Source organism: Arachis stenosperma, chromosome 1 (genome assembly GCF_014773155.1).
Source record: "Arachis stenosperma cultivar V10309 chromosome 1, arast.V10309.gnm1.PFL2, whole genome shotgun sequence".
Lineage (NCBI taxonomy): Eukaryota > Viridiplantae > Streptophyta > Magnoliopsida > Fabales > Fabaceae > Arachis > Arachis stenosperma.
This window is the reverse complement of record NC_080377.1, coordinates 95212905-95284993: the sequence shown is the minus strand read 5'-3', so window position 1 is coordinate 95284993 and position 72089 is coordinate 95212905. Positions and strand designations below refer to the sequence as shown.

Here is a 72089-nt window from a genome sequence, read left to right as displayed (position 1 = left end):
GTGCTTTAGCTTCTCTTAGCTTTCGCTTCAAGGTCCTTTCAGGTTCAGGATCAGCCTCAATAAGAATGCTTTTGTCTTTGCTTCTGCTCATATGAAAGAGAAGAGAACAAGAAAGTATGGAATCCTCTATGTCATAGTATAGAGATTCCTTGAGGTGTCAGAGGAAAAGAAGAATAGAAGGAGGAGGTAGAAGAAGTCAAACTTATCCAGAGGGATAGAGTTCGAATTGTGCAATGAGGAGGAGTGTTAGTCCATAAATAGAAGGATGTGAGAAGAGGGGAAGAATTTTTGAAATTAAAGTAAAAGATTTTGAAGAAATTTTGAAAAACAGAAGAATGATTTTCGAAAATTAAAGTTGGAAAAGAAATAAAGTGATTTTTGAAAAAGATTTTGAAATTAGAAATCAAAAAGATCTGATTGAAAATTATTTTGAAAAAGATGTGATTAAGAAGATATGATTGAAAAGATATGATTGAAAAACAGTTTAAAAAAAATTTGATTTTTAAAATTAATGACTTGGCTAACAAGAAATTTAAAAGATATGATTCAGACATTAAACCTTTCTCAATAGAAAAGGCAACATACTTGAAATGTTTGAATCAAATCATTAAGTGTTAGCAAGTATTTTTGAAAATGGAAAGAAATTGATTTTGAAAATATATGATTGAAAAGATATGATTTGAAAAAGATTTGATTTTGAAAAATTATGAAAACTTGAAAAAAAATTTGAATTAAAAACAAAATCTTCCCTCTTGTGCAATCCTGGCGTTAAACGCCCAAAATGGTATCCATTCTGGCGTTTAACGCCCAAAATGCTACCCCTTTGGGCATTAAACGCCCAGCCAGGTACCCTGGCTGGCGTTTAAACGCCAGTTTTCCTTCCTCACTGGGCGTTTTGAACGCCCAGCTTTTTCTGTGTAATTCCTCTGCTGTATGTTCTGAATCTTCAATTCTCTGTATTATTGACTTGAAAAGACACAAATAATTTTTTTTTGAATTTTTAATGATGAGAAATAATCAAAATGCAACTAAAATCAAATAAACAATGCATGCAAGACACCAAACTTAGAAGTTTGTATACTATTGACACTAACAAATTGAGAATGCATATGAGAAACAACAAAACACTCAAGACAAGAGAATTTAAAGATCAGAGTAAGGAAATCATCAAGAACAACTTGAAGATCAATGAAGACACATCATTGAATTCGAAAAAATGCAAGAAGAATAGAAACATGCAATTGATACCAAACTTAAAATGAGACACTAGACTCAACAAGAAACATAAAATATTTTTGGCTTTTATGATTTTGTAATTTTTTTTTGGTTTTTTCGAAAATTATGTGGAAAAAGAAAATGAAGAGGATCAAAACTTTTAATAAGAATTCCAGGAATCATGCAATGTTAGTCTAAAGCTGTAGTCTAAAAAGATTAGACATGGCTAGCCAAGCTACAGCAGGACATTGCATTCAAGAGCTAAATTGATGAGAATCAATCAGCTTTGGTGATGATAAGAACATCACCTTGAAACTCTAGAATTCATTCTTAAAAATTCTGAAGAAAAATACCTAATCTAAGCAACAAGATGAACCATCAGTTCTCCAAACTCGAACAATCCCCGGCAACGGCGCCAAAAACTTGGTGCGCGAAATTGTGATCATCAATGGCGCCATCAACATGGTACGCTCAATTGCAATCTCAACTCTTTATCACAACTTCGCACAACTAACCAGCAAGTGCACTGGGTCGTCCAAGTAATAAACCTTACGCGAGTAAGGGTCGATCCCACGGAGATTGTTGGTATGAAGCAAGCTATGGTCATCTTGTAAATCTCAGTCAGGCAGATTCAAATGGTTATAGAGGATTAATGATTAAAAGATAAATAAAACATGATATAAAGATAGAGATACTTATGTAATTCATTGGTGAGGATTTCAGATAAGCGTATGGAGATGCTTTGTCCCTTCCGTCTCTCTGCTTTCCTACTGTCTTCATCCAATCCTTCTTACTCTTTTCCATGGCAAGTTGTATGTTGGGCATCACCATTGTCAATGGCTACAGTCCCGTCCTCTCAGTGAAAATGTTCAACGTGCTCTATCACAGCACGACTAATCAGCTGTCGGTTCTCGATCATGTCGGAATAGAATCCAGTGATTCTTTTGCGTCTGTCACTAACTCCCCACAATCGCGAGTTTGAAGTTCGTCACAGTCATTCAATCCCTGAATCCTACTCAGAATACCACAGACAAGGTTTAGACTTTCCGGATTCTCAAGAATGCCGCCATCAATTCTAGCTTATACCACGAAGATTCTGATTAAGGAATTCAAGAGATAAACATTCAAGCCTTGTTTGCATGTAGAATGGAGGTGGTTGTTAGGCACGCGTTCATAAGTGAGAATGATGATGAGCGTCACATAATCATCACATTCATCATGTTCTTGGGTGCGAATGAATATCTTAGAATAAGAACAAGCTGAATTGAATAGAAGAACAATAGTAATTGCACTAATACTCAAGGTACAGCAGAGCTCCACACCTTAATCTATAGTGTGTAGAAACTCCACCGTTGAAAATACATAAGTGATAATGGTGATCATTGGCTTCGACCCCAGAGAGGGAACCAGAAGAACCAAGATGAAAATACAATAGCAAAAGGTCTTATTTATAGAGAACTAGTAGCTTAAGGTTTACAAAAATGAGTAAATGACATAAAAATCCACTTCCGGGCTCACTTGGTGTGTGCTTGGGCTGAGCATTGAAGCTTTCATGTGTAGAGACTTTTCTTGGAGTTAAATGCCAGCTTTTGTGCCAGTTTGGGCGTTTAACTCCCACTTCTGTGCTAGTTCCGGCGTTTAACGCTGGGCAGTCTTGAGCTGATTTGGAACGCCGGTTTGGGCCATTAAATCTCAGGCAAAGTGTAGACTATTATATATTTCTGGAAAGCCCAGGATGTCAACTTTCCAACGCAATTAAGATCGCACCAATTGGACTTCTGTAGCTCCAGAAAATCCACTTTGAGTGCAGGAAGGTCAGAATCTAATAGCATCTGCAGTCCTTTTCAGCCTCTGAATCAGATTTTTGCTCAGGTCCCTCAATTTCAGCCAGAAAATACCCGAAATCACAAAAAATACACAAACTCATAGTAAAGTCCAGAAAAGTGAATTTTAAATAAAAACTAATATAAATATAATAAAAACTAACTAAAACATACTAAAAGCATACTAAAAAAATGCCAAAAAGCGTATAAATTATCCGCTCATCAACGCGTCGCCCACGTGTGTGCGTGGTCTTTTAGATATAGCACTTTCACGCGTGTGCGTCATCCATGCGTATGCGTCACCAGCCAAACTTTCCGTCTTCGTATCGCAGACGCTCTTGGTTAAAACGTAGCACCAAAGTCGCTTTTTCTGGAGGTTGTGCACGCTTTTGAAGAAAACGTACCACCAAAGGCGCTATCCTGGGGAGTGGAGAATTCTTGTGTACAGCGGAGTGCCAAAGGCGTTCCCCTGTTTCATCCTTGTTGTGCTCCCCTGTTTCATTACTTTCTTCATCCTTTGTTGTTCTTTTCTCCTGGAATTCAAGCAAAACTCATCTCAAAGCAATATCCCATAAATTTATCATATAGTTCATATAATTGCATCACTTGAATGAGATTTTACCAATTTTATGGTCCTTTTAATTAAGAGAAAGAGGTAGATGATGTAAGTCATCTGGAGCCTTGATAGGAGTTTAAGAAGTTGGTCACCTCATTAGAAGCTTGAGATCAACAAGGAAGGGTGTCAACAAACAAAGTGTGGGACCCTAGAGGACAAATAAAGACCAAGCATGGGTGGATAGTCAAGGAGGAATGGAAGCACAAGCCTCCTTGATGTGAGCTCCTCAAAATGTCCAACTTAAGGACAATAAACCAAAGTTCTAGGTGGGAGACACCCCACCATGGTAACATTTTTCTAACCCTTTTCTCTTCGTTTATAATTTTGACTTAATTGCATTTTTGTTATGTTGGTCACTTAGGATTAGTTTAATTTTGAGCATAAATAGGTTAATTTCCATATAGATCATGAGTTTGTGAATTTCTGGATGTTTGGGGTTGAAATTTTGTTGAGCTAATGCTTAAATACCTTAGATTTTAAAAGAAAATTTTTTGAAAAAGCAGGGCATTGTACGCATGCACACCCTTGTACGTATGCACAAAATCACCAAATTTTGTGTCCTGTGCATACGCACACTAGCCTCATAGCCTGCACAGCCCCTATTGGGAGTGCTCGCATGCTCCTGTGCATGTGCATCCCTACCATTTTTTCTCTTCGTGCGTACGCACACATCTTAATCCCCTTTATGCTGAAAGCGCTCACAAACCTTTGTGCATCTGCTCACCTTCCATTTTCCACCTTGTGTGTGTACACACATGCGCTGTTTTGGGCATACTTTTCATTGCTTTTTGAATTAAGCCCTAACACACTTTCACCCCCCTCCATCCTTCTCTTATCTTGCTTTTGCCTTGTTTTTCTACTTGTTTTAGTTAGTTTTTATTGCACCTCATTTTGATTTTAGTAATTATATTAGTTTTGGTTTAGTTGTTTGTTAATTGAATAAGTTGCAAGTGTTTCTTTGATGATTAATTGGGCTAAATTTTGATTGAAATTGTCTTGGAATTTGATGAATATGTGCACTAAGCATCAAGTCTTTGTTTAATTGCCTAAATGAAGTTTGAGTTTCATTCATATGTTGTAGCTACCATATGCATTAGACTATATCCTTGTTTGGCAACTTAATCATGAATTGTGGACCTTGGATGATCACTGACATTATTTAAGATTGAATTTCATCAATGCACTTATATTGTGCTATAAATTACTAGTACCTAGTGGGTTTGATAATTCATGTTTTGATTGCATCCTAGGACAAATTATTTATCAGTGCATATTAAGTTAATTGAGTTGAAATTACTTGTTCATCATGACTTTCATATCAAATTAATCACATAACTGGTACTTGTTTCTTGTTAATGCCTTGCATTTGTTTGAATGACTTGACTCGATTCTTATCAAGATTATCACTTTTTACAACAAGTACCTTTATTATGGACTATTGCATTATGTTTAAGGATGAATAAGTAGTTTTTCTTTTCATTATTGGATTGGTTATTGTTTATTGTGCTTCTATATCAATTTTGCGCTTTCACTTGCACAATTTCAATATCCAATATCTCAAATATTCAATTCACTTTAGTTGTGGTTACCTAGGTTTGTTTTTTCCTTATCTCTTGCTTATTCTTTACTTGCAACCTAGACTACTGATGAGCGGATAATTTGTATACTTTTTGGCATTGTTTTTAGTATGTTTTTAGTAGTTTGAGTTGAGTTTTTAGTATATTTTTATTAGTTTTTAGTTAAAATTCACTTTTCTGGACTTTACTATGAGTTTGTGTGTTTTTCTGTGATTTCAGGTATTTTCTGGCTGAAATTGAGGGACCTGAGCAAAAATCTGATTCAGAGACTGAAAAGGACTGCAGATGCTGTTGGATTCTGACCTCCCTGCACTCGAAGTGGATTTTCTGGAGCTACAGAAGCCCAATTGGCGCGCTCTCAACGGCGTTGGAAAGTAGACATCCTGGGCTTTCCAGCAATATATGATAGTCCATACTTTGCCCAAACCGGCGTTCAAAGTCACCCTCAGAATTCCCAGCGTTAAACGCCCAAACTGGCACAAGAATGGGAGTTAAACGCCCAAACTGGCACCAAAATGGGAGTTAAACGCCAAGAAGAGTCTCTACACGAAAATTACTTCATTGCTCAGCCCAAGCACACACCAAGTGGGCCCGGAAGTGGATTTTTATGTCATTTACTCACCTTTGTACACCTTAGGCTACTAGTTTTCTATATATAGAACCTTTTACTATTGTATTTTCATCTTTGGACATCTAGTTCTTAGATCAGATCTTGGTTCTTCTGGTTCCCTCTCTGGGGCCGAAACCAATGATCACTCTTGTTCTTATGTATTTTCAACGGTGGAGTTTCTACACACCATAGATTAAGGTGTGGAGCTCTGCTGTACCTCGAGTATTAATGCAATTACTATTGTTCTTCTATTCAATTCCGCTTGTTCTTTGTCCAAGATATCACTTGTTCTTCAACTTGATGAAGGTGATGATTGACGCCCATCACCATTCTCACCCATGAACAAAGTGACTGACAACCACTCTTGTTCTACAAGCATCTGAGGCTTAGTGAATATCTCTTGGATTCCTTAATCGGAATCTTCGTGGTATAGGCAGGACCTGATGGCGGCATTCAAGAGAATCCGGAAGGTCTAAACCTTGTCTGTGGTATTCTGAGTAGGATTCAATGATTGAATGACTGTGACGTGCTTCAAACTCCTAGCAGGCTAGGGCGTTAGTGACAGACGCAAAAGTATCGATGGATATTATTCCGGCCTGACCGAGAACCGACAACTGAATTCCGCTATGCTGTGACAAGAGCATATGCAATCGCTTTCACTGAGAGGATGGGAGGTAGCCACTGACAATGGTGAAACCCTACACGAGCTTGCCATGGAAAGGAGTAAGAAGGATTGGATGAAGGCAGTAGGAAAGCAGAGAGACGGAAGGGAAGGCATCTTCATACGCTTGTCTGAAGCTCTTACACCAATGATATACATAAGTATCACTATCCTTATCTTTTATGTTATTTTCGTTCATCACCATATCCATTTGAGTCTGCCTGACTGAGATTTACAAGATGACCATAGCTTGCTTCATACCAACAATCTCCGTGGGATCGACCCTTACTCACGTAAGGTATTACTTGGACGACCCAGTGCACTTGCTGGTTAGTTGTGCGAAGTTGTAGTGATCACAATTTCGCGCACCAACTACTTAATTGAGGAACACATGCTATTTCTTTTAATTGTATGGTTACCATTTTACTCGGCCAATGTATGTGTTCTAAATCGTATGCACATTTGGAATACACACATTGTCTGTTATCATACCACACTCATATGAACTCTTCCTCAATTCTTGTTTATTTGTTTTATACAGCAATTCGAGCCCCAGGCCCACCAGCTGAAGGTGGACCTTCATAGTTCTTCACCTCCGGATTATGTGTATGCACGAAGGACCGTGAAATGATTAAGTGTGGGGGAGGATCCGCAATTTTGGGGGTGTAAATCTCTCTTTCTGAACACTTTGCACTATTTTCTAGTTTTGATAGTTATGTTTTTGTGAATATTTGTTTAGTATTCCATTGCATTGCACTTTACTTAGTTTGCTTATATATACATATCTTAGCTTGCTTATAGTTTTATTGTAGTAAATATTTGCATGTTACCTAGTATAGAAAATAAGTTTGGTAAAAATAACAAGAATTTTCAAGAGATCTCTTTTAGGGCGTTCCATTGATTAGGCTTGAAAACTTATTTTTCAACTTGCTTGAAGTATTTTTCTTATGGAACATAGAAAAGAGCTAGAACAAAACACCTAGTGAGATTTGAGCTTTAATGGACGGTTGCACATTTTCAACCATAAATTTTGTTCTTGTGTGTTACACTCCTTTTATTATTGTGATCTTATATTTGCTTGAGTCTTTATGTCCTATATTTGATGTTTTAAATGCATTTAGTATGATTAAGGCTATTTTTGAAATTGAACTCACTTTAACCCATATAGCCAACTCTTACATTTACCTTTGTAACCCATTTTTGAGCCTTTTAATCCCCCTTATATTTTAATTTTAAGCACATCATTCTTCCTAAGTGAAAAACCATTAATGTCCATGAATTGTATCTTTGATTAGCTTGGATTGAGTAGTGTGTGCTACTCAAGTGTGGGGAAAATTTGTGGAAAAACATTGGTAGAAAGTTTACTTTGGGTATTCATTGAGAAAATTTAGAAAAATGGGTAAACACTCATGCATTCATCACTTAAAACATATGTATTTCTTTTTGGTGATAAAAGTAAAGAGGAATTTTGGTATATATACTTTTGAAAAAAAAAAAGAGAAATAGAGAAAAGAAAAGAAAAGAAAAGAAATGATAATAAGAATGTAAATAGAGAATAAATATGAGAATTAGAAAGAAGATGCATGAGTGAATGTGAAAAAAGGAGAAGAATAGAAAGTTAGGTTGTTTTCTTTTGTGTACATAGGTTGATATAGGATTAGGTGGGACACTTGAGCTAATCAAAGATCCAATCTACTAGCCCACTTAACCATATTAATCATACCCTTACCGTAACCCCATTACAACCCTCCAAAAACCTCATGATATTTGTATTCATGCATAAAGTATTTGTTGATTGTTAGATGACTAGCAAATCCTATATGATTGGAGAAAAATTGAGTGATTAAGTTCTAAACACTGAGAAATTAAAGCGTAAACACATTCGGTGAGGAGTTCAATTGCTCAATTCTAAGATTCCATCTCTTACCTTGTATTTTCTTGCAAGTTGTGGAATTAATTTTGAAAACTTCAAATCAAATATTTGGACATTGGTCATATTGCTATATTTTCTTGCCTTAGCCCTAATGATCTATTTTGGATTGATTGAAATTCTATTGTTTGTGATGGTAATCAGTGGCTAAGAGAAAGGGGGGATGAATCTTAGCCCCTTTTCGCTGAGTGTTACTTTCTGCCCTTGAAATAGCTTCAGGAGATTTTTCTTATTTTTGTCTCGTAACTAGTCAAGAGACATTTTCTTTTTGTCTCGTAACCAGTCAAGAGATATTTTTCAATTTGTTCCCATACGCAACAGAAATATAAATGGAGTAGAAGAGAGAGAGAGAAACACACCAAGAGGTATCCTGGTTCAGCTGCTAAGTGCAATGCATCCTACATCCAGTCTCCATTACAACAATGATGGAATTTCACTATAATAATCTTTGATTACAAACACCAATTCTCCCTAGGAACTACCCTTCCTATCTGGGACAAGTCTAGAATCTATACCCAATCTTGAACTTGACTTGGTAATCTACCAAGCTTTCAACTGCTAAGTGCTAACCCAACTTGCAAGGGGATTCCCACAGAATCATGATACACAACACAGATGTACAAAGGACCTCTAAGACATCTATGGCTTTTTCTTTAATTTTGTACCCTCTGTCTTTTTCCACTCACTGGATTTTTCTTACAAACCTCACTCTGTTTGCCTTTTTCATCATGAGACTCTGACAGACAAAACTAAAGAAAATACAAAATGAAACACATTGAAGGAGAATAACTTCTGTTAGCTTTGGGTAGCTATGAGAACTCTGTACTTTCTCTCCTTGTCTCAAGCCTTGGCCGTTCACCCTTATTATAGAAGGAAAAGCTTCCAAGGTTGAAACCGGTCCAACCGAGCCAACTTCTTCTTCTTCAACATAAGAACCGGTTCAGACAGAGAGAAGAGAGAAGGAAAACCGAAGTCATAACAACATGCATGTACCTCTTTCTCATCCCTTCTCATCAAGCTTCATCAATCTGAGCCTTCTATCTTAACTTTGTCCCCAAGAAAGATTTCTGACCCTTGATAAACTCTTGATCCTTGACAGCTCCATTTGTTCTATTTTAACTTCTTCCTCCACGTAGCTACAGTAGCTACCTTCTATGATGGATGAACAAAAAGTAGAAATGAGCTTCACCTCAGAGATCTTCTTCTCTGACCGAAACGTATTGCTACCACTTTAGGCATGGAGATCTTGAATCTTCTTCTCCAATTCTTACCTTTAGTGGCAAAAATCCTAGCCACGTCATACTGTAGATCTTCTTTTTGCAAGGGCCATCATCACCTTGGCCGTTTGCTTCTTCATAGCTTCTGTTCTTCTTCCTCTGATAGCTTGCTTCTACAAGCTTCTTCCCTATCAGTGAAGTGACCAAAAACTGTAGAGAGAAGAGAGAGAAGAGTGAAAAGCTTTCAATGAAAGTAAAGAAAGAAATTAAAATGAGTTAATTATCCACTTTCCTTTCCCATGCCTTGTAATGTGTGAGAAGTAAATGCCATCAAATCAATTGCATTTTTCTCTTTCCTGTTACCAATGCAATTAAACCAAGTTAAATGAATTTTGAATTCCATCCAAAGAGAGGAGTGGATAACCGAACCAAGCATGCACTACTCCTTCCTTCTTTCTTTTCAATTTGGACCAAGCCTTGTTGGTCTTGTAACAAAGATTTAATTGGGCTTGTTTCAATAGTTTCCTGGCCCAACTAACATTTATTCAGCCATTCATCAAATAGAATTTTGTACAAGGCTAAATATTACATTGGGCTTTGATGATTTTTCGGCCCAACAAAAACCTGCAAATTAACAAAATTATTAATCAACTAATTTTGAATTAAAATTCAATTTAGTAATTTTGTAATTAATTATTTTTAACAATGTTTGATCATCATCATATTTCAAGTTTTCCAAACTCAACAGTTTGTTTTTGCCAAACTCAATAGGAAACCATAGTATAGATTTAAGTAAGTAATATTTAGCATAGTTGCATGCATGTAGGTAGTTGCATTGAATAAGTTGCTTTTCTTTTTACCCTTCTCCTTTGATTGTGATTAGCATGAGGACATGCTAGTGTTTAAGTGTGGGAGAATTGATGAATCCATATTTGATGATAAATGATGGATTGATTTGAGTGGATTCCATCATATAAACCCGTATTTATTCACTTAAATAGCATACTTTTGTGTTTTCTCTCTAAATTATGTCCAATTGTCAAAACATGTTATTTTGTGCTTATTTTAATCAACTTAATCAGCAGTCCCTTTTTCTACTTTTCCTCCCCCTTTTGTCATCAAGAGGGGAACCTGCATAAAAACCAGCATGATAAAAACACAGAACATTTGATTAACAAAATAAAAGAGTTCAAAGTAGCCAAGTACAGTCATCCATAAACAAACAGTTCAAAAAAATACTAAAGCCAAAGGAGTAGTAAAATAGAGTTTGTTCAAAAAAAGGTGGGAAGCAGAGAGCTTAATAGTCAGGCATCAGAGAGATTCACATCAGAGTCAGAGAGATCATTGTCGGAGTGAGCCATATCCTTTTCAAAGCTCTTGAGTAGTAGATTGATCCTGTCATTACATTCAGTCAGTGCCTTCTCATTTTCGTAGGCCTGCTTGCGAGCTTCTTTGCACGAACGCACCATCAAATTGGACATGTTTGAAAGCTCATTTAAAACTTCCTTCATGGATTCAGTAAGCTTGGATGGCTTAGAAGGATGGCTTTCAAGATCACTATCTGAATACATGGAGGGTATTGAGCTTTTTCCTTTATTTCCTTTTACGGGTCCAGAAACACCTCCTCCTTTGATGGTAGACACCTTGTTTTCTACAGGCTCATTGATTATATTAACATGAAAATGTTCAAAGATACATGTGAGCAAAATATCATAAGGCAGATTCGCCTTCTTATCACTGCGTACACAGTCCCACATGTGACGCACCAATAAATAAGCAAATGAAACAGAAGAAGAAGTGAGAATAGCAAAGAGAACTAGGGTATCACAAACTGTTACTCTTTGATAGGAGCCGCTTTGGGGAATCAGGATGTGGTTGATAATGCGGTGAAGCAGCACTCTCACTGGACCAAGAGCCTTATGAGTCAGAATGGTTCCATCAAGTGCAGAGAAATTTTCACAAACTTAAGTTAGGGCAATCTGATAAGAAATCCCAACTTGAGAGTCTCACTTCCCTGACATATATGCTGTGGCTCCTTCATCTATATACCCTAAGGCAGCACCAATAGTCTCTCTGTTCAAAGTCAGATACACCTTCTTGACATAAGAATGAATTGCTCCATCATGGTACATCATGTTCGCGTAAAACTCACGAACGAGATTTGGATAAACAGGCTTTTGAATCTTGAACAGTGGAGTCCACTTGAGATTGTCAAACAGAGTAGAGAAATTAATTCCTTTTGTACTCAAAGTCCCCAGGTTCACTATGTGAAATGCACACAAATGACGGTTGACTAGAACTTGATTATGGAACTCGTAGGCAGCGCAAGAGTTGAACTGAGCCAGATCGAAGTGAGAATAATTCTTGTTTAACTTATTTTTGAAGTCTAGAGAATCCAAGTTTGTAGGTTTTCTAGTGTTGTGAAGCATATATCCCTTTGATCTCAATGAGCTTCGGCCAGAGGGATGAAGCGTTGATTACCTTGGAGGTGAAGGTAGTGGAGATGATTGAGAGATTTCTTCTTCTTCGGCCATAGGCCCTTTCTCCTTTCCAATCTTCTTTCGTGATGAAGTTCTTTGATGAATGACTTTCTTCCTCATGGCTTCGGTTGAATGTGAAGAGGGGGATGGTGAAGAGGATCAGGCAGAGTGTATGTGAATATGGGTGTGATTATGGGGAGCAAAGGAGGATGGAGGATTTTTGGAAGAGGGAGTTCGGGCGCTTCTTCTTGTAGCCAACTTCTTTCTCATGATGAAGATGGAAGAAGTATAGAATGAGAAGGTGAAGGGATGACCGAAGAGGTTGGAGTGGAGAGAGGGAGTAACCGCTTTAAATGCTAAGTGGAGAGAGGTAGTAACCGCTTTAAATGCTGAGTGGAGAGAGGTTTATTATAATAATGGGCATTTAATGGAGCGGTTATCATCAAGGAAGTTTTTAAAATTAAAAAGTAACTGAAAGATCTTTTCCTTGAATCAATGGGGGGAATAAGAGAAAAGATTATGATTTGACATGAACTCCCCTTATCAAGATATGATGTGATAACCTCCCAAAAAAATTATTTTAAAATGATGAAGAACTCAAACGGGCCAGAGTCATGGAGTGGGTTAAAAGAGATTGGTTGGGCCCAAGTTTACTTACACCAGGTTCAGTCTCCCTCTGTTTCATGGCTTGTTCATCGCATAGCCAGATTTGTCTCCTCGCTTCCTACGAGACAAAAACAAATAGATTTATCAAAATCATAATTTTTCAACAAAACTTAAATCCAACATACCCAAACTATTCCTTAATGAACAGAACCTATCTTCACACAATGGTTTAGTGAATATATCAGCAAGTCGTTCTTCAGATTTCATAAATTGGATATCAATAGTACCTTTTGCACATGTTCTCTAATAAAATGATATCTAACTTCAGCGTGCTTAGTTCTAGAGTGCAGAACAGGATTTTTAGAAATGTTTATTGCACTCATATTATCACAAAATAAAGGTATGCTATTGATTTTCAATTTATAATCCCCTAACTGAGTTTTTAACCAAATTAATTGAGAACAACAAGCAGAGGCAGATATGTATTCAGCTTCAGCCATAGATAGAGCAACAGTGGCTTGTTTCTTGCTTGACCACATGTTTAGTGAGCTTCCAAGGAAGCAACACATTTCGGATGTGCTTCGTCTATCCACCCGATCTCCCGCATAATCTGCATCACAAAACCCTACTGCACAAAAATCATTAGATCTAGGATACCATAAGCCAAAGTCATATGTTCCCTTAATGTATCTAATGATTCTTTTGACGGCCAAAAGATGGGATTCTTTTGGATGAGATTGAAACCTTGAACATACACCCACACTTTGAACAATATCCGGCCTAGAAGATGTAAGATACATGAGTGAGCCTATCATTCCTCTATACCGTGTTTCATCCACATCTTTGCCATTTTCATCTTTTTCAAGTTTAGTATTTGGATGCATAGGTATTCCCATTAGTTTGGAATTTTCAAGGCCAAATTTCTTGATTAATTCTTTTGCATATTTACCTTGGTGAATAAAAATGGCACTAGTAGTTTGTTTAATTTGGATCAAACTCACTAGTCATAAGTTTTCCAAACTCACTAGTCATAAGTTTTCCAAACTCTTCACACAAGGTTTCTGTTCATACCTAGACCGAGCTCCTCCAACTCCGCAAAATCCATGAAAGGTCCGACCTCGTCCCAAGGCCCACGCCTGAGGTCGGACCTCGGACAATAAAGCTAAGAAGGCCCATCAAAAGGAACGCAGCCCAAAACCTAAAGGCCGAAAAGGCCTAGGAAAGGCGGTTCCACAAAGATAGAGGTAAAACTCCCAAAAGATAAGATAAGATAAGAATATCTTATCCAGGGAAGATCACGACTAACTACTATAAATACACTGGAGCACCCAGGTATGGCATTCATTCCACATTCTACACATATCTGCTTGGACCCATGCTAACTTAAGCATCGGAGTGTCATTGCAGGTACAACCACCAACCGCCAACACATCAAGCTCGGGTCCCTGACCCCCACCTCGGGCATCTCCAGACGACCGAGCTACACGTTTCAGGTAACCCCCGGAACATTGGCGCCGTTGCCGGGGACCTGGAAGTCATCCCTTTACTATGGCGGACGACCCTCTCAACAATGACCACGCTGCATCAGAACAAGAGGAGGAAGTTGACACCGGAGAACGACCGGACAGCCCTCTATCACCACGCACTCCAGGAGGAAACAAACAGAATCGCCCAAAGACATCACTCCCAAACAAAGATCCACAAAATCCCGAAAAAGAAAAGAGCTCGGAAATTCTAGAAGCAGTCCGGGCACAACAAAACCAACTGAAACAACTCGAAGAGGACATAAAGAAGCAAAAAGAAACTGAACAAGATCTGAGAAGGGAGGCTCGCAAGCGCAGAGAATTAGAAGAAAAACTGCGGAAAATAGAGGCCAACCTGAAAGATCGGACAGAACGCGACACCACCCCCGAAGACAACCATGATCCCTTCACGCAAGAGATTATGAAGGAGAAGGTACCGTGAAACTTCAAACCACCCGATATGGATCTCTACGACGGCACCACCGATCCAAGTCACCACCTCAGCAACTTCAGAAGCAGAATGTACCTAGTTGACGCCTCCGACGCGATTCGGTGCAAAGCCTTCCCCACCACTCTCACCAAGTCAGCCATGAAGTGGTTCGACAACCTGCCACCAAGATCAATCACCAGCTTCGAAGACCTAACCAAAAAATTCCTAACAAGGTTCTCCATTCAAAAGGACAAGGCAAAACATGCCCCCAGTTTACTCGGGATCAAACAAGGTAACCAAGAAACTCTCCGAGAATACATGGAGCGATTCAACAAAGCCTGCCTGGACATACAACACTTGCCCACTGAAGCGGCCATCATGGGACTAGCAAACGGCCTAAAAGAGGGACCGTTTAGCCAATCCCTATCCAAACGATACCCGACCTCCTTATACGAGGTACAGGAGCGGGCAGAAAAATATATCAACATGGAGGAAACCTCCCAGCTAAGAGACTCTTCTAGGAAGGAATCAACCTACCCACTCCGAGATCGAGATCGGGAACAGAAGAAGAAAGAAGAACCCAACTCGGACAAGCCACGGAAGTACCACAACTACACCCCCCTCCGAGTCTCCCTGGTAGACGTCTACAGAGAAGTATGCCACACCGAAAAAATTCCACCGCCCCGACCTCTAAAACACAAGAGAGCGGGGAGAGATCGGTCCGAATACTGTGAATATCACAAGCTCTACGGTCATTCTACTAACGACTGCTACGACCTAAAAAATGTTATAGAAAAGCTGGCCAGAGAAGGAAAACTCGACAGATACATAGCAGAGAAAGGAGAAGAGACCAGGAAGAGGAGGCGGGGAGATAACGAAGATCGGGCCGAACAAACCCCACGAACCCCCGAAAGGCACGTTCACATGATAAATGGAGGGTTTGCAGGCGGAGGAACATCCCGATCCTCGCGAAAAAGACACCTCAAAGAAGTCTACCACGTCCGAGAAGACAGTCCCCTGCCCGAACTACCTACTATCTCGTTTACCCGAGAAGATGCTCAAGGGATAATACCCGGGCACGACGATCCAATGGTAATCACCATTATCCTAGCAAACGCCAACTTACATCGAACCCTGATTGACCAGGGAAGCTCAGCAGATATCCTGTTCAAAACGGCCTTCGACAAGCTCGGACTTGAAGAAAAAGAACTAAAGGCCTATCCCACCAACCTATTTGGGCTAGGGGATACCCCAATCCATCCCTTAGGATACGTCTCGCTACACACTACCTTTGGAAGAGGCGAGCAATCTAAAACATTAAACATCGACTACATTATAGTCGACGTCACTTCAGCATACAATGCCCTCATTGGGCGACCAACCCTAAATAGACTGGCAGCTATAGTCTCGACCCCACACCTCTGTATGAAGTTCCCTACCGTAAAAGGAATCGCTACCCTAAAAGGCGACCAAAGACTAGCACGGCAATGTTACAACGAAAGCCTGAGCCTAAAAGGAAAAGAGATCAACACAATAGAACTCGGGCGAGTTCAAGCCCGAGAAGATCTTCGGCCGCAACCAGAGGGAGAAACCGAAAGAGTCCAGATCGGGAACACATCTGAAAAAGTAACAAACATAGGAGCAAACCTCGAAGCAGGCCTAAAAGAGGAACTCATAACCCTCTTAAAAAAAAAATTCCGACCTCTTCGCCTGGAAAGCCTCCGACATGCCAGGCATAAGCCCCGACCTGATGTGCCATAAGCTATCAGTGTACCCGGCATCCCGACCTGTCCAACAAAGACGCAGGAAGCTCGGACCCGAACGCATGCAAGCAATAGAAGAACAAGTACAAGCACTACTAGATGCAGGGTTCATTAGGGAAGTAAAATACCCCCTATGGCTCGCAAACGTGGTCCTGGTGAAAAAGCCCAATGGAAAATGGAGGATGTGCGTCGATTACACGGATCTCAACAAAGCCTGCCCCAAAGACCCATATCCACTACCAAACATCGACGCCTTAGTAGACGCAGCCTCAGGCTATAGATATCTCTCCTTCATGGATGCATACTCGGGATACAATCAAATCCCGATGTACGGACCCGACCAAGAAAAAACCTCGTTCATAACCCCGAGGGCAAACTACTGCTACGTAGTAATGCCCTTCGGGCTGAAAAACGCAGGGGCAACCTACCAGAGGCTAATGAACAAAGTGTTCTCAGAGCACATCGGACTACAACTGGAGGTGTACGTCGATGACATGCTGGTAAAAACACAAGAAGACAGAAACCTGCTGACCGACCTCACCAGTGTCTTCGGCACCCTCAGAAAACACAACATGAGACTTAACCCGACGAAGTGCACCTTCGCCGCAGAAGCCGGAAAATTCTTAGGCTTCATGCTGACTCAAAGGGGTATCGAAGCAAACCCGGACAAATGCCAAGCGATACTCAATATGAAGAGCCCGACGTGTGTCAAAGAAGTACAACAACTGAATGGAAGGCTGGCCGCCCTATCAAGATTCTTGGCAGGATCAGCGATAAAGTCACTACCTCTCTACTCACTCCTAAAGAAAGGGAAACCCTTCTCATGGACCCCGGAGTGCGAAAAAGCCTTTCAAGAATTCAAGGAATTCCTCGGGCAGCCACCAATCCTAACCCGACCTTTAAAAGGGGAAGAGCTCGTACTATACCTCTCGGTCGGACATCGAGCAGTCGCTTCAGCATTAACACGAGAAAATGACCAAGGACAACACCCCATATACTTTGTAAGCAAGGCACTACAAGGGGCCGAATTAAACTATCAGAAAATAGAAAAATTCGCCTACACCCTAGTGTTCACAGCTCGGAGGCTCCGTCCCTACTTTCAAGCCCACACCATCAAAGTCCGGACAAACCAACCCATGAGACACATCCTACAAAAAACAGACCTGGCGGGACGAATCCTACAATGGGCGGCGGAACTGTCCGAGTTCGACCTCCACTATGAAGCCCGGACTGCCATAAAATCTCAGTATCTAGCCGACTTCGTCGCAGAATACACTGAGACCCCTGGAACCCCACTCTCATGGAACCTGTATGTCGACGGATCCTCAAACAAAACAGGAAGTGGAGCAGGGGTTATACTCGAAAGCGACCAAGGAACGCGGATAGAACTATCCCTAAAATTCGAGTTCCAGGCTTCGAACAACCAAGCCGAATACGAGGCCCTACTAGCAGGCCTAAAACTAGCCGAAGAAGTCGGAGCACGGAGAATCACGATCTTCAGCAACTCCCAGGTCGTCACGTCACAAGTAAATGGAAGCTACCAGGCCAAAGACCCGACTATGAAAAAATACCTGGACCAAACACAAGCACAACTACGCCACTTTTCAGAAATACAGATCCAGCACATACCTCGGGAACAAAACGCCCGGGCAGACGCCCTCTCAAAGCTCGCCAGCACCAAGCCCGGAGGCAACAACAGAAGTCTCCTCCAGGAGACCTTACAATCTCCCTCCGTGATAAGAGAGGAAGAAACGCTAAATATATCCAACCAACAGCAAGGATGGATGACCCCCATACTCAACTACCAGAAGTCGGGAACCCTCCCCACCGAAAGAAAGGAAGCTAAAAGACTCACGAAAGACGCCCAGAATTATACACTAATTCACGACGTATTATACAGAAGAGGATTCTCAATCCCCCTCCTTAGGTGCGTCCCGACCTCAGAAACAAAGAGCGTCCTCGAAGAAGTCCACGGAGGCATGTGTGGGAACCATCTCAGAGCTCGGGCATTATCCAAAAAAGTAGTCCGAGCCGGGTTCTACTGGCCGACCTTGCAAAGAGACGCAACGGAATTTGTGAAAATATGCCCCCCTGCCAAAAAACACGCCAATTTTCACAAAGCACCACCCGAAGACCTTATCAGCATCACCGCACCATGGCCCTTCGCAAAATGGGGACTTGACCTACTCGGCCCGTTCCCCCAAGGACCGGGGCAAGTCAAATACCTCATAGTAGGGGTCGACTACTTCACAAAGTGGATCGAAGCTGAACCCTTAGCCACCATTACGGCTCAGAAAAGTCGCAAATTCCTATACAAAAACATTGTCACAAGGTTCGGAGTCCCCTACTCCATCACAACAGACAACGGAACACAGTTCACAGACACAAGTTTTCAGAACTTGGTGGCCGAACTAAAAATCAAACAACAATTCACCTCAGTCGAGCACCCGCAAGCCAATGGACAAGCAGAAGCTGCAAATAAAGTCATCTTGGCCGGGTTAAAACGGAGACTCCAAGAAGCCAAAGGGGCATGGGCCGAAGAGCTCCCCCAGGTGCTATGGGCATATCGGACAACTCCACACTCTACAATGGGAGAGTCGCCATTCCGACTATCTTACGGGATGGAGGCAATGATTCCTATCGAAATAGAGGAAAGGTCACCCAGAGTCATCTTCTACAGCGAAGAAGGTAACCCGCAGGCACAAAAGGAAGAACTCGACCTCCTCCCCGAGGTCCGAGAAAGAGCCCGGATCCGAGAAGAAGCCTTAAAACGGCGAACGGCCCTCAGATACAATCAGAAAGTAATAAAGCGAAGCTTCTCCATTCACGACCTGATTCTAATCCGAAATGACATCGGAACACAAAAGTCGGGAGAAGGAAAGCTAGCTGCAAATTGGAAAGGACCCTACAAGGTAACGGAAGTCTTAGGGACAGGCTATTACAAAGTATCCGACCTAGAAGGCAATGAGCTGCCTAGGGCCTGGCACGCCTGTAATCTAAGACGGTACTACAGCTAGAAAAACTTAACCCGAGGTGTACTCTTTTTCCCTACAAGGGTTTTTTAATGAGACACCCAGTTAAGTAAGACACCCGACCTGGTCAAGGGTAAAACACTCTGTAAATATTCTTTCTTTTTTAATACTAATCAAATTTCTCTATTTTCTTTTCTTCTTCCTCATGATGAAACAAATCAAAGTACCCCGCCAAGGCGCATTAATTTATGCTCGGCAAAACGCAAAAAATCATTTGCCAAAAAGACCGCACAAGGTCGGCAAAGATAAAGCGACGAGTTTCAAATTAATGTGAGAAGTTATAAAGTAACTCTGAAAAGGTTCAAAAAGCCAAATAAAAAGAGATTACAAAAATAACTTAAAAGGCCGACCAACGACAAGGTCGGACCCAACAAAGGGAAGTACTCGAACACCCGAGGTCCGAGGAAAAACCCGGATCCAAGAAAGAAGCCTTAAAGCGGCAAAAGCCAAGATTTCAAAAACGCTTACTAAAAAGTTGCTATACAAAAACAACTAAAAAGTACAAGCGAAAAAACGAAATCAAAGGAAGAGGCAAAGCCAAGATTTCGAAAACGCTTACTAAAAAGTTGCTATACAAAAACAACTAAAAAGTACAAGCGAAAAAACGAAATCAAAGGAAGAGGCAGAGCAAAGTTTCAAAACGCTAGCTAAAAAAGTTGTTATCCAAAAACAACTAAAAAAGCATAAAAGCGGAACAAAAAATCAAAACGCGAATAAAACACCGCATAATAAAGCTAAAAAGTTACTACAAGTAGCTAAAAGCAAAAAGGTGTCCAAAGCGTTCACAGAAACCATCCAAAAGCAAAAGAGCCCACAGGCCGGGCAAAAAACCAAAAATAAAAGATTACAGAGGATCAAGGTCCTTTCCGGACTCCACATCAACAGAAGGCTCTGGAGGAAACATAGAAATCGGGACTGCATCAACGGCACCGTCATCCCGGCTTGAAACCTCCACACCAGATCCATCCCCGGCCAAAGGTGAAGTCGGGTCCGCAACCGGAACCTTGAGGTCGGACACCGGAACCTTGGGATCGGACACCGGAACCTCATCCTCATTGGGAGCAGGAACAATCTTTCCCTCCACAACAACGTTATCCGTACTAAATAAGCTCAGATCCAGGTCAGGAGCAAGAACCCGGACCTGAGCCTTCAAATTCTCGAACATAGCATCCATACCCTTAGCCACATGGCCTTCCAGCTCGTAAAAATCATCCTGAGCAGATTGCAACTTCTCCCTTGTCTCCACAAGCTCGGCATATATCCGAGTATAATTCTCCGTCGCCGCCTTCGCCATCTCCTCGGACGCTTTCGCTGCCGCCACAGCCGCGGTAGCTTTAGCTTTCTCCTTCTCCAAAGAGGCCTCCAGCTCCGTAATCCTAGCAGCCTTCAGCTCACTAATCTTCTCGAACTCGGACTGAGCCTTCTCAAGTCGGGAGCTGGTCGCGCCAATGGGGGATTTCTTGAACTCCCGGGCAATAGCAGCATGAAGACTGGCCATCCGAACACAACTCCGCGCCATATACTGAAAATGATGCTCCATAGACACGTCATCAGTAGAGATAAAAGTCTGAGGGAGAATATGCTGTTCAATCCAACCGAGAGCATCGAAATCCTTATCATTAAAGCCCGCAAGCTCTTGAGAGGTCTTCTGCTTCTTGGGGGGAGGACCCGAGAACGGGGGAGGAGAAGAGGTAGCAGGCCCGGAGGTCGGAGGATCTTGACTTATAGCTCGGAACTGGGGAGTCGGAATAGTCTTCGACCGAGTCTGAACACCCACAGTAGTCTTCTGCGGAGAAGATCGGGCAGAAGCCTCCCCAGCCTCGATATTTCGAGCAGCCACAGATTTCTTCGTCCGACGAAGAAACTTCATGGAATCCGCCTGAGAAGACATCTCTGCAGAAATAAAAAAGAAACGGATTACCACAACAGAAATTCCACCAAAACAAGCAAAACCAAAATACTAAGAAAAGATGAATCTCGAAGAGGTCGGGAACTACCTAACTCGAAACGGAGAAGGCTTGGATCTCCCAACATTTTCTTCGTGTCCAAGTGAGGTGCCCGACCCCATAAACTGCTCACCACTCCCACAAAAGCCTGCTCAACCTCATCTAGACTCTCAAAAGTATACTTAGCAGACACTACATTCTCCTGCCAACAAAGAGGAAAAGAAGGCTCCCCACTCTCATCCAGAAAGAAAGGTCGGACGTCTCCAGTAGCCCGGACCTTGAAATAAAAGTTCTTGAAATCATGAAAGGACTCATCATAAAGGGTACAAAACTTCCTTCCCTGGTTAGCCCTAAAAGAGACCTAAGACACCTTCCCTCCACCCGACCCCGGCTTCGTCAACACAAACAAGTAGGAAAAAAGAGAAATAGAGGGAGCGACGCCCAAAAACTGACACAAAAGTTGAAACAGCTTTAAAAACGCCCAAGAATTTGGATGGAGCTGCGTAGGGGCAAGGTTACAAGACCACAACACCTCGGACTCCAGGTCGGTAAAAGGAAGTCGGACACTCAGCTTAGAGAAAAAACAATCATAAGCATAAAAGAAGAGCTTCTCGGAACTATCTAAAGGCGGGAAGCAAACTCTCTCCTCGGAATCCGGGGCTACTAGTTCATAATCCCTCTCAGACTCTCTATTCTCACATATGCTACAGTGCCTACGGAACCTAGCCAAATATTCAGAATCTACCACAGAAGGGACTTTTAAAGGAAGAGGGTCTACCCAACCAAGACCACTTGGAATCTTGGTCGACATCGCTTGAAGAACCTTTCGAGACATAAAACTCTTACCTACAAAGAGGAAATACAAACAGCAAACAAAAATCACATAAAGCAGACAGCGAAAACCCGTTCAGCCAAGCAAGAAACAAAAACCCAACAAAAGGAAATGCGGCAACCCGGAACAAAGTATCAGAAAAACAAAAAGAGCCCCCCCATATACAAACAAAGCAATGGCGGCGCCTCTTTTCGGGGCAACTCAGGCATAAAGAAAAAGAAACAAACAAGAACCACACAAAGAACAGAAGCATATGATCACAAGAAAATAGAAACAGGGGAACAAACCTGGAAGAAAGAAAACGAAGGCGAAGAGCTCCGAAGCAAAGAGAACGAAACGGCGGCGCAGAGGAAACCCCGGAAAAACACACGGAAAGATTCGGGGAAGAAGAACTAAGAGAGAGAAGAAGCAGTGCTCGGAAAAGGAGACGGCGAAACTTAGAAAAACAGGAAGGGAACAGAATAAACGAAGAAAAAGAAGGGAGCAAATAAATAATGCCCCCACAGAGCGCGAACGGAAATCGAGGAGAAACGGTAAAAAGCAATAAAAGCAGGAACGGCCATTTTTTGAATTTTGAAAAACAACTATGCCCGAGCTCGACCTCCCAAAAAGGACGAACTCGGGCAGGGGCACTGTTCATACCTAGACCGAGCTCCTCCAACTCGGCAAAATCCATGAAAGGTCCGACCTCGTCCCAAGGCCCACGCCTGAGGTCGGACCTCGGACAATAAAGCTAAGAAGGCCCATCAAAAGGAACGCAGCCCAAAACCTAAAGGCCGAAAAGGCCTAGGAAAGGCGGTTCCACAAAGATAGAGGTAAAACTCCCAAAAGATAAGATAAGATAAGAATATCTTATCCAGGGAAGATCACGACTAACTACTATAAATACACTGGAGCACCCAGGTATGGCATTCATTCCACATTCTACACATATCTGCTTGGACCCATGCTAACTTAAGCATCGGAGTGTCATTGCAGGTACAACCACCAACCGCCAACACATCAAGCTCGGGTCCCTGACCCCCACCTCGGGCATCTCCAGACGACCGAGCTACACGTTTCAGGTAACCCCCGGAACAGTTTCATTGGCCGAACCAAACATTATGTCATCCACATAAACTTGAACAAGCAAAATATCATCATTAGATTCTTTTATAAACAAAGTAGTATCGGTGGTACCCCTTTGAAACTTATTTTCAACAAGAAGGCACTAAGCCTTTCATACCAAGCTCTTGGAGCTTGCCTAAGGCCTTAAAGAGCCTTTGATAGTTTAAAAACATGATTTGAAAATTCTTTACTTTCAAAATCAGGGGGTTAAGCCAGAAATACTTCCCTATCTATAAAACCATTAAGGAGAGCACATTTAACATCCATTTGAAATATTCTAAAACCCTTATAGGCAGCATAGGCAAGAAGCAACCTAATTGCTTCCATTCTACCCACTGGGGCAAATGACTCATCAAAATCAATACTTTCCTCTTGATTGTAACCTTGCACCACTAATCTATCCTTGTTACGAACTACACTACCATCCTCACCCAATTTATTTTTAAAGATCCACTTTGTACCGGTTACCTTCTTACCATTTGGATTTGGTACAAGTGTCCAAACCTCATTCTTTTCAAATTGAGCTAGCTCTTCTTCCATGGCTTTGACCCAAGAGGGGTCTTCAAGAGCTTGCTTCACATTGAGAGGCTCCAATTTGAACAAGAAGGCGACATTGCTTGGTTCCAATTGCTTCTTGCTTGAGAATCTAGTGTTTACACCTTGGGAAGGATCACCAATGATAAAATCATGGGGGTAACCCTTCAAAAACTTCCATTCTCTTGGCCTTTGAGGAAAGGTTCAACCTTAATGAGCTTCAACAAACTGTTCTGTTTCAGATTCTTTGACTGGTTTAGGAGACAAAACTGAAATGTCTCCTCCATCCTGATGAGACATTTATGGACGAACAGGTTCTTCACTTGGGACAGTTTTGGGACTTTCTTGACTTGGTTGATAGTTCACATCAACTTCACTTCCTGTATCATCATCTAAAAGGGCACTGGGAATTGAATTAGTATCACAAAAGAACACATGTATGGATTCTTCTATGGTTTTATGTTCCTTAAGGTAAATTCTAAATGCTTTGCTAGTGGTGGAGTATCCAACAAATATTCCTTCATAGGATTTTGGATCAAATTTTCTAAGATTTTCTTTATTATTAAGTACAAAATATTTGCATCAAAAAATGTAGAAATACTTAAGATTAGGTGGGGTTCCTTTCCATAGCTCATAAGGAGTTTTCTTTAATCCTTTTTGAATAATAGTCCTATTCAAAATATAACAAGCTGTATTTACAGCTTCAGCCCACAAAAATTTTGGAACATTATTTTCACAAAGCATAGCCCTAGTCATTTCTTGAAGGTTTCTATTCTTTCTTTCAACTACCCCATTTTGTTGAGGAGTTCTAGGACATGAAAAGTTATGTGCAATTCCAAAATCATCACAGAATTTTTCAAAATCTTGATTTTCAAATTCTTTTCTATGATCACTTCTTAAGTGAGCAATTTTTAAATCTTTTTCATTTTGAATCATTTTACAAAGAGTTGAAAAAGCATGGAAAGCATCATTCTTATGAGCTAGGAAGAGTACCCAACCGAATCTAGAGTAGTCATCTACCACCACCAAACCATAATGTTTACCTCCTAAACTTTGAGTTCTAGTGGGACCAAAAAGATCAATGTGCAACATTTCTAATGGCCTCTTAGTGGAGATTTCATCTTTTGGTTTAAAAGAGGATTTTACTTGTTTTCCTAATTGACAAGCATTACAAGTAATATCCTTATAAAATTTAATGTTTGGAATTCCTCTCACTAAGTTTTTCTTAACTAGCTTAGAAATTTGGTACATGCTTGTGATGCAGCGAAAATTGGTGAATTAAAAAATTATTAAAATGTGTACGTTGCAAGTATAGTTCTTAATTCACCGAAAATCCACTTATCAATTTAGAAATATGTCACAGAAATTCAAATTTTAAATACTGGGAGTATGAATCCCAGGTCATCTCCCAACGAGTTGCAGAAAGGTGTGCTATTTTATTAATCAGATGTTTTCAAAATGGTTTGAGTTGAATAACAGGAAATTAAATTGATGAATTTGAATAATGTAAATAAAAGCCTTGACTGGGAGTTGATTAGTTGGAATCCCTATTATAGTTGGAATACTCTCAAGATTAATTGATAATTAAAAGTTATTCTGTTTTGTTATCCTTTACTAGGCAAAGGAAAGTCAAACAAGTTGGAATGCTACGTCTGTTCACAAATTGCAACCCACTTAATTAAAAGGGATTAGTGTTAGTGACTAGAAGGCAATCCAACAGTAAACCCAATTACAATCTTTCTTTCAAGCCTTCCAACTCAATTGGTTCCTTTCAATCAACTCCCCATCAAGTTAGGGAACTACTCGCTCATTGTGAATGCAAAATTCATAACATATGAGAAGAAATTAAAGAAAGACATTGTAAATAGAAATCAAAAAAATAATCCAATTAAAATAAGAATAATCCTTATATTGAATAAATCCTAATAATATTCCAATGGTAAAATTAACGAAGCAAAGGACATGGAAGAGTAAAGCCAAGTAAAGAAAACGAACTAGAATGACGAAGTCTTGATGAGGTAATGACTCTTCTCAATATCCCAATGCAAAAGTAATAGAAAAATAATATCCTAAGAGTATCAATTGTGTAGAGAGAAAAAAACCTAGAGGAGGAGTAAAACTAGATCTAAAAACTCAAAACTGTGTAGAATGAATGTTGTCCTTCGTTTCTGCATGTTCTCTGGCTCTAGTCTGTTGTTCTGGGCCGAGAACTGGGTCAAAACAGGGCCCAAAATTGCCCCCAGCGAAATCTGCAGATTATGCAGATCGCGCATGTCACGCGATCGCGTCATCCACGCGGACGCGTCATTTGCGTTTTTCCGTGCCACGCGTTCGCGTCTTCCACACCTCCGCGTCACTTGTGCTTTTCCTTTCCGCGCGGTCGCGTGAGCCATGCGACCGTGTCACCGTGATTTCTCCTCTTCCGCGCGAACGCGTAAGCCATGCGGCCGCGTCACTTCTCGCTGGTTGTCTCCTCAATTTCTTGTGTTCCTTCCATTTTTGCTAGCTTCCCTTCCAATCTCCAACTCATCCATACCCTATAAAGCCTGAAACACTTAACACACAGATCACGGCATCGAATGGGATAAAGGAGAACTAAAATGCATAATAAAAAGTCTCTAGGAAGTAGTTTTCAACTATGTAATAATTCCAAGAAGGAAATATAAATGCATGCTAAATTAATGAATAAGTGGGTAAGGATCATGATGAAACCACATAATGATACACAATATAAACCATAAAATAGTGGTTTATCAACCTCCCCACACTTAAACATTAGTATGTCCTCATGCTTAATTGAAGGAGATAAGATAAATGAGTATGTACATGTAGAAATTCATGCAATGTAATACAACGTATATATATACAAATGCAACTTATATGATTCTTGCCCACTTGATCAAAAGTAAATAAGCTCTTCAAAACAATTACAAATCAAATTCCATTAATTCTATCACTATACAGTAAAACAGATAAAAGTGCAAGAAGATAACTCATGAAAGCAGGGAACATGAAAATTTAAGCATAGAACCCTCACTGATGATGTATATACGCTCTAATCCCTCTAGTGTATAGGATAATTACTCTATCCTTCTCTAATTATGCTCTCTAACTTTTGTTTTTCTCCTAACCAATCAACAACAGTTAATATGCCAATGCAAACATCATGAGGTCTTTTTAAGGTTGTAATGGGGCCAAGGTAAGGATAGGGATATATATATGGTTAAGTGAGCTTATAAATTGAATCTTTAATTAACCCAGCTTTAACCCAACTTATATATTTTATATAACTTTAGAATTCATACCTAGCTACCTAGAATTCCCTTTTACCTTCCATACTCATGTATCAAATTTTTTTTTGAATATAAAAATAAACATAGCTTATCAATGCGCATAGATTTGTAATTCTTATAGCTTCACATGAGTAGGTACCCAAATTTTCATTATATTATCATGACACATTCCCTTAATAACTTTTGTTCCCACAAATTCCCACACTTAACTAGCATACACAATTCTATCTTAAGCTAACCAAAGATTCAATTTGGGATATACAATTATTTTTCCGCTTAAGGCTAGTAATGTGGTAAAATACAGAACAAATGGGATTTTAAGGCTCAAAGTGGTTAACAAAGGTAATTAAAAAGGGTAGGCTTAATTTGGATAAGTGAGTTTAAACAAATAATGGCCTCAATCACATGCAAGCATATAAACATAATAACTATTGGACATATAGGATGAGACAAAATATAGATTACAATCATAGAGAAGTAAACACACAAGAATAAAATAATTATGGTTAAATAATGTAACCATGCATAAAGGCTCAAATTTTCACAGGTTGTGTGTTCTTTAGCTCAAAAATCATGTTCCAAATACAACTTCAAGCAAATTTATCCTAAAAATTAGGATCAGAATTAGTGAAATTTTGTTCTAAAGATATTTTTTAGAAGAAACTTATTGTCTTTTCAATCAAGTAGAACATGCATGCAACTAACCTATTCTAAGAAAAAGAAAATCTAACTAAAATATCCTAATTTATTGGTGCTAGGGAAGAGAATTTACCTCCGGAAGTCAGGTACTGACCGACCTCCCCACACTTAAGGCTTTGCACCGTCCTCGGTGCCATCTGTCAGGAACAATGGTAGGCTGGTGGCAGTGTCTCCACAGTCGGGGCCGTCACGGCTCCCTGTGCTGGTGAAGGACGTCGAGTCCGGGGTGTCTGAGTCCCTACAATCTCCTCGAAGTAGCTCCCTGAGGTGTTTGAATCGGCGTTGGTTGCGGCGCTCACGGAGCTTTGCTTTCTTTTCATGTTGGTCCAACCGCTTCAGTATCTGATGCAGCAGTTGACTGGTAGATGGTGGAGGAGCTGCAGCATCCTCTGTGGACTGGCTGGTAGTGGCAAGTTGTGGCCTGAGATATTTCCCGTTAGGAACATATTGATCATCCCGTGGAAGAATGGCTTTGGTGTCCCCAGCTCTGTAGGATACTCCAGCTGCTGAGATGAGATCAAAGACCAATGCGGGAAAAGCTAGGTTGCCCGCGATCTGCACATGTTCCATGGCATTCCGGATATGTCGCGGTAAATTGAGAGGCTGGTCTGTGAGGATGCACCATAGTAGAATGGCCATGTCTGCGGTGAAGGAGGACTCATGAGTACTCGGGAAGACGTAATGGGACATGATCTGTGCCCATACGTGAGCCTCTAAGGTAAGGGCAGAAGCCAAAATTCCCTTAGGACGGGAACGATGGTATACGAAGATCCATTTGCTGCCAGGGTGAGCAATAACTCTGAGAACAGCGTCCCAGTCAAAAGTGTATGCCTGGCGCTTGGTTGCGGCTTTCTGAAAAGCGTCCAATCTTTCTGGAGCAGGTGGGAGATCTAAGGCCTGCTGTATGGCTTCTTCTGTAATGGGGACTTGCTTCTGGCATAAATAGATGGACTGCAAAGTCGCAGGTGGAAGTTGGAGTAGAACTCAACAACCAAAGAAAGATTAACCTGTCGTGGCTGTCTTAGTAAAAATCCCCAATGTCTATGTGCAATTTGTGGCTCAACAAATTCAGCGATATGAGGCGGAAGGATAAGAAGGTGTTCGTTGTTGTAATTTTGAGCTGCCAGAATAGGAAACATCTGCTCACAGTAGCGATTTGGGAATCGTGCAGTGTCCTTGGCTGGGAAGGCTCGTTCCTTTTCATCAACCTTGATCATCCTTTTAATTCTCTTTGTTGAGGGCTTGACTGCGGTTGAAGAAGGTTCTGCCACTAATGCTCTCTTCGTTCCTTTCCTTGCTGTGGGTTTAGGGGTAGCCTTCTCTTTGCCATTTTTGGTTGCAATTCTAAAAAAGGGAAGAGAAAGTAAGTTAGATCCAAAGAAACAAAGCAAGGAAGGAGATGGAGTGGGTAATAAACAGTACACGGTGAAGATGAATGAAATAAACACATGGTCTAGACAACATGTGAAAAGATCAAGAAGGGGAATAGGATAGGTGCATAAAAAGGGAAGTAGAGGCAAGATGATTATTGGCATGCCGGCAAGGGCATGAGTACCATAGATCAAGCATCACTTCGTAACAAATTAATAATTTGTATTGGCAATTAAATTGGATTAATAAAATAATAAAGGAATTTTTGTGAAAAACATGCATGGAGTAGTAGAATAGGATAATGTAGAAAAGTGCATGATGCCATATGGGCCTTTTCATAAACACATAGCATGCATGGTAAATAAGGCATAGAAAGTATTAAACTAAACATGCAAGCAATCCTTTTGTGAGAATAAGATATAAGTGCCAAACAATTTACAATAATCCACAAGCAAATAATGAGGAATGATGGCTGAGGACAAGTCATCATATACCCATTTTTCAAGCTAATTTCACTTGTTTTGTTAGCATTTATGCACTTTCTTGCATCCTAAGTAAGTGATTTGGAGTGAAAATGCATAACTTCTCTAAATCAAGCAACCACCATGAAATTAATGTTAAATCATGAGGTTTAAGCTAATTTTAATTGAATTTTAATTGATTTATAAGCCTCTTGAATGTAGTGATACTTGGAGTGGTTGTTTTGGTTTATTGTAGGTGAAGAAAAGAAAAGAAAAGGAAAAGCGTGGCCTAAGAAGTGTAGCCCAAGGAAAGGAAAGTGTGGTCAAAGCAAGAGGAAGTGTGCCGCATGCAAAGGGGGAGGCAAACATTGCCCTCCACAAGGGCACACTGCCCTCTAGGAGGGCAACATAAGAGAACCAAGAAGAGAAGGCAACTCTGCCCTGCCCACTCCAAGGGCAGAGCACAATTTTGTGCCTTGGAACCAAGAGGAATAAAATGTTGCCCTGCCCTCCACAAGGGCAGTATCGGGCTCTCCAAGGAAGAAAATCAAAGGAAAAATATTACCCATGCATGCCACAAGAGTTGAACACGGGACCATGAGGAAGCTAGGACTTAAGACCCATTACCGTGCCAAGAAGCCAAGGAAAATGATGTAGCATGTGCGTCCGCCCAGGTTCGAACACGGGAATGCATTTTGGAAACACTGCCCTGCCCTCCGCGAGGGCAGGGCAGCATTTTGTGTGTGGCGCACCAGGAAACAATTCTGGCGCATCAACTCTCGACCCTGGCAACACCAAGCGCGCACTGTGGCCGATCCTGGCAGCACCATATTTTTCTGCCCTGCCCTTGGCGCGGGCAGGGCAGCGTTTTGCGCGCCAAGCATGCACCAGCCGCACCAATCTTCCGCACCAAGCATCAATTTTCTGCCCTGCCCTCCACAAGGGCAGGGCAGCCTCCTGGGAGCAACTTCTCATGGGCCGAAAATGCAAATTAAATCCCCATTTTAATTCATCTCTTCACCAATTCAAAAGCCCATCCAAATCCAAAAATCCAAGAATAGAAAGTGTATAAATAGGAGTTAGTTTGATGTAATTAGGATTTGACTTTCACTTGAAAACTTTTGACTTATTTGGCACTTCTCTTTGAGTTTTGAATTCTGCAACTTCTCTTGGTGACTCCACCGAGATTTCAGAGAATTGGGGAGGGGAATTGATCTCTCTTCTTCCTCATTCTTGCTAGAGCATTTTTAATTTCCTTGTTTTGAGTTTTGGGTGTGAGAAATTGAGGAAATTCTGTCTCAATTCCCATTCAAATTCTCTTTTAATTCCTTTCTGCAAAATTACAATCAATTTCAATTTCCTTTACTGCTTCTTCTTCAATTTCTTGTCAATTGCTTTGTGAACTTGGATCTAGGAAGGCAAATAGAGATCTAGACTCTGCTACCTAGTCTCTTGAGACCTGAGATCCAATTTTACTTTTGGTTCTTCTGTGAACCTTGCTGCATTTCAATTTCAACTTCTGTTTGAATTATCATTGCTTCCAATTCAATTTCTGCTCTATTAATCGTTGCAATTTACTTTCTCTTTGTTTAGATTTTGCAATCCCAGTCCTCAAATCCCTTTTACATTCAAGCAATTTACATTTCTTGCCATTTAAGTTACTGCAATTTATATTTCTTGCACTTTAAGTTTCAGCCATTTACTTTCTTGTTCTTTAAGATTCTGCAACATTTACTTTCCTGTTCTTTAATTTACTGCACTTATCCCTTTCCCCTTTACATTTACTGTCATTTACTTCCTGCTAAATACAACCCACTCAACCAAAACTTGATTCGCTTGACTAAATCACCCACTAAACTAAAATTGCTCAATCCTTCAATCCCTGTGGGATCGACCTCACTCATGTGAGTTATTATTACTTGATGCGACCCGGTACACTTGCCGGTGAGTTTTGTGTTGGATCGTTTTCCACACATCAAGTTTTTGGCGCCGTTGCCGGGGATTGAAATAGATTGACAATGATTAAGTGAAGTGGAGGTCTAGATTAAGCACTTTTTCTTTTCTGTTGTTCTAATTCTTACTAACACACTAACTGTTTGCGTTTTTGCTTAAACTAACTAAAACTCCATTCTAACTAGAGATTGAAGTTTCATTAGCTTTCTGGGTTTGTGTGTTTATTATTGTGTGTTTGTATGTCAGGTACAGGAAGATCTTCCCCTATCCTCTCTGAAATTGATCAAAGAACTCTTCGGAGAATAAGAAGAGCTGAAAGAGGGAAGAACGTTATTGGAGAGGAAGAATCTGAGGAGGAATTCCAAGAAATGGAAGGAGATCCCAATCAACCAGAAGGAGGAGCCAATAATAACCAACATCAACGAAGAGTCTTGGCTTCATACACATTTGCAAATGCTAGGCATTGTGGGAGTAGCATTCTTCCCCCCAATGTCAATGCAAACAACTTTGAATTAAAGCCACAACTCATCACTTTGGTTCAAAACAACTGTTCCTTTGGAGGAGGACCATTGGAGGATCCAAATCAACACTTATCCACCTTCTTGAGAATCTGTGACACGGTGAAAACCAATGGTGTACCTCCTGATAGCTACAAGTTGCTGCTCTTTCCATTCTCTCTCAGAGATAAGGCTACTCAATGGCTAGAGACCTTTCCAAAAGAAAGCATCAACACTTGGGATGACTTGGTGAGCAAGTTTCTTGCCAAATTTTATCCCCCTCAAAGAATCCTAAGGTTGAAGACTGAGGTTCAAACGTTCACTCAATTGGAGGCTGAAAACTTATATGAAGCATGGGAAAGATATAAGGCTCTATTGAGGAAATGTCCACCAGAGATGTTCACTGAGTGGGACAAGTTGCAGAACTTCTATGAGGGACTCACTCTTAAAGCTCAAGAAGCTCTTGATCACTCTGCCGGAGACTCATTACAACTCATGAAGACCACAGAGGAAGCTCAAAACCTCATTGATATGGTGGCCAACAACCAATATTTCTTTGCTCATCAAAGACAACGCCAACCATCACAGAGAAGAGGAGTAATGGAGTTGGAAGGAGTGGATTCAATTTTAGCTCAAAACAAAATGATGCAACAGCAGATCCAACAACAGTTTGAGCAAATGGCCAAAAGGATTGATGGTTTGCAAGTTGCATCAGTGAGTGCCACAAGCCAACCACCAACTACTTGGGTGCAAAGTGAAGAAACTCAAGAGGAGCAACAGCAAGAGCAAGTCCAATACATGCACAACCAAAATCCTGGAACAAATGAAGTCTATGGGGATACTTACAATCCATCTTGGAAGAACCATCCCAACCTCAGATGGGGAGACAACCATAATCAAAACCAACAATCATGGCAAAGAAACTCAAGTCAGAACAATTGGAAAAACACAAACCACAACCCCCAGCCAAACACTAACCAAAACACATACAGAAAACCACAAAATAACTACCCCAACTCCAACCATTATCCACCTAACAACCACCCAACAAATCAAAACACTTATCATCATCCATCAACACCCCAAAATCAACCCATCTCACAAGACTCATAGAGGATCACTAATCTAGAGTTGCTCATGGAAAAACTGATGAAGAACCAAGAATTGACAACAAAAAACCAAGAAGCCTCCATGAAGAACCTAGAGAGGCAGATTGGACAAATCTCCAAACAGATTTCTGTTGAGAAGCCATCAAGTTCACTACCTAGTGACACCATTCCCAACCCAAAGGAAGAATGCAAGGTTGTGCAACTAAGAAGTGGAAAAGTGTTAACAGAAGGTAACCAAGGGGCAACCAAGCATAATGACACAAAGCCAACAAAGAATGATGAAGCCATCAACAAGGACATGATGACCAAGAATGTCCCAGAAAAACTCACAGAGGAAGACAACAAGCCACAGAATTTGAAGAAAGGAGAGCAAATCAGGGAAGAACCAATTCCAAAACAGCATCAAGTGGAGAAGAGCTCAACACCACCACTGCCTTATCCACAGAGATTTCACAAGGAAACAAAGGATCAGCATTTCCACAAATTTCTTGAGACTTTCAAGAAGTTGGAGATCAACATACCTTTAGCTGAAGCATTGGAGCAAATGCCTTTATATGCCAAGTTCTTAAAGGAGCTCATTAACAAGAAGAGACAGTGGAATGAAAAGGAGACTGTAATGCTCAGTGAAGAATGCAGTGCACTCATTAAAAAGGGACTCCCTCCCAAGCTTGAAGACCCAGGAGGTTTCTTCTTACCATGCACTATTGGAAACCTATTCATTAACAAGGGGATGTGCGATCTAGGAGCAAGCATAAATCTAATCCCATATTCTCTAGTGAAAAAGCTTGGCATAGAGGAGGTGAAACCAACACAGATGTCCTTGGAATTGGTGGACCAATCAGTAGTATATCCTAAAGGGCTGATTGAGAACCTTTTAGTTAAGGTTGACAAGTTTATCTATCCAGCAGATTTTGTGATCCTGGATTCTTCAGAACATGGAAATGACTCCATAATACTTGGTCGACCATTTCTGGCCACTGCTAGAGCCATTGTGGATATAGAGCAAGGAGAGTTAACCCTCAGGATGCATGAGGAGAGCATCATCCTGAAAGTCTTTCCAGAATTACAAAGGGATGAAGAAACAAGAAAAATGAGTGATGATCTCCTTCCAAAGCAATCAACTGACAAGGAAGTAGAACAGAAAAACAAACAGATGCAAGAAGAAAAAGGAATTCAAAAGGAAGCAGGGGTGATAAACAAAAAGGAAGGTATCACAACTCAAGTCACTGTCAAAGGAAGCATATCAACAAGGAGGAAAAAGAAGAAAAACAAGAAAAAGGCCTACAAGGGGTGGAAGAATAAGAAAATCCCAACTGAAGGATTTGCCAAAGGTGATGAGGTGCAACTAGTGTATCAACAGCTTGGAACACAAGATTATTACACTGTCAACCAAGTACTCTCTCTTGAGCACATTGAAATTGAGCATCAAGGCACACAGAGAAAGCTTACAGTGAGAGGTGACAAGTTGAGACATCACCAACATCAACCACCTTAAAGGGAAGTCCAATGTCAAGCTAGTGACAATAAAAGAGCGCTTCATGGGAGGCAACCCATGATTTAAAATTTCTGTCTTCTCTTTAATAAGCTATGATTTCCTGAGTATGATTTTGAACTTCCATATTTGATAAATGCACATTTTAGAGCATAAGTCAGACTTCTAAGTTTGGTGTCCCTTAAGGCACACTTAATTTTTGCTTTTCAAAAAAGAAAGGGAGTTATTTTTAGAACATATGCATAATATCTCTTATGAAGCATATGACCAAACACTAAGTTTGGTGTCTGCATGTGCAACAATGTTCAGAAGATCATTTCCCAATCATGGACTCAAAACCATACAGACAAGGGATCATACATCAGAATTTTTTTTTAAAAAATGCATCAATTGTGAGAACGGTTTGCATTGTTAAGCCGTCCCCTCAATAAAACATAAGTTTGGTGTTCACCAACTTTTAACATTTTATTTAGGGACACAATTGATCACAAAAAAATTTTAAATAACTATTAAACAAACCAAAACAAGTTATTTTATTCTTGCAAATAAGTTGCCAATGATTATATTAATGTTCTAAGCTAGCTGTTTTGGTTCAGGTGGAAGAAAAAGATTAAGACAAAAGCTAGGAGAGGTCACGGCTAGGAGAAGCTATGTGAGGAAGGTCACATGTGCCTAGGAGAACGCGCTCATGGGGAAGCAGAATTTGTATGCATGCATGCAACATTGAAAGCCTAAATGCATGCAGCCAATGGGAAGAGGATCCTCGTCAAGCCTCAACCATGCATGCAGACCGTCCATTCCATGAGTCCTTGAGATGAACAACTCAATCTCTACCCTTTATGAGCACTAACGGGTTCATTCTTCATTCATTCATTGTGGTTTTGTTGAGAAGCTTGAAGACTTGGCCTATTAATAGCCGTTGCACCAAACGGCTTACACACTCACTCAAGCTACCCTCATATGAGAATCATAATCCTCTTTGCTCCTAAAACCAACATAATCTCCTTGTCTCACAACAAAACCGAACCAAAACTCTTCCCAAACACAACACAAACTTCTTCTTTTCTCACTTCTTCTTTCCTTTCACCTCAACCTCAATGGCCCCCCTCAAGTTCAAAAAGAAGGCCGGGAAAAGAACCTATGGTAGCCGAACCTCCATCCTTTGATGCAACCAAGTTTAGATCCCAATTCCATGAAGGGAGATATCATAGGTTCATGGAGGCAAAGAATGTCATCTATGAGAAAGGTCTTGATTTAAGGGAAGGAGAATACCCCATCATGAGGCAAATTACTAGAGAAAGAAGGTGGGAACTCTTGTGTGCTCCTCTAACTGACATCAGTGCAGTTATGATTAGGGAGTTCTATGCAAATGCTGTAAAGGAAAACAAAGATAGTGCTCCTTACACAAGTTATGTCAGAGGAATTGAAGTGAGCTTCAGTCCAGCAGCCATCACTAGAGCTCTAAAGTTGAGAACCATAACCTATGCAGAGCCTAGTTATGAGGCTAGATTGCAAATGGAAAATAATCCTGATGAGATCCTGCAAGGGTTATGTGTGGAAAATACAGATTGGGAAAGAGATTCAAAGGGAGTTCCAAGCCACTTGAGAAGGATAAATCTTACTCCTGTAGCTAAGGGATGGTATGAAATAGTAAGAAGATCTATCCTCCCTACTGGAAATGCTTCTTGGGTCACAATCAAACGGGCACTCTTGACGTACTGCATCTTACATGGAGGTGAGATCAACCTTGCACAACTTATCGCCGACAGTATCCAAGAGATGGCCAATAGCACAAGCAAATCAAGTAGCCTTGGACATCCAAGTACTATCCTTAGGCTATGCGACAAAGCAGGAGTGATTTTTGAAGATGAGGATACAACAAAAGTGAAGAAAGGGAAATGGATTACCAAGAAGAGCATGGAGGGAACGAATGAAGAAGAAAATCAAGAAGGGGTAGTAGCTCCTAGACAAAAGAGATCACAAAGAGAGGAAGGACGAAATCAAGCTCATGATGCCATAGACATGAGCCAGTTACAAAGAGCAATAGAAGAATTATCTCAGCAACTCATGCAGGCTCAACAAGGCCAAAATCAAGGGGGCCAAGTGCAATATCTAGAGCCCCATCCAGAGTTTATGGAGCAATTTTTGAAAGAAAAAGAAGAACGAGAAGCTTGGCAGCATCAAATGGAGGAGAAACAAGAGAGATGGCAACAACAAATGATGAATCAGCAGCAAGAATTTCAAGCACAGATTCTTGAAGGACAAAAAGAGCAATACAAAGAATTCAAAGAATCATATGATAAGCTGTATTTCAGTCAAGCTAAAGCAGGGGAATATAGTCACAACCTGTATCAATGGAAGAATGTTCATCACACCATGGGAGAAGTTAGATATGCACAAAGAATGGAGAATGATGAAAACATGCAAGCAAGGTTGGAGTACTTGACCCACAATTTGCCAACACTCAATCCTGAGATCAAGCCATTTGAGCAATGCCCTGAATTCTTGGCCAAGCAACAAGCAAGATCTCATCAATATACTGAGTCAACCTTTAAAAGATTGGAAGATGTTGGGCTCTCAGGACTCTTAGATTCTGTTTGGGGAAGAAGATGTCCTGGTGAAGAGATCCGAGATTATTCCAAGACAGGGAAGAGAAAGAAGAAGAAGGGAGAATCAAGCAGCAACCATGACCATTAGAAGGTGGCAAAGTTGTTTCATATTTCCTCTTTCATGTCTTTAATAAGGAGATGCATGTCTGAAACATGATATGCCTCCATTGATTATTTCTTTTACTATATGCAATTTTTGTTCTTTGCTTTTCATTTTAGTTAGTTAATAAATAGCTAGAAAAATGCTAAACCTGCATAATGCTTGTTATCCATCACTTAGCTTGAAAATTGTTTTGTTTCCCATATGCTTAAATAAAAGAGTTTGGTCTGAATTGAAAAGTAAAATATCCAATGTTGCATAAGCATGAATGGAAGTTGGTGGTGGTATATGTGTTTGATTAAATGCATAACTCATGAAATAATTGTTGCATAATATCATTTTCATTCAAGTGTGAGTTAGCTTGCTGTTGTAAAGACTCTTATCAATAATGAAAAAGCCCTTGGTAACAAAAACAGAAAGAAAAGGGAAAGAAAAAGCCAAAATGGCAAGAAAAACAAAGAATAAAGGTTGGACACCAATAGCTTGGACCCTAGGACATATGCCTGTGGTGTTCTTGTACTAAGATCTGCTTGGATGAGTAAATTCTAAGGGGTATTTTAAAACCCGGTCACTTAGATCAACTGATTTGGGATGGCCAATTGAAAGTCCACAATAAAGAGCAACTTTGATACAAAACATTTAGTTATCCAAAGAGATGCTGGGCATCACTGGTCCTAGGAAGAATTAGTGGGCCATGTGTCTGTGGTGGAAAGATGTTGAGTAAAAAGAAAAAGAAAATAAAGCCAAAGGCTAATACTGCAACATTTGACACCAAACCTCCAAAAGAATAATAAGCTTGTTAAGCATTATAAGCCAAGAAAAGTTAGCAAGGGAGTAATTAAAAAGTGAGTCTTCTAACAGCAAGTTTAGCAAGCCTTTGAGGAGAGATACATATTATGTAACAGGAACAATAACTTGAGTTGTCATTGTCTGCATAAAGACCCCACAGATTGAAGTTCTGCTATATGCCTAATAAGGATATGTGTTCTTTTCTTATTCATTTCAATTTCTCTTAGTTTTGATGCTTGCTTGGGGACAAGCAAGATTTAAGTTTGGTGTTGTGATGACAAGTCATCATATACCCATTTTTCAAGCTAATTTCACTTGTTTTGTTAGCATTTATGCACTTTCTTGCATCCTAAGTAAGTGATTTGGAGTGAAAATGCATAACTTCTCTAAATCAAGCAACCACCATGAAATTAATGTTAAATCATGAGGTTTAAGCTAATTTTAATTGAATTTTAATTGATTTATAAGCCTCTTGAATGTAGTGATACTTGGAGTGGTTGTTTTGGTTTATTGTAGGTGAAGAAAAGAAAAGAAAAGGAAAAGCGTGGCCTAAGAAGTGTAGCCCAAGGAAAGGAAAGTGTGGTCAAAGCAAGAGGAAGTGTGCCGCATGCAAAGGGGGAGGCAAACATTGCCCTCCACAAGGGCACACTGCCCTCTAGGAGGGCAACATAAGAGAACCAAGAAGAGAAGGCAACTCTGCCCTGCCCACTCCAAGGGCAGAGCACAATTTTGTGCCTTGGAACCAAGAGGAATAAAATGTTGCCCTGCCCTCCACAAGGGCAGTATCGGGCTCTCCAAGGAAGAAAATCAAAGGAAAAATATTACCCATGCATGCCACAAGAGTTGAACACGGGACCATGAGGAAGCTAGGACTTAAGACCCATTACCGTGCCAAGAAGCCAAGGAAAATGATGTAGCATGTGCGTCCGCCCAGGTTCGAACACGGGAATGCATTTTGGAAACACTGCCCTGCCCTCCGCGAGGGCAGGGCAGCATTTTGTGTGTGGCGCACCAGGAAACAATTCTGGCGCATCAACTCTCGACCCTGGCAGCACCAAGCGCACACCGTGGCCGATCCTGGCAGCACCATATTTTTCTGCCCTGCCCTTGGCGCGGGCAGGGCAGCGTTTTGCGCGCCAAGCATGCACCAGCCGCACCAATCTTCCGCACCAAGCATCAATTTTCTGCCCTGCCCTCCACAAGGGCAGGGCAGCCTCCTGGGAGCAACTTCTCATGGGCCGAAAATGCAAATTAAATCCCCATTTTAATTCATCTCTTCACCAATTCAAAAGCCCATCCAAATCCAAAAATCCAAGAATAGAAAGTGTATAAATAGGAGTTAGTTTGATGTAATTAGGATTTGACTTTCACTTGAAAACTTTTGACTTATTTGGCACTTCTCTTTGAGTTTTGAATTCTGTAACTTCTCTTGGTGACTCCACCGAGATTTCAGAGAATTGGGGAGGGGAATTGATCTCTCTTCTTCCTCATTCTTGCTAGAGCATTTTTAATTTCCTTGTTTTGAGTTTTGGGTGTGAGAAATTGAGGAAATTCTGTCTCAATTCCCATTCAAATTCTCTTTTAATTCCTTTTTGCAAAATTACAATCAATTTCAATTTCCTTTACCGCTTCTTCTTCAATTTCTTGTCAATTGCTTTGTGAACTTGGATCTAGGAAGGCAAATAGAGATCTAGGCTCTGCTACCTAGTCTCTTGAGACCTGAGACCCAATTTTACTTTTGGTTCTTCTGTGAACCTTGCTGCATTTCAATTTCAACTTCTGTTTGAATTATCATTGCTTCCAATTCAATTTCTGCTCTATTAATCGTTGCAATTTACTTTCTCTTTGTTTAGATTTTGCAATCCCAGTCCTCAAATCCCTTTTACATTCAAGCAATTTACATTTCTTGCCATTTAAGTTACTGCAATTTATATTTCTTGCACTTTAAGTTTCAGCCATTTACTTTCTTGTTCTTTAAGATTCTGCAACATTTACTTTCCTGTTCTTTAATTTACTGCACTTATCCCTTTCCCCTTTACATTTACTGTCATTTACTTCCTGCTAAATACAACCCACTCAACCAAAACTTGATTCGCTTGACTAAATCACCCACTAAACTAAAATTGCTCAATCCTTTAATCCCTGTGGGATCGACCTCACTCATGTGAGTTATTATTACTTGATGCGACCCGGTACACTTGCCGGTGAGTTTTGTGTTGGATCGTTTTCCACACATCAATGGCTCAAATAAATATGCTAGCACCATGTAAAAAGGAAAGAAGAAGAAAGAAAATAATGATAAAAAAAGAGAAAGAAAAGAAAAGAAAATAACATCTAAAATAAGAAGGATGATAAAAAGGAAAGAAGGGAAGAAGAAAAGAAAACCTTGTTAATGGAGGTGAGAGAAAGAGAGAGTGAAGGGTGGGATAGAAGGGAGAAGGGAGAAGGGAGAAATAAGGGGGAAAAGAAAAATTAGGATTTGGAGGAGAAAAAGATAAGATAATTTGGCAGTTTTGGTGGAGCTGTGCGGCGCAATCGACGCGGCCGCGTGGAGTACGCGTTCGCGTGATTGCGCTGTAAGGTAGTTGACGCGGTCGCGTCAATCACGTGGTCACGTGACCCATATTGTGCTTCTGGCGCAAGTACAGCCTCGCGGCCGCACAACTCTCTGTTCAAATTGATAAATTTGCCAAAATTGGGGTGACGCGATCGCGTGGGGCATGCGATTGCGTGAGTGGGCTTTTAGAGGAATGTGACGCGGTCCCGTGGGTCACGCAGCCGCGTGGGTAGAATTGTGCGTTCAGCACCAATCCACCACCACTCCAGCACAATAATTGGTTGTGCATCCTTTTACGTCGAAATCCAGGGCACCCGGCCGTGTGGAGCATGCGATCGCGTGGAAGGCCAGGAATCCCATGTGACGCGGACGCGTCAGTGACGCGGTCGCGTGGGATGATTTGTGCCATTGGCACGCCTCCAGCCACGCTCCGGCATGACTCTCTGTACACTTTTTATTTTCCCACCTCTTTTTGCGACGCGGACGCGTCGCTGATGCGGTCGCGTCGCGCAGCTTTTGTTCTTTTTTTTATATAAAATGGGAATGCAGATGCATGAAGGTGCTAATAAAGAGAAGAGTTATTGACTAGGAAAAACTAAAGATAGAAAGAAAAGAACGATCATACCATGGTGGGTTGTCTCCCACCTAGCACTTTGCTTTAACGTCCGTAAGTTAGACGCTCCAGTAGCTCAATCTTCTAGCCTGTGGGGATCTTCCAAGAGGAAGATCTCAAGCTCCTTATTTTTCTGCAGCTTCTCTCCATGGTACAGCTTCAGATGTTGTCCATTAACTTTAATAAGTTCAGAGTGTGAAAGGTGGCTTAGGTGATAAACTCCGTATGGTTCGGCCTTCTCTACTCTGTATGGACCTTCCCATCTCGATCTCAACTTGCCTGGCATGAGTCTTAGTCGAGATTTGTAAAGAAGGATTAAATCCCCAGGTTGGAACTCTTTCTTCCTAATGTGCTAATCATGTACAGCCTTCATCGTTTCCTTGTATATTCTTGAGTTCTCATAAGCTTCTAGGCGAAGGCTCTCCAGTTCTTGCAGTTGCAACTTTCTTTCAGCTCCAACTTGCTCAATTCCCATGTTGCACTCCTTGACTGCCCAAAAGGCTCTGTGCTCTACTTCAACTGGGAGATGACAAGCTTTTCCATAAACTAAGCAGAAAGGGCTCATTCCAATGGGTGTTTTGTATGCTGTTCTGTATGCCCATAGTGCATCTTGCAGCCTGGTGCTCCAGTCTTTTCTATGAGGTTTGACTATCTTCTGCAAGATACGCTTTATCTCTCTGTTTGACACCTCGGCTTGCCCATTGGTCTGAGGATGGTAAACTGTTGCAACCTTATGAATTATCCCATGCTTTTTCATCAATCCTGTTAGTCTCCTGTTACAGAAATGGGTACCTTGATCGCCACGATTGCTCGTGGTAATCCAAAGCGGCAAATAATATGGTTTCTCACAAAGGAAACAACAGTGTTAGCATCATCAGTGCGGGTGGGAATTGCTTCCACCCACTTGGAAACATAATCCACAGCTAACAATATATAAAATTGACCATTAGAATTTGGGAACGGACCCATGAAGTCAATGCCCCAAACATAAAAAATTTCACAAAAAAACATAAATTGTTGAGGCATCTCATCCCTCCTGGATATATTACCAAATTTCTGGCATGGAAGACAAGATCTACAAAACTCAGCAACGTCTCTAAAAAGAGTAGGCCACCAGAACCCATAGTCTAAGATCTTTCTAGCTGTTCTTTGAGGGCCAAAATGTCCTCCACTCTCAGATGAGTGACAGGCCTCCAAAATGGACTGGAATTCTGATTGAGGTACACAACGTCTAATTACCTGATCAGCACCACATCTCCACAAATATGGGTCATCCCATATATAATATTTAGACTCGCTTTTCAGCTTGTCCCTTTGATGCTTAGAAAAATGTGGAGGAAATGTGCGGCTAACTAGATAATTAGCTACAGGTGCGTACCAAGGTGCTACCTCAGATACTGCTTGCAGGTTATCAAATGGAAAATTATCATCTATAGGAGTAGAATCATCCTTAATGTGCTCAAGGCAACTCAAGTGGTGTGCCACTAGATTCTGATTACCACTCCTATCCTTTATTTCTAAATCAAATTCTTGTAAAAGCAATATCCAACGTATGAGCCTTGGTTTGGACTCCTTTTTAGCTAATAGATACTTCAAAGCTGTATGGTCCGAATACACTACTACTCTAGTACCAAGTAGATAAGCTCGGAATTTATCTAGAGCAAAAACAATAGCAAGAAGCTCTTTCTCAGTAGTAGTATAATTGGACTGGGCAGCGTCTAAAGTTTTAGACGTATAAGCAATAACAAAAGGATCCTTACCTTCACGATGAGCCAGCGCTGCTCCTGCTGCATGGTTGGAAGCATCACACATGATTTCAAATGGCTGGCTCCAGTTTGGTCCTCTCACAATGGGAGCTTGAGTCAGGTTGGTCTTCAGCCTATCGAATGCTTGCTTACAATTCTCGCTGAACTCGAACTCAATATCCTTCTGCAGCAATCTGGATAAGGGAAGTGCTACCTTACTGAAGTCCTTAATAAATCTCCTGTAAAAACTTGCATGGCCAAGGAACGAACGGACTTCCCTCACAGAGGAGGGGTAAGGTAAATTGGAAATAACATTCACCTTTGCTGGGTCTACAGAAATACCAGTATTAGATACAACATGTCCTAATACAATCCCTTGTTTAACCATAAAATGACATTTTTCAAAATTTAATACAAGGTTTGTATTGACACATCTATCTAATACTCTAGATAATCCATCTAAGAAAAGGCTGAAAGAATCACAGTAAACGCTAAAATCATCCATGAAAACTTCCATACAGTCCTCAATGAGATCAGAAAAAAGACTTATCATGCACCTCTGAAAAGTAGCTGGTGCATTGCACAAGCCAAAGGGCATTCTCTTGTAAGCATAAGTCCCAAAAGGACATGTAAAAGTAGTCTTTTCCTGATCCTCATGAGCTATATGAATCTGGAAATAACCTGTGTAACCATCTAAAAAGCAATAATGTGATTTACCTGACAGGCAATCCAGCATTTGATCAATGAATGGAAGATGGTAATGATCCTTGCGAGTAGCTTGGTTGAGACGCCTGTAATCAATGCAGACTCTCCAAGCGTTTTGTACTCTGGTCGCTATGAGCTTTCCATTCTCGTTCTTTACTGTAGTGACTCCAGACTTCTTGGGCACCACTTGTACTGGGCTAACCCATTCACTGTCTGAAATGGGATAAATGATACCTGCTTCCAATAGTCTGGTCACTTCCTTTTTGACAACTTCCAAAATAGTGGGATTCAGTCTTCTCTGGGGTTGGCGGACAGGTCTTGCTCCTTCCTCTAAAAATATTCTGTGCTCACATACTTGAGGGTTGATGCCTACGATGTCTGCCAAACTCCACCCAATTGCTTTCTTGTGCTTCCTCAGCACATTAAGTAGCTGCTCTTCCTGTTCAAGAGTGAGATCCTGTGCAATAATAACTGGAAACTTCTGCCCTTTTTCAAGATAAGCGTATTTGAGATGTGGAGGGAGAGGTTTCAACTCAATCTTCTGGTCATGGGCAGGCTCCGGATTGTCTGAAGCTTGTGAAAATTCAGAAGTGTCCTTATTGTTAGTTAATAGAGTCCCCACACTTGGACTTTGTTCTGTGTACTTTTCTTCCAGCTCTTCTTGGTGAATTTCAGCTACAGTTTCATCTATGACATCACACTGGAAGATGGAATGATCTTCTGGAGGGTTGTTTGTGACTCCATTCAAATTGAAGATTACTATTCGGCCATCTATTTCAAAAGAATATGTTCCTGAAAAAGCATCTAATTTGAATCTTGATGTCTTCAGGAATGGTCTGCCAAGTAGGATTGATGATGGCTTATCCGAGTCATTATTGGGCATCTCCAAGATATAGAAATCAGTGGAAAATGTGAGCCCTTTAATGTTCACTAAAACATCTTCAGCAACTCCAGCTACTGTAATAATGCTTTTATCTGCCAACACTAAACGAGCTGCCGACCTTTTTAAGGGAGGGAGCCTTAAAACATCATATACAGATAAAGGCATAATACTAACACATGCTCCTAAATCACACATGCAATCATAAATTACTACACCACCAATAGTACAACTAACTATACAAGGACCTGGGTCACTACATTTTTCAGGTAAGCTTCCTGATGAGCGGATAATTTGTATGCTTTTTGGCATTATTTTTAATATGTTTTTAGTATGATCTAGTTAGTTTTTAGTATATTTTTATTAGTTTTTAGTTAAAATTCACTTTTCTGGACTTCACTATGAGTTTGTGTGTTTTTCTGTGATTTCAGGTATTTTCTGGCTGAAATTGAGGGACCTGAGCAAAAATCTGATTCAGAGACTGAAAAGGACTGCAGATGCTGTTGGATTCTGACCTCCCTGCACTCGAAGTGGATTTTCTGGAGCTACAGAAGCCCAATTCGCGCGCTCTCAACGGCGTTGGAAAGTAGACATCCTGGGCTTTCCAGCAATATATAATAGTTCATACTTTGCCCAAGATTTAATTGCCCAAACTGGCGTTCAAAATCACCTCAAGAAATTCCAGCGTTAAACGCCGGAACTGGCACCTAATTGGGAGTTAAACGCCCAAACTGGCACTAAAGCTGGCGTTTAACTCCAAGAAGAGTCTCTACACGAAAATGCTTCATTGCTCAGCCCAAGCACACACCAAGTGGGCCCGGAAGTGGATTTTTATGTCATTTACTCATCTTTGTACACCTTAGGCTACTAGTTATCTATAAGTAGGACCTTTTACTATTGTATCTAGAGACTTTGGTAGCTATCTTCGTTTTATGCTATCTTAGACCATTGGGAGGCTGGCCATTCGGCCATGCCTAGACCTTATGCTTATGTATTTTCAACAGTGGAGTTTCTACACACCATAGATTAAGGTGTGGAGCTCTGCTGTACCTCGAGTATTAATGCAATTACTATTGTTCTTCCATTCAATTCCACTTGTTCTTTGTCCAAGATATCACTTGTTCTTCAACTTGATGAAGGTGATGATTGACGCCCATCACCATTCTCACTCATGAACAAGGTGACTGACAACCATTCTTGTTCTACAAGCATCTGAGGCTTAGTGAATATCTCTTGGATTCCTGATTGCACGATGCATGGTTGATCGCCTGACAACCGAGTGCTCGCCTGACAAACGAGCCAACCATTCCGTGAGATCAGAGTCTTCGTGGTATAGGCGAGAACTGATGGCAGCATTCATGAGAATCCGGAAGGTCTAACCTTGTCTGTGGTATTCTGAGTAGGATTCAATGACTGAATGACTGTGACGTGCTTCAAACTCCTGAGGGCGGGGCATTAGTGACAGACGCCAAAAGAATCACTGGATTCTATTCCGGTCTGATTGAGAACCGACAGATGAATTCCGCTATGCTGTGACCAGAGCATATGCAATTGTTTTCAATGAGAGGATGGGAGGTAGCTGCTGACAACAGTGAAACCCTACACGAGCTTGCCATGGAAAGGAGTAAGAAGGATTGGATGAAGGCAGTAGGAAAGCAGAGAGACGGAAGGGAAGGCATCTTCATACGCTTATCTGAAGTTCCTACCAATGAATTACATAAGTATCACTATCTTTATCTTTTATGTTGTTTTCATTCATCATCATATACATTTGAGTTTGCCTGACTAAGATTTACAAGATGACCATAGCTTGCTTCAATGCTAACAATCTCCGTGGGATCGACCCTTACTCACGTAAGGTATTACTTGGACGACCCAGTGCACTTGCTGGTTAGTTGTGCGAAGTTGTGTAATGCCATGGAATTGAACCACCAAATTTTTGGAGTTCATGACCAGGGATTATGAGAGTTGTGAAAAGTATTGTTCACAATTTCGCGCACCAAGTTTTTGGCGCCGTTGCCGGGGATTGTTCAAGTTTTGAGCAAGCTTTTGGTAACAATGCCTGGGATTGTTCTAGTTTGGACAACTGACGGTTCATCTTGTTGCTTAGATTAGGTATTTTTTTTCGAAATTCTTGAAGATGAATTCTAGAGTTTCATGATGATTTGTTGAAATCTGGCTGGCTGAGAAAGCCATGTCTAATCTGATTGGACCGAGGTTTCAACTTATCACCACAAGAGCTTGTTGATTTTCATCAATTTTGCTTTTGGGGCAGTGATCTGCTGAGGCTTGGCTGACCTTTGGTCATGTCTAGTGTTTTGGACCGAAGCTTTCTTTGAGAGCTTGGCTGGCTGTGAAGCCATGTCTAATTCCTGGACCGGAGTCTTAGACTAGCATTGCACTGATTCCTGGAATTCTCATTAAGAATTTTGATATCTTTTTCCACTTAATTTTCGAAAAATACAAAAAAAATTCACAAAATCATAAAAACCAAAAAGATTTTATGTTTCTTGCTTGAGTCTAGAGTCTCATCTTAAGTTTGGTGTCAAATGCATGTTTTTGTTATATATTTCGAATCCATGCATATAATTCTTTGTTTTGATCTTTAAATTCTATTGACTTGAGTATCTTGGTGTTTCATATAGTGTCAGTAGTACACAAACTGCTAAGTTTGGTGTCTTGCATGCATTGTTATTTGATTCTTGTTGCATTTTGATTATTAAAAATCCAAAAATATTTTTAATTTGTGTCTTTTCAAGTCAATGATACAAAGAATTGAAGATTCAGAACATACTGCAGAGGAATTATACAGAAAAAGCTGAGCATTCAAAAATTCCCAGTGAAGAAGACAGACTGGCGTTTAAACGCCAACCAGGGCACCTGGTTGGGCGTTTAACGCCCAAAGAGGTAGCATTTTGGGCGTTAAACGCCAGAATGTATACCATTCTGGGCGTTTAACGCCAGGATGGTGCTAGGGGGAAGATTTTGTTTTCAAAATCAATTTTTTTTTTTAAGTTTTCAAAGTTTTTCAAAATCAAATCTTTTTCAAATCATATCTTTTCAATCAAATGTTTTCAAAATCAATTTCTTTCCTTTTTCAAAGATACTTACTAACAATTAATGATTTGATTGAACATTTTTTGCCTTTCCTGTAGAGGAAGGTTTTATGTTTGAATCATATCTTTTCTTGTTAGGCAAGTCACTAATTTTCAAAATCAAATCTTTTTAAAATTGTTTTCAAATCATATCTTCTCAATCACATCTTTTTAAAACTAATCATATCTTCTTAACCTCATCTTTTTCAAAATAGTTTTCAATCAAATCTTTTTAAAACTTCTAATTTCAAAATCTTTTTCAAAAATCACTTGATTTCTTCTCCACTTTTAATTTCGAAAATCAATTAGTGTTTTTCAAAAAAAATGTTTTCAAAATATTTTAATTAATTTTCGAAAAATTACTTCCCTCCTTCCCACATCCTTCTATTTATGGAGTACTACTCCTTCTTAGTGCACAATTTGAACTCTATCTAATCAAGTTCGAATTCTTCTACCTTTTCTTCTTCTATTTTTCTTTTCCTCTGACACTTCAAGGAATCTCTATACTGTGACATAGAGGATTCCACATTTTCTTGTTCTCTTCTCTTTCATATGAGCAGGAGCAGAGACAAAGGCATTCTTGTTGAAGCTGATCCTGAACCTGAAAGGACCTTGAAGAGAAAGCTAAGAGAAGCTAAAGCACAACTCTCTTTAGAGGACCTGACCGAATTCTTCAAGGAAGAAGAACACATGGCAGCCGAAAACAACAACAATGCCAACAATGCAAGGAAGGTGCTGGGTGACTTTACTGCACCTACTCCTGATTTCTATAGGAGAAACATCTCTATCCCTGCCATTGGAGCAAACAACTTTGAGCTTAAGCCTCAATTAGTTTCTCTAATGCAACAGAATTGCAAGTTCCATGGACTTCCAATGGAAGATCCTCATCAGTTCCTAGCTGAATTCTTGCAAATCTGTGACACAGTCAAGACTAATGGGGTTAACCCTGAGGTCTACAGACTGATGCTATTCCCTTTTGCTGTAAGAGACAGAGCTAGAATATGGTTGGATTCTCAACCTAAAGAAAGCCTGGACTCTTGGGAAAAGCTAGTCAATGCCTTCTTGGCAAAGTTCTTTCCACCACAAAGATGGAGTAAGCTTAGAGTGGAAGTCCAAACCTTCAGACAGAAGGATGGTGAGTCCCTCTATGAAGCTTGGGAAAGATACAAACAATTAATCAGAAGATGTCCCTCAGACATGCTTTCTGAATGGAGCATCATAGGTATTTTCTATGATGGTCTCTCTGAACTATCCAAGATGTCTTTGGATAGCTCTGCTGGAGGATCTCTTCATCTGAAGAAGACGCCTACAGAGGCTCAAGAACTAATTGAAATGGTTGCAAATAACCAATTCATGTACACTTCTGAAAGGAATCCTGTGAACAATGGGACAAATCAGAAGAAAGGAATTCTTGAGATTGATGCTCTGAATGCCATACTGGCTCAGAACAAGATATTGACGCAACAAGTCAATTTGATTTCTCAAAGTCTGTCTGGAATGCAAAATGCACCTGGCAGTACTAAGGAAGCTTCATCTGAGGAAGAAGCTTATGATCCTGAGAACCCTTCAATAGAAGAGGTGAATTACCTAGGAGAGCCCTATGGAAACACCTACAATTCTTCATGGAGAAATCACCCAAATTTCTCATGGAAGAATCAAGAGAGACCTCAACAAGGTTTCAATAACAACAATAATGGAAGAAACAGGTTTAGCAATGGCAAGCCTTTTCCATCATCTTCTCAGCAACAGACAAAGAGTTCTAAGCAGAATACCTCTGACTTGGCAACAATGGTCTCTGATCTAATCAAAACCACTCAAAGTTTCATGAATGAAACAAGGTCCTCCATCAGAAATTTGGAAGGACAAGTGGGTCAGCTGAGCAAGAAAATTACTGAACTCCCTCCTAGTACTCTCCCAAGCAACACAGAAGAAAATCCAAAAGGAGAGTGCAAAGCCATAAACATGGCCGAATATGGAGAGGAAAGAGAGGAGGTGGACGCCACTGAGGAAGACCTCAATGGGCGTGCACCAATCTCCTCTGAGTTCCCCAATGAGGAACCATGGGAATCTGAGGCTCAAAATGAGACTATAGATATTCCATTGGACTTACTTCTGCCTTTCATGAGCTCTGATGAGTATTCTTCCTCTGAAGAGGATGAGTATGTCACTGAAGGGCAAGTTGCTAAATACCTTGGAGCAATCATGAAGCTAAATGACAAGTTATTTGGAAATGAGACTTGGGAAGATGAACTTCCCTTGCTCACCAAAGAACTGGATGACTTGTCTAGGCAGAAACTGCCTCAAAAGAGGCAAGATCCTGGGAAGTTTTCTATACCTTGCACCATAGGCACCATAACCTTCAAGAAGGCCTTGTGTGACTTAGGGTCAAGTGTAAACCTCATGCCCCTCTCTGTAATGGAGAAATTAGGGATCCTTGAGGTGCAAGCTGCAAAAATCTCACTAGAGATGGCAGACAACTCAAGAAAGCAAGCCTATGGACTTGTAGAGGATGTTCTGGTAAAAGTTGAAGACCATTACATCCCTACTGATTTCGTAGTCCTAGAGACTGGGGAGTGCATGGATGAATCCATCATCCTTGGCAGACCCTTCCTAGCCACAGCAAAGGCTGTGATTGATGTTGATAGAGGAGAGTTGATCATTCAAGAAGAATCCTTGGTGTTTAAGGCCCAAGGACATCCCTCTATCATCATGGAGAGAAAGCATGAAGAGCTTCTCTCAAAACAGAGCCAAGCAGAGCCCCCACAGTCAAACTCTAAGTTTGGTGTTGGGAGGCCACAACCAAACTCTAAGTTTGGTGTTGAACCCCCACATTCAAACTCTAAGTTTGGTGTTGGGAGGTTCCAACACGGTTCTGAGTATTTCTGAGGCTCCATGAGAGTCCTCTGTCAAGCTAATGACATTAAAGAAGCGCTTATTGGGAGGCAACCCAATGTTTTATAGTTAACTATTCTCTTTTGTTATTTTATCTTTTTTGTAGGTTGATGATCATAAGAAGTCACAAAAACAATGAAAAAAGCAAAAACAGAATGAAAAACAGGAAGAAAAACAGCACACCCTGGAGGAGAAGAAGCTGGCGTTCAAACGCCAGTAATGCTAGCTGTTGGGCGTTTAACGCCCAGTCTGGCACCATTCTGGGCGTTTAACGCCAGAAAGGGGCACCAGACTGGCGTTAAACGCCAGTAAAGGGCAACAACCTGGCATTAAACGCCAGGAATGGGCACCAGCCCGGCGTTTAACGCCAGAAATGGCTCAAAACGTGGATTTTGATGCCACTTGGTGCAGGGATGACTTTTCCTTGACACCACAGGATCTGTGGACCCCACAGGACCCCACCATCACTCTCTCTCTTCTTCCCCCATTCACCAATCACCTAAAAACCTCTTCCCCAAAAACCCTTCACCTATCAAATCCCATCTTTCTCTTCACCACTCACATCCATCCTTCATAAGTCCCCACCAACCTCACCCTTCAAATTCAAACCACTTTCCCTCCCAAACCCACCCTAAATGGCCGAACCATATCACCCCCTCTCTCCTATATAAACCCTCCTTCACTCCTTCATTTTCACACAACCTAAACATCACTTCTTTCCCTTCTTGGCCGAACACACCACCTTCTCCCTCTTCCTCATTTCTTCTTCTTCTACTCTCTTCTTTCTTCTTTTGCTCGAGGACGAGCAAACATTTTAAGTTTGGTGTGGTAAAAGCGTTGCTTTTTTATTTTTCCATAACCATTATGGCATCCAAGGCCGGAGAAACCTCTAGAAAGAGGAAAGGGAAGGCAAAAGCTTCCACCTCCGAGTCATGGGAGATGGATAGATTCCTCTCAAGGGTGCATCAAGACCACTTCTATGAAGTTGTGGCCTTGAAGAAGGTGATCCCCGAGGTCCCCTTTTCACTCAAAAAGGGTGAATATCCGGAGATCCGCCATGAGATCCGAAGAAGAGGTTGGGAAGTACTCACCAACCCCATTCAACAAGTCGGAATCTTGATGGTTCAAGAGTTCTATGCCAATGCATGGATCACCAAGAACCATGACCAAAGTGTGAACCCGAATCCAAAGAATTATCTCACTATGGTTCGGGGGAAATACTTGGATTTTAGTCCGGAAAGTGTGAGGGTGGCGTTCAACTTGCCTATGATGCAAGGAGATGAGCATCCTTATACAAGAAGGGTCAACTTTGATCAAAGGTTGGACCAAGTCCTCACAATCATATGTGAAGAGGGCGCACAATGGAAGCAAGATTCAAGAGGAAAGCCGGTTCAATTAAGAAGGCATGACCTCAAGCCCGTGGCTAGAGGATGGTTAGAGTTCATACAACGCTCAATCATTCCCACTAGCAACCGGTCCGAAGTTACTATAGACCGGGCTATCATGATCCATAGCATCATGATTGGAGAAGAAGTGGAAGTTCATGAGGTTATAGCCCAAGAACTCTACAAAGTGGCGGACAAGTCTTCCACCTTGGCAAGGCTAGCCTTTCCTCATCTCATTTGTCACCTCTGTTATTCAGTTGGAGTTGACATAGAAGGAGATACCCCCATTGATGAGGATAAGCCCATCACCAAGAAAAGGATGGAGCACACAAGAGACCCCTCTCATCATGAGATCCCTGAGATGCCTCAAGGAATGCACTTTCCTCCACAAAATTATTGGGAGCAACTAAACACCTCCCTAGGAGAGTTGAGTTCCAACATGGGACAACTAAGGGTGGAGCATCAAGAACACTCCATCATCCTTCATGAAATTAGAGAAGACCAAAGAATCATGAGGGAGGAGCAACAAAGACAAGGAAGAGACATTGAGGAGCTCAAGCACTCCATAGGATCTTCAAGAGGAAGAAAGAGCCGCCATCACTAAGGTGGACCCGTTCTTTGATTTCCTTGTTCTTTATTCTTCTGTTTTTCGAAAATTATGCTTATGTTTATCCATGTTTGTGTCTTGTGATCATTAGTGTCTTAGTGTCTATGCCTTGAAGTTATGAATGTCCTATGAATCCATCACCTTTCTTGAATAAAAACGTGCTTAATTGAAAAGGAAAGAATTGCATGAATTCTGAATTTTATAATAGTTTAATTAATTTGATGTGGTGGCAATACTTTTGTCTTCTGAATGTATGCTTAAACAGTGCATATGTCTTTTGAATTTGTGGTTCATGAATGTTGGCTCTTGAAAGAATGATGAAAAAGGAGACATGTTACTGAGGATCTGAAAAATCATTAAAAATGATTCTTGAAGCAAGAAAAAGCAGTGAATGCAAAAAAAAAAAAAAGAGAGAAGGAAAAAAAAACCGAAAAAAAAAGAAGAAAGAAAAAGAAAGAAATAAAGTGTGATCCAAGGCAATAAGAGTGTGCTTAAGAACCCTGGACACCTCTAATTGGGGAATTTAGCAAAGCTGAGTCACAATCTGAAAAGGTTCACCCAATTATGTGTCTGTGGCATGTATGTATCCGGTGGTAATACTGGAAGACAGAGTGCTTTGGGCCACAGCCAAGACTCAATAAATAGCTATGTTCAAGAATCATCATACTTTACTAGGGGAATCATTAACACTATCTGGATTCTAAGTTCCTAAAGAAGCCAATCATTCTGAATTTCAAAGGATAGAGTGAGATGCCAAAACTGTTCAGAGACAAAAAGCTAAAAGCCCCGCTCATCTAATTAATACTGATCTTCATAGATGTTTTTGGAATTCATTGCATATTCTCTTCTTTTTATCTTATTTGATTTTCAGTTGCTTGAGGACAAGCAACAATTTAAGTTTGGTGTTGTGATGAGCGGATAATTTGTATGCTTTTTGGCATTGTTTTTAATATGTTTTTAGTATGATCTAGTTAGTTTTTAGTATATTTTTATTAATTTTTAGTTAAAATTCACTTTTCTGGACTTCACTATGAGTTTGTGTGTTTTTCTGTGATTTCAGGTATTTTCTGGCTGAAATTGAGGGACCTGAGCAAAAATCTGATTCAGAGACTGAAAAGGACTGCAGATGCTGTTGGATTCTGACCTCCCTGCACTCGAAGTAGATTTTCTGGAGCTACAGAAGCCCAATTGGCGCGCTCTCAACGGCGTTGGAAAGTAGACATCCTGGGCTTTCCAGCAATATATAATAGTCCATACTTTGCCCAAGATTTGATGGCCCAAACCGGCGTTCAAAATCACCTCAAGAAACTCCAGCGTTAAACGCCGGAACTGGCACCTAATTGGGAGTTAAACGCCCAAACTGGCACTAAAGCTGGCGTTTAACTCCAAGAAGAGTCTCTACACGAAAATGCTTCATTGCTCAGCCCAAGCACACACCAAGTGGGCCCGGAAGTGGATTTTTATGTCATTTACTCATCTTTGTACACCTTAGGCTACTAGTTATCTATAAGTAGGACCTTTTACTATTGTATCTAGAGACTTTGGTAGCTATCTTCGTTTTATGCTATCTTAGACCATTGGGAGGCTGGCCATTCGGCCATGCCTAGACCTTATGCTTATGTATTTTCAACGGTGGAGTTTCTACACACCATAGATTAAGGTGTGGAGCTCTGCTGTACCTCGAGTATTAATGCAATTACTATTGTTCTTCCATTCAATTCCACTTGTTCTTTGTCCAAGATATCACTTGTTCTTCAACTTGATGAAGGTGATGATTGACGCCCATCACCATTCTCACTCATGAACAAGGTGACTGACAACCATTCTTGTTCTACAAGCATCTGAGGCTTAGTGAATATCTCTTGGATTCCTGATTGCACGATGCATGGTTGATCGCCTGACAACCGAGTGCTCGCCTGACAAACGAGCCAACCATTCCGTGAGATCAGAGTCTTCGTGGTATAGGCGAGAACTGATGGCAGCATTCATGAGAATCCGGAAGGTCTAACCTTGTCTGTGGTATTCTGAGTAGGATTCAATGACTGAATGACTGTGACGTGCTTCAAACTCCTGAGGGCGGGGCATTAGTGACAGACGCCAAAAGAATCACTGGATTCTATTCCGGTCTGATTGAGAACCGACAGATGAATTCCGCTATGCTGTGACCAGAGCATATGCAATTGTTTTCAATGAGAGGATGGGAGGTAGCTGCTGACAACAGTGAAACCCTACACGAGCTTGCCATGGAAAGGAGTAAGAAGGATTGGATGAAGGCAGTAGGAAAGCAGAGAGACGGAAGGGAAGGCATCTTCATACGCTTATCTGAAGTTCCTACCAATGAATTACATAAGTATCACTATCTTTATCTTTTATGTTGTTTTCATTCATCATCATATACATTTGAGTTTGCCTGACTAAGATTTACAAGATGACCATAGCTTGCTTCAATGCTAACAATCTCCGTGGGATCGACCCTTACTCACGTAAGGTATTACTTGGACGACCCAGTGCACTTGCTGGTTAGTTGTGCGAAGTTGTGTAATGCCATGGAATTGAACCACCAAATTTTTGGAGTTCATGACCAGGGATTATGAGAGTTGTGAAAAGTATTGTTCACAATTTCGCGCACCACTTCCCATTAAAGTAGATATGGAACTTCCTAAAGGAATAGTTTCCAATTCATTAATTTTGTCCTTATGTATACATAAATCTTTTAGAAACTTTGCATATTTAGGTACCTGTTGAATGACATCAAAAAGGGGAACAGTTACCTCAACCTTTTTGAAGATTTCTACCATCTTGGGGTCAGGTTCCAACTGCTTCCTGAGCTTCCTTGCAGGTTGTGGAAATGGAATGGGAGTGGTGTTTTCTGCAGTGTCTGCGCCTTTTGGTGCTTTCTCCTGTGATTGAGCTTCTTCTCTCTCAGCTATGTCCTGTATGTCCTCTTTCTCTTCAACATCTTCTAATTCCACAACCTCTTCAGCTGAGGCGTGTTCTGATAGGCTTGGCTCCTCCTGACTTCTCTCCTGCAGTGTGGTTCCAGACCTTAGGGTGATGGCATTAATACCACCCTTTGGGTTGGGGAATGGTTGAGAGGGGACTCCACCAGAGCTTGAGGACTGGTTACTGGAATTTTGCATTGATCCCATCTGTGAGACAAGAGTTTGTAAAGTAGAAGCGAAAGTATTCAGAGTCGCTTTAATACTATCTTCCATAGCCTAATGTCTCTGATCAATGGCTTATAGTAAGTCAGCATTAGGAGATGAAGAGATGCTAGTGGTCTGAGAGTTTTGCTGAGGGACTTGAGGTTGTCTTAAATGAGGTGCTCTGTAAGGTTGATTCTGCTACCTGTTGTTATTGTTATTCCACCTCTGATTTCTATTGTTATCTCTGCCTCCTCTGTTCGAATTGTCTCTCCAACCCAGGTTAGAATTGTCTCTCCAACCTTGGTTGGAATTATCCTGCCATCCTTGGTTAGAGTTGCCACCTTGATTGTACCCTTGATTGGGACAGTCATAAAAGTTGTGAATGGCTGCTACAGTATTATCTTCTGGTTGAAGCTGCGGACGCTCATCGGTATAGTGACTATAATCTGCACAGATGCCGCACACTCTTTGTGGGACTAACTGTTGGCTGTGCTGTGGTGGAGAAGGCTGAACTTGATGAGGTTGTTGTTGATTCAGTTGCATCTGCTTCAGCAAGTTAGTAATTTCACATAGATTCTGGGCTATAACGGTAGTCTCTGTATTAGTGGATACCTCTGCAACAGCTCTTGACCGACTTTGTCTCTGTCTATGATTCCTAGTAGAGTCAGCTAAGTCTCTGATCAATTGCCATGCTTCATCCGTAGTCTTGTGCTTTTTCATAGAACCATTGCAAGCACCTTCTAGTGTGGTCCTATCTTGAGGTCTCAGACCTTGTGTAAAGTAACCGAGTAAGACTATCTTGTCAATCATATGATGGAGACATGCATTTCGAAGTGTATTGAAGCGTTTCAAGTATTTATAGAGGGTCTCAAATTCGTCTTGGATGATCATAGACATGTCCTTCCTTAGCTTATCAGCAACTTCAGCTGGCAAAAAATTTATCCAGAAATTCTCTCCTAAGTGAATCCCAGTTGGAAATAGTTTCTCTGGGCTGAGTGTAGTACCACTCTCTTGCCTTTCCTTCCAGAGAAAATGGGAAAGCTTTTAATAGAATAGAGATTTCATCAGCTCCATCACGCTTAACAGTAGAGCAAGCGGTCGGGAAATCCCTGAGATGCTTGATAGGCTCTTGAGCAGGTAAGCCATGAAATTTGGGCATCAAGTTGAGTAGTGAAGATTTTATTTCAAAATCTACAGCTACTGCTGGGTGGTGCGCCTAGAATGGTTGGAGCGTAAAATCAGGGGCTCCTTCCTCCTGGATGGTGACTCTTCTGGGTGCTGCCATGTCACCTGCACGTAAATGAACTGGATCAGTAGAAAGGGGGGTTGTTTCTTCCTTAAATGACAGTTCAGGTTCGTCCTCAAAGAGGAGTCGCCTACGCCTAGCTCGCCTTATATGCGAAAGAGTTCTTTCAATTTCAGGGTCAAATGGTGGCAAGCTTGGATCAGGAAGCGAACGCGTCATTTAACGAAAGAAACGTGCAGTTCATAGTGATAGAATGAAAAGAAAAAATTGCAATAGAAATAAATACCAATCAATAAATTAACACACTGTTGCAACTCCCCGGCAACGGCGCCAAAAATTGATGAAGCGAAAATTGGTGAATTAAAAAATTATTAAAATGTGTACGTTGCAAGTATAGTTCTTAACTCACCGGAAATCCACTTATCAATTTAGAAATATGTCACAGAAATTCAAATTTTAAATACTGGGAGTATAAATCCCAGGTCGTCTCCCAATGAGTCGCAGAAAGGTGTGCTATTTTATTAATCAGATGTTTTCAAAAAGTTTGAGTTGAATAACAGGAAATTAAATTGATGAATTTGAATAATGTAAATAAAAGCCTTGACTGGGAGTTGATTAGTTGGAATCCCTATTATAGTTGGAATACTCTCAAGATTAATTGATAATTAAAAGTTATTCTGTTTTGTTATCCTTTACTAGGCAAAGGAAAGTCAAACAAGTTGGAATGCTACGTCTGTTCACAAATTGCAACCCACTTAATTAAAAGGGATTGGTCTTAGTGACTAGAAGGCAATCCAACAGTAAACCCAATTACAATCTTTCTTTCAAGCCTTCCAACTCAATTAGTTCCTTTCAATCAACTCCCCATCAAGTTAGGGAACTACTCGCTCATTGTGAATGCAAAATTCATAACATATGAGAAGAAATTAAAGAAAGACATTGTAAATAGAAATAAAAAAATAATCTAATTAAAATAAGAATAATCCTTATATTGAATAAATTCTAATAATATTCCAATGGTAAAATTAACAAAGCAAAGGACATGGAAGAGTAAAGCCAAGTAAAGAAAACGAACTAGAATGACGAAGTCTTGATGAGGTAATGACTCTTCTCAATATCTCAATGCAAAAGTAATAGAAAAATAATATCCTAAGAGTATCAATTGTGTAGAGAGAAAAAAACCTAGAAGAGGAGTAAAACTAGATCTAAAAACTCAAAACTGTGTAGAATGAATGTTGTCCTCCGTTTCTGCATGTTCTCTGGCTCTAGTCTGCTGTTCTGGGCCGAGAACTGGGTCAAAACAGGGCCCAAAATCGCCCCCAGCGAAATCTGCAGATTATGCAGATCGCGCATGTCACGCGATCGCGTCGTCCACGCGGACGCGTCATTTGCATTTTTCCGTGCCACGCGTTCGCGTCGTCCACGCCTCCGCGTCACTTGTGCTTTTCCTTTCCGCGCGGTCGCGTGAGCCATGCGGCCGCGTCACCGCGATTTCTCCTCTTCCGTGCGAACGCGTAAGCCATGCGGCCGCGTCACTTCTCGATGGTTGTCTCCTCAATTTCTTGTGTTCCTTCCATTTTTGCTAGCTTCGCTTCCAATCTCCAACTCATCCATGCCCTATAAAGCTTGAAACACTTAACACACAGATCACGGCATCGAATGGGATAAAGAAGAACTAAAATGCATAATAAAAAGCCTCTAGGAAGCAGTTTTCAACCATGTAATAATTCCAGGAAGGAAATATAAATGCATGCTAAATTAATGAATAAGTGGGTAAGGATCATGATAAAACCACATAATTATACACAATATAAACCATAAAATAGTGGTTTATCAGCTTGCATGACCCAATTTCTTACGCCAAAGCCATTTTTCATATTCAAGTGATGTAAAGCATGTTACTTTTTTATCTTTTAAATCCTCAAGAGTCAATCCATACACATTGTCACACCTTTTAACTTCAAACAAAATTTCCCCAGATTTTTCACAAATAACTTCATATCCAAGATCACATAATTGGCTAATGCTAAGTAAATTTTGTTTCATCCCATCAACAAGTAAAACATCATTTATGAAGGATGAAAAACTCTTACCAACTTTACCTATGGCCACTATCTTTCCATTTCCATTATCACCGAAAGTGACAAACCCTCTATCATACTCATCAAGCTTAATGAAGAAGGTTGTTATTTCAGTTATGTGCCTAGAACATCCACTATCCATGTACCACATGTTGTCCTTTCGCTTGGATAGGCACACCTACAAAATAAGCTCAAGTGACCTTAGGTATCCAAATCTTTTTGGATTCTTTGACGTTAAACCATCTTCTTTGTCCCAAGCCATTATAGTCACAAACAATTTTACAAACTTTATTTCCAATCATTCTTTCACCAAAGAAACATTGAATAGGAAAGTGTCCATTCTGGTTGCATAATCTACAAAATATATGAGTTGCTATTTTTACAAAGCTTGTTGGGTTTTGAAACCTTACATCATTAGAAGATGATGCCATGTTTGCAAAAGAAGGTTTTTTAAAAAATTTTTCAATTTTATGAAATCTCAACCCAGCTTTATCATAAAGAGGTTTCTGACTAGCCAATAGTTGATTTAAATTTTCTAAACTTTGAGCAAAAGTGGCTAAGTCCTCTTTGAGTCTTTTTACCTCTTTGAGCAGCTTCTCATTTTCTTCAAAACAATTTAGATATGCAACCACAGAATGCTATTTTTCACATCCTTTTATTTCAGCTTTCAAACGCTTGTTTTCTTCAACAAGATCAACAGCAGCTTTAACTTCTCTCAATTTTTCTTTTAGAAAACCATTTTTAGCTTTAAGAATTTCGATTTGAGACTCAAGAGTTTGGTTTTCATTTAAGAAGCATCTAATTTTTTCAGAAAGGTGATCTATCATGAGATGAAGGTATTCAGTGTCAGGGTTATAAAAAACTACCTGCTTTACGTGATCTGCCATGAGACAAGTTTGAGACTTAGTTTCTGATTCTTCATCTTCCTCATAATTGTTTTCTAAGTCTTCCCAAGAAGCCATCAACTTAGGGCAATTGTATTTGAAGTGCCCAGTCTCTTTGCAGTTGTAGCAGATTAATTTACTGAAGTCTTTCTTTGGTTTCCCTGAGCCGCTTCCTTTGCTTCTTTGCTTCAGTTTCACCATTTTTCTGAATTTCTTAGCAAACAAAAAAAATCATTTTCAGATGAGTTAACACTGGATTCATCATCCAGAGGGTTAGTAACAGAATTGCGAGCTATTCCTTTTCTTTTTGTATCTTTTTTCAAATATGTGTTTTCAAAGGCAAGTAAATTTTCTCTCAAATCATCATAAGTCATGCAATCAAGACCACTACTCTCAGATATCACTATTGTCTTAGTTTTCCACTCTTTTGTGAGACTTCTCAAAATTCTCCTCACAAGCACAGATTCAGGATATGTGATCCCCATAGCATCCAAGCCATTGATGATGATGTTGAATCTTTCAAACAGATCATTTATCGATTCTCCTTCCTTCATTGAGAATATTTTATACTCTCTGTTCAGCATGTCTTTTCTGGTCTTTTTAACTAGTGTTGTGCCTTCATGAGTGACTTGAAGGGGGGTTAAATCTTAGCCCATTTTCGCTGAGTGTTACTTTCTACCTTTGAAATAGCTTCAAGAGATTTTCTTATTTTCGTCTCATAACTAGTCAAGAGACATTTTCTTTTTTTCTCGTAACCAGTCAGGAAATATTTTTAATTTTGTCTCATATGCAACAGAAACATAAATGGAGTAGAAGAGAGAGAGAGAAAGAGAGAGAGAGAATCACACCAAGAAGTATCCTGGTTTAGCTGCTAAGTACAATGTAGCCTACATCTAGTCTCTATCACAACAATGATGGAATTTCACTATAATCATCTTTGATTACAAACACCAATTCTCCCTAGGAACTACCTGATGAGCGAATAATTTATACGCTTTTTTGCATTATTTTTAGGTAGTTTTTAGTAGGATCTAGCTACTTTTAGGGATGTTTTTATTAGTTTTTATGCAAAATTCACATTTCTGGACTTTACTATGAGTTTGTGTATTTTTCTGTGATTTCAGGTATTTTCTGGCTGAAATTGAGAGACCTGAGAAAAAATCTGATTTAGGCTGAAAAAGGACTGCTGATGCTGTTGGTTTCTGACCTCCCTGCCCTCAAAGTTGATTTTCTGGAGCTACAAAACTCAAAATGATGCGCACTCAACTGCTTTGAAAAGTAGACATCCTGGACTTTCCAGAAATATATAATAGTCCATACTTTATTCGAGTTTAGATGACGCAAACTGGCGTTCAATGTCAGCTCCATGCTGCATTTTGGAGTAAAACGCCAGAAACACGTCACAAACCAGAGTTAAACGCCCAAAACATGTTACAACTTGGCGTTTAACCCCATGAGAAGCCTCTGCACGTGTAAAGCTCAAGCTCAGCCCAAGCACACACTAAAGTGGGCCCCGGAAGTTGATTTCTGCACTTAGACTTATTTCTGTAAACCCTAGTAGCTAGTTTAGTATAAATAGAACTTTTTACTATTGTACTAGTGTCTAATCTTTGGATTACCTTTGATCACGTTTTGGAGGCTGGCCATTCGGCCATGCCTAGACCATTATCACTTATGTATTTTAAACGGTGGAGTTTCTACACACCATAGATTAAGATCGAGCGTGTATCTCTTGGATTCCTTAATCAGAATCTTCGTGGTATAAGCTAGAATCCATTGGCAGCATTCTTGAGAAACCGGAAAGTCTAAACCTCATCTGTGGTATTCTGAGTAGGATTCAGGGATTGAATGACTGTGACGAGCTTCAAACTCGCGAGTGTTGGGCGTAGTGACAGACGCAAAAGGATCAATAGATCCTATTCTGACATGATCGAGAACCGACAGATGATTAGCCGTGCTGTGACAGAGCATTTGGACCATTTTCACTGAGAGGACGGGAGGTAGCCATTGACAACGATGAAACCCAACATACAGCTTGCCATGAAAAGGAGTATGAAGAATTGATGAAAGTAGTAGGAAAGCAGAGATTCAGAAGGGACAAAACATCTCCATATACTTATCTGAAATTCCCACCAATGATTTACATAAGTATCTCTATCTTTATTTTATTCTTTATTTATATTTATATTTTCGAAAACCATTATAACCATTTGAATCCGCCTAACTGAGATTTACAAGATGACCATCTCTTGCTTCATACCAACAATCTCCGTGGGATCGACCCTTACTCACGTAAGGTATTACTTGGACGACCCAGTGCACTTGTTGGTTAGTTGTGCGAAATTGTGACGAAGTGTGATTCACATTTGAGAGCACCAAGTGTTTGGAGCCATTGCTAGAAATTGTTCGAGTTGTGAAAAGTATGAGTCACAATTTTGCCTATCAAGTTTTTAGCGCTGTTGCCAGGGATTGTTTGGGTTTGGACAACTGACAATTCATCTTGTTGCTCATATTAGGTAATTTTCTTCTTGTTTTATTTTCTTTTCAAAAAGTTTTCAAAAATCTTTCAAAAGTTTTTCTTTGTTTTTGTTTTTCCAAAATAATTTTTGAAAAATCCAAAAAAAAAATAAAAAGAAAAAAAATCTAGAAAATCATAAAATCAAAAATATTTTTGTGTTTCTTGTTTAAGTCTGATGCACGAAAACTTATCTCTCAAAAAATTTTCCTTCAGCAAGTATACCGAATTATCATCAAGTAAAAACTCACAATAGAGTGAGGTCAAATCCCACAGGGATTGATTGGTCAAGCAACTTTAGTTGGAAGAGGGTGCTAGTTGAGCTAAACAGAGTGTAGTTGATGTTGCAGGAAATTAAATGGTGGGAAAGTAAATTGCAGAAAATAAAGTGCAGAATCTTAAATGGGGAATTGGGGAGATAAACATGGAAATAAATGGCAGAAAATAAAGAGAATGGGTGATATCAGAAATGGGGAATTCATTGGGCTTAGGAGATGTTGTATTCTCCGAATCAAATTCATTTTCATCTCTTCCTCAATCAATGCATCTATTGATCTCCTTGGCAATCTTAAGTGATTGGATTCCAATTCCTTGGCAATCCAATCTCTCTAAGCTTGAACAATTGCCCAATTTCTTGATTTAATTGCTCATGGGAAGAGATGAAGTATGGTCACTGATTATACCACATGTATTTCCAAATCAAAGTGTTGGGAGGATTACATGTCACTATATCTGCCCAGACCCTAATTTGGTCCAGCATGAGAAAGCATTTCTAGCATGATCTCTTCATCCCTTTTCTAAGGCTCAGAGGAGATCTAATTATGGAGAGTTTCTTTTCTAAGACAACTAACCAATTGAATTAAGATCGAAAGCTTTCTAGTAAATCAAGAGAAAAGAAAGAGGAAGAAGAATGAAAACTATAATTGATCCATCAAATTACAACAGTGCTCCCTAACCTAATGAAAGAGGTTTAGTTGTTCATAACTCTGGAAATGGAAAATGGCAGAAAAGAATACATGCTTAGCTAAAAAGTGCAGAAAAGTAAATATACAGAGGGTAGTTCTCCAAAGTGCCAAGCTTCTCTATAGTTCAAATCTACTCCTATATATACTACTCTTCTTGATCTTCTAGTGAGTTCTTCAAGTCTTGGATGTTGGCCTTAGATCTTGAGTTGAAGCAAGTACAATCTTCAGTGGGCCCAACTTGCAGAAAAGTGTGAGTTAGGCATGGGTGTTAGTTAGGACGTTAGTGGTGTCAACGCTAAGTGAAAATGTGGGTTCGAGAATGTTAGTCGCAATCACCTTTCTCACTAACGTTCCAACCCCAAAATGGTCCACGTTAACTTCAACGTTAGTGGCACTAACGTTACCATTAACGTTGCCTCATGATCCCTCACAAATGTTATTGGGAATCACCTTTTCCAATAATATTGCATTGTGCCCCCTTTCCTCACGTTAGAGTTCACGTTAACTAGGTTAACGTGGCTCTTAAGGTGGGCATGCCTAAGCTTTGAGAGTGTTAGTGACACTTACTTTTGTCACTAACGCTCTAAACGCCTCTCCTCCCCACGTTAGAGTTCACGTTAACTAGGTTAACGTGGCAGTGAATGCCATCTCCAATGTTAGTGACAAAGGTGAGTGTCACTAACGTTGGCTCATCATGCTTAGCTCTACGTTAACTTTCACATTAGTGGTCTTAACGTGACCACTAACATGGGTAATGTTGGCTTGATCCAACGTTAGTAACAAAGGTGAGTGTCACTAACGTTGGCATTGTCTTTCCCTTCCACGTTAGAGTTCACGTTAACTAAGTTAACGTGACTCTTAACGTGGCTAATTGCCAATTTGTAGCGTTAGTGGTATTCACTTTTACCACTGGTGCGCGAAATTGTGATCACTACAACTTCGCACAACTAACCAGCAAGTGCACTGGGTCGTCCAAGTAATACCTTACGTGAGTAAGGGTCGATCCCACGGAGATTGGTGGTATGAAGCAAGCTATGGTCATCTTGTAAATCTCAGTCAGGCAGACTCAAATGTATAATGGTGATGAACGAAAATAGCATAAAGATAAAGATAGAGATACTTATGTATATCATTGGTGTAAGAGCTTCAGACAAGCATATGAAGATGCCTTCCCTTCCGTCTCTCTGCTTTCCTACAACCTTCATCCAATCCTTTCTTACTCCTTTCCATGGCAAGCTCGTGTAGGGTTTCACTGTTGTCAGCAGCTACCTCCCATCCGCGCAGTGAAAGCTAATGCACGCACTCTGTCACAGTACTGCCAATCACCGGTTTGGTTCCCTCCCCTACCGGAATAGAATCACTCTTTTGCGTCTGTCACTAACGCCCAGTAGGTTACAGGTTTGAAGCACGTCACAGTCATTCAGTCATTGAATCCTACTCAGAATACCACAGACAAGGTTTAGACCTTCCGGATTCTCTTGAATGCCGCCATCAGGTCCTGCCTATACCACGAAGACTCCGAAGAATCCAAGAGATATTCACTAAGCCTCAGATGCTTGTAGAACAAGAATGGTTGTCAGTCACCTTGTTCATGGGTGAGAATGGTGATGGGCGTCAATCATCACCTTTATCATGTTGAAGAACAAGTGATATCTTGGATAAAGAACAAGTGGAATTGAATGGAAGAACAATAGTAATTGCATTAATACTCGAGGTACAGCAGAGCTCCACACCCTTAATCTATGGTGTGTAGAAACTCCACCGTTGAAAATACATAAGAACAAAAGTGATCATTGGTTTCGGCCCCAGAGAGGGAACCAGAAGAACCAAGATGAAAATACAATAGTAAAAGGTCCTATTTATAGAAACTAGTAGCCTAAGGTGTACAAGAATGAGTAAATGACATAAAAATCCACTTCCGGGCCCACTTGGTGTGTGCTTGGGCTGAGCAATGAAGCATTTTTCGTGTAGAGACTCTTCTTGGCGTTTAACTCCCGTTTTGGTGCCAGTTTGGGCGTTTAACTCCCATTCTTGTGCCAGTTTGGGCGTTTAACGCTGGGAATTCTGAGGGTGACTTTGAACGCCGGTTTGGGCCATCAAATCTTGGGCAAAGTATGGACTATTATATTGCTGGAAAGCCCAGGATGTCTACTTTCCAACGCCGTTGAGAGCGCGCGAATTGGGCTTCTGTAGCTCCAGAAAATCCACTTCGAGTGCAGGGAGGTCAGAATCCAACAGCATCTGCAGTCCTTTGAGTCTCTGGATCAGATTTTGCTCAGATCCCTCAATTTCAGCCAGAAAATACCTGAAATCACAGAAAAACACACAAACTCATAGTAAAGTCCAGAAAAGTGAATTTTAACTAAAAACTAATAAAAATATAATAAAAATCAACTAAAACATACTAAAAACAATGCCAAAAAGCGTACAAATTATCCGCTCATCACAACACCAAACTTAAATTGTTGCTTGTCCTCAAGCAACTGAAAATCAAATAAGATAAAAAGAAGAGAATATACTATAGACTCCAAATTATCAGTGAAACTTAGCTCCAAATTAGATGAGCGGGACTAGTAGCTTTTGCCTCCGAACAGTTTTGGCATCTCACTTATCCTTTGAAATTCAGAATGATTGGCTTCTTAGGAACTCAGAATCCAGATAGTGTTATTGATTCTCCTAGTTAAGTATGATGATTCTTGAACACAGCTACTTATTGAGTCTTGGCCGTGGCCCAAAGCACTCTGTCTTCCAGTATACCACCGGGTACATACATGCACAGACACATAATTGGGTGAACCTTTCAGATTGTGACTCAGCTTTGCTAAAGTCCCCAATTAGAGGTGTCCAGGGTTCTTAAGCACACTCTTATTGCCTTGGATCACAACTTTATTTCTTTCTTTTTCTTTCTTTTTCTCTTTCTCTCCCTTTTTTTTCGTTTTTTTTTTCTTCTTTTTCTCTCTTTTTTTTTTGTATTCACTGCTTTTTCTTGCTTCAAGAATCATTTTTATGATTTTTCAGATCCTCAGTAACATGTCTCCTTTTTCATCATTCTTTCAAGAGCCAACAATTTTAACATTCATGAACCACAAATTCAAAAGACATATGCACTGTTTAAGCATACATTCAGAAAGCAACAAGTATTGTCACCACATCAAACTAATTAAGCTAGTTTTAAAGATGAATTTGAAATCCTGTACTTCTTGTTCTTTTGTGATAAAAACAGTTTTCATTTAAGAAAGGTGATGGATTCATATTCATAGCTTTAAGGCATAGACACTAAGACACTAAGACACTAATGATCATAAGACACAAACATGGATAAACATAAAGCACTAAAATTCGAAAAACAGAAAAATAAAGAACAAGGAGATTAAAGAACGGGTCCACCTTAGTGATGGCGGCTCTTTCTTCTTCTTGAAGATCCTATGGAGTGCTTGAGCTCCTCAATGTCTCTTCCTTGTCTTTGTTGCTCCTCTCTCATGATTCTTTGATCTTCTCTAATTTCATGGAGGATGATGGAGTGTTCTTGGTGCTCCACCCTTAGTTGTCCCATGTTGGAACTTAATTCTCCTAGGGAGGTGTTAATTTGCTCCCAATAGTCTTGTGGAGGAAAGTGCATCCCTTGAGGTATCTCAGGGATTTCTTGATGAGAGGGGTCTCTTGTTTGCTCCATCTTCTTCTTAGTGATGGGCTTGAGGTTATGCCTTCTCAGTTGAACCGGCTTTGGATGCCATAAATGGTTATGGAAAAACAAAAAGCAATGCTTTTACCACACCAAACTTAAAAGGTTTGCTCGTCCTCGAGCAAAAGAAGAAAGAAGAGAGTAGAAGAAGAAGAAATGGAGGAGATGGATGTGAGTGGTGAAGAGGTATTGAGGTGATTGGTGAATGGGTGAAGAAGAAGAGAGGGTGGTGGGGGATCCTGTGGGGTCCACAGATCCTTAGGTGTCAAGGAAAAGTCATCCCTGCACCAAATAGCATCAAAATCCACGTTTTGAGCCATTTCTGGCGTTAAACGCCGGGCTGGTGCCCATTCCTGGCGTTTAACGCCAGGTTCTAGCCCTTTTCTGGCGTTTAACGCCAGTCTGGTGCCCCTTTCTGGCGTTAAACGCCCAGAATGGTGCCAGACTGGGCGTTAAACGCCCACCTGCTAGGCTTACTGGCGTTTAAACGCCAACAGCATCTTCCTCCAGGGTGTGCTGTTTTTCTTCCTGTTTTTCATTCTGTTTTTGCTTTTTTCATTGTTTTTGTGACTTCTTATGATCATCAACCTACAAAAAAGATAAAATAACAAAAGAAAATAGTTAACTATAAAACATTGGGTTGCCTCCCAACAAGCGCTTCTTTAATGTCATTAGCTTGACAGAGGACTCTCATGGAGCCTCACAGATACTCAGAGCAATGTTGGAACCTCCCAACACCAAACTTAGAGTTTGAATGTGGGGGTTCAACACCAAACTTAGAGTTTGGTTGTGGCCTCCCAACACCAAACTTAGAGTTTGACTGTGGGGGCTCTGTTTGTCTCTGAGTTGAGAGAAGCTCTTCATGCTTCTTCTCCATGGTGACAGAGGGATATCCTTGAGCCTTAAACCCAAAGGATTCTTCATTCACTTGAATGATTAACTCTCCTCTATCAACGTCAATCACAGCCTTTGCTGTGGTCAGGAAGGGTCTGCCAAGGATGATGGATTCATCCATGCACTTCCTAGGATCTTGTCTCCTTTGAGGTAATTTCTGCCTAGACAAGTCATCCAGTTCTTTGGTGAGCAAGGGAGGTTCATCTTCCCAAGTCTCATTTCCAAATAACTTGTCATTTAGCTTCATGATTGCTCCAAGGTATTTAGCAACTTGCTCTTCAGTGACATACTCATCCTCTTTAGAGGAAGAATACTCATCAGAGCTCATGAAGGGCAGAAGTAAGTCCAATGGAATCTCTATGGTCTCATTTTGAGCCTCAGATTCCCATGGTTCCTCATTGGGGAACTCACTGGAGGCTAGTACACGCCCATTGAGGTCTTCCTCAATGGCGTTCACTTCCTCTCTTTCCTCTCCAAATTCGGCCATGTTTATGGCTTTGCACTCTCCTTTTGGATTTTCTTCTGTATTGCTTGGGAGAGTACTTGGAGGGAGTTCAGTAACTTTCTTGCTCAGCTGTCCCACTTGTCCTTCCAAATTCCTAATGGAAGACCTTGTTTCAGTCATGAAACTTTGAGTGGTCTTTATTAGATCAGAGACCATTGTTGCTAAGTCAGAAGTACTCTGCTTAGAACTCTCTGTCTGTTGCTGAGAAGATGATGGAAAAGGCTTGCCATTGCTAAACCTGTTTCTTCCACCATCATTATTGAAACCTTGTTGAGGTCTCTTTTGATTCTTCCATGAGAAATTTGGGTGATTTCTCCATGAAGAATTATAGGTGTTTCCATAGGGTTCTCCTAGGTAATTCACCTCTTCCATTGAAGGGTTCTCAGGATCATAAGCTTCTTCCTTAGATGAAGCATCCTTAGTACTGCTTGGTGCATTTTGCATTCCAGACAGACTTTGAAAAATCAAATTGACTTGTTGAGTCAATATTTTATTCTGAGCCAATATGGCATTCAGAGTATCAATCTCAAGAACTCCTTTCTTCTGACTAGTCCCATTGTTCACAGGATTCCTTTCAGAAGTGTACATGAATTGGTTATTTGCAACCATTTCAATTAGCTCTTGAGCTTCTGTAGGCGTCTTCTTCAGATGAAGAGATCCTCCAGCAGAGCTATCCAAAGACATCTTGGATAGTTCAGAGAGACCATCATAGAAAATACCTATGATGCTCCATTCAGAAAGCATGTCTGAGGGACATCTTCTGATTAATTGTTTGTATCTTTCCCAAGCTTCATAGAGGGATTCTCCATCCTTCTGTCTGAAGGTTTGGACTTCCACTCTAAGCTTACTCCATCTTTGTGGTGGAAAAAACTTTGCCAAGAAGGCATTGACTAGCTTTTCCCAAGAGTCCAGGCTTTCTTTAGGTTGAGAGTCCAACCATATTCTAGCTCTGTCTCTTACAGCAAAAGGGAATAGCATAAGTCTATAGACCTCAGGGTCTACCCCATTAGTCTTGACAGTGTCACAGATTTGCAAGAACTCAGCTAAGAACTGATGAGGATCTTCCAATGGAAGTCCATGGAACTTGCAATTCTGTTGCATTAGAGAAACTAATTGAGGCTTAAGCTCAAAGTTGTTTGCTCCAATGGCAGGGATAGAGATGCTTCTCCCATAGAAGTTGGGAGTAGGTGCAGTAAAGTCACCCAGCACCTTCCTTGCATTGTTGGCATTGTTGTTGTTTTCGGCTGCCATGTGTTCTTCTTCTTTGAAGAATTCGGTCAAGTCCTCTAAAGAGAATTGTGCTTTGGCTTCTCTTAGCTTTCGCTTCAAGGTTCTCTCAGGTTCAGGGTCAGCTTCAACAAGAATGCCTTTGTCTTTGTTCCTGCTCATATGAAAGAGAAGAAAACAAGAAAATATGGAATCCTCTATGTCACAGTATAGAGATTCTTGAGGTGTCAGAGGAAAAGAAAAGTAGAAGACAGAAGTAGAAAATTCGAACTTATCAAAGAAGATGGAGTTCGAATTTTGCATTAAGGGATAGTGTTAGTCCATAAACAGAAGGATGTGAGAAGAAGGGAAGTAATTTTCGAAAATTAAGTAAAAGATTTTGAAAACATTTTGAAAAACACTTAATTGATTTTCGAAAATAAGAGTGGAAAGAATCAAGTGATTTTTGAAAAAGATTTTTAAATTAGAAATAAAAAAGATTTGATTGAAAACTATTTTGAAAAAGATGTGGTTAAGAAGATATGATTGGTTTTAAAAAGATGTGATTGAGAAGATATGATTTGAAAACAATTTTAAAAAGATATGATTTGAAAACAATTTTGAAAAGATATGATTTTAAAAATTAATGACTTGCCTAACAAGAAAAGATATGATTCAAACATAAAACCTTCCTCAACAGAAAAGGCAAAAAATGTTCAATCAAATCATTAATTGTTAGTAAGTATCTTTGAAAAAGGAAAGAAATTGATTTTGAAAACATTTGATTGAAAAGATATGATTTGAAAAAGATTTGATTTTGAAAAACTTTGAAAACTTGAAAAAAAATTGATTTGAAAACAAAATCTTCCCCCTTGTGCCATCCTGGCGTTAAACGCCCAGAATGGTGCACATTCTGGCGTTTAACGCCCAAACCACTACCCTTTTGGGCGTTAAACGCCCAACCAGGCACCCTGGCTGGCGTTTAAACGCCAGTCTGTCTTCTTCACTGGGCATTTTTGAATGCCCAGCTTTTTCTGTGTGATTCCTCTGCAGTATGTTCTGAATCTTCAATTCTCTGTATTATTGACTTGAAAAGACACAAATAAAAAATATTTTTGGATTTTTAATAATAAGGAAAAATTAAAATGCAACAAGAATCAAATAACAATGCATGCAAGACACCAAACTTAGCAGTTTGAACACTACTGACACTAATGCATATGAGACACACAAAACACTCAAGTCAAGAGAATTTAAAGGTTAGAGCTAGAAAATCATCAGGAACAACTTGAAGATTAATTAGGACACATGCAAAAACATGCAATTGACACCAAACTTAACATGAGACTCTCGACTCAAACAAGAAACATAAAATATTTTTTTTTGTTTTTATGATTTTGTAATTTTTTTTGTGCTTTTTTCAAAAATTATATGGAAGAGAAAATAAAGGTATCAAAATTCTTAATGAGAATTCCAGGAATCATGCAATGTTAGTCTAAAGCTTTAGTCTAAAGGAATTAGACATAGCTAGCTAAGCTTCAGCAAGACATTGCATTCAAGAGCTAAATTGATGATGATCAATCAGCTTTGGTGATGATAAGAACATCACCTTGAAACACTAGAATTCATTCTTAAGAACTCTGAAGAAAAATACCTAATCTAAGCAACAAGATGAACCGTCAGTTGTCCATACTCGAACAATCCCCGGCAACGGCGCCAAAAACTTGGTGCGCGAAATTGTGATCACTACAACTTCGCACAACTAACCAGCAAGTGCACTGGGTCGTCCAAGTAATACCTTACGTGAGTAAGGGTCGATCCCACGGAGATTGGTGGTATGAAGCAAGCTATGGTCATCTTGTAAATCTCAGTCAGGCAGACTCAAATGTATAATGGTGATGAACGAAAATAGCATAAAGATAAAGATAGAGATACTTATGTATATCATTGGTGTAAGAGCTTCAGACAAGCTATGAAGATGCCTTCCCTTCCGTCTCTGCTTCCTACAACCTTCATCCAATCCTTCTTACTCCTTTCCATGGCAAGCTCGTGTAGGGTTTCACTGTGTCAGCAGCTACCTCCCATCCGCGCAGTGAAAGCTAATGCACGCACTCTGTCACAGTACTGCCAATCACCGGTTTGGTTCCCTCCCCTACCGGAATAGAATCACTCTTTTGCGTCTGTCACTAACGCCCAGTAGGTTACAGGTTT

General features: G+C 40.4%; 2 non-coding genes across 2 annotated transcripts; one reads left to right on the top strand and one right to left on the bottom strand.

The window, feature by feature from the left end:
- Positions 1 to 48965: 48965 nt before the first annotated feature.
- On the bottom strand, positions 48966 to 49073 carry LOC130952709 (small nucleolar RNA R71). The gene has a single exon (XR_009074891.1). It is a non-coding gene; the product is annotated as a small nucleolar RNA R71 (small nucleolar RNA).
- A 20337-nt stretch (positions 49074 to 69410) lies between these two features.
- Positions 69411 to 69518, top strand: LOC130952355 (small nucleolar RNA R71). The gene has a single exon (XR_009074540.1). It is a non-coding gene; the product is annotated as a small nucleolar RNA R71 (small nucleolar RNA).
- Positions 69519 to 72089: the final 2571 nt, after the last annotated feature.